The sequence below is a fragment of the Medicago sativa genome, chromosome 2 (genome assembly GCF_051527215.1).
Source record: "Medicago sativa cultivar Bolivia chromosome 2, Bolivia_mono, whole genome shotgun sequence".
In the NCBI taxonomy this organism is placed as follows: domain Eukaryota; kingdom Viridiplantae; phylum Streptophyta; class Magnoliopsida; order Fabales; family Fabaceae; genus Medicago; species Medicago sativa.
This window is the reverse complement of record NC_140750.1, coordinates 45973612-46045700: the sequence shown is the minus strand read 5'-3', so window position 1 is coordinate 46045700 and position 72089 is coordinate 45973612. Positions and strand designations below refer to the sequence as shown.

The following is a 72089-nucleotide window of genomic DNA, read 5'->3' as shown; positions in this document are numbered from 1 at the left end:
CGCTCCAGGTTCGCTATTAGCGAAATCCTCTTGAGTAATTTCGCTATTAGCGAAATTTTCGCTATTGGCGTGTTTTCTTCAACTCAGTTTTCCAAAAATCATATTTTACATAAAATCTTATTTCCTCAAGTAATCTAATGCATATCATTCATTCTGGTCATCATAAAAAAAATTCATAACTGTTGCATGGCAAGCATTAACACTAATCAATTCAATTCATGGCACATTAGAAACTAATGTCTTGTTCATCATATCACTTAACATAAAATTTCCACATAAACCTTAACTTCATCCGCTAAGAACGGCTTAATTCATTACGTTGCTACTTATGCAACTTCCAAACATACATATACTTAACTTCATTCATATAATGCTATTCCTGAGAGCCTGTTAACTCCGTCAACAATTGTCGACTTCTCCTTAACTTTTAGCCTTATACTTACGTTCCAGAATACCATTCCATTCTAGCAACGACTCTTACTGAAGCTTCATATCATACTTAGATATTTCCAAATTCTTCACTTACGGGTATACAAAATATCATTAACATCATACCCGAAATTGTCGGAACGTTCCTTCTTAACATGCCTTACATTCCCGGAGGATTCACTCTTGTGCTTGATTAGTTGACCGGCCACCTTTTGGCACGATCAAACTCTTACTAATACTTATCTGAGTTCTTACTTCTGAGTTCACACTTTCTAGTGCATCTTCATCACATACTTCATTCCTCCATGGTCCTATTCAGCTCTCAGGCATCCGTTCTAATCGTCGAATGTTAAATTGAGTTGATTAGGCTCAACTAACAACAACAACTAGAGCATCCACCCGGAACCCACTGGTCCCACTACCTTAGTTGTAATTTAATGACCCAAGGCACGGTCTGAATCGACCTGCTCTGATAGCAATTGTAACACCCACACTAAACGTATTTAGAAAGTTTAGCATGAACGTTATTATTAGTATTGGATACATTAAAAATTTACAACATAAAAATTTCGAATGAATAATATTTACATCAAGTCACGTTCGTATACATAATAATACTATACATCTCGTCCATACGTAAAATTACATCCTTGATGTCCATAATGTCCTGCAGCGGTACGAACGAACCCTTGAAGTAATATCCATCCGGCTACGAACTTGCATAAACATCCTGCTTATCTGAAACAAATAAGGATTGGGATGAGACATAATGTCTCAGTGAGTTCCCCTAAATCCTAGGCTATAGGCAACCTCAAGGGGAAACTCACGGTCACCACGTGTCTACATTACAACCTGACGGTTGATTATACTTGTGTGGGGACTTGCATACTTAGACGGTCGTGCATACTAGAGCCGTCAAAATCATATCTTACTTGTTATAGGCTTCTCATCTATACATGTCATGGCGGTTGAGGGAACCTAAGCCACATTGCCAAGTGTACACTTTACGTAACAAGGCCTAAAGATAAAATAACATAGCATATTCATGACATGATTCTAAACCGGACGATTAGGGAAACCTAAGGTCGTCACGGGCATAGCTTTCTTTACTTGTTCTATACATATCTTGCTCTCGTCTAATAGCATTTCATGCTCTTGTTCTTGTTCTTAAACATAATCATACATGGGCTCGATCATGAGCATAAATATAACATAATCATAATCAACAGAAACATAATCGTGTCTAAGTTCATTCATTATGTTAGCGTTGAACATACAAACATTATCTTGATTCATTTTACGGATAGTCCCGGGTGGAGTAACCCCAAGAACAATCCAATACATGACCGATGTACGTACATCGAACTCCCTCGGTGTCGTGCGGGTCCCTTGCGGCTTGAACTGTTCCCCTTAGGTCGAGAACCTCCCGTATCCCCCTGGCGTGGATAACAAGAGACACGAGCACCTACGTCTTGTTTACTCAATGACATGCGGGTCCCTTACGGCTTGAATAGTTCTCATTACGAGAACCCCTTGTATCCCCCTGATGTGGATATCAAGAGACATGTCACCTACACATATTAAGTCATGGTCTTGTCGTGCATATAAGTTAAACATATACATACTTGCTTATTTACCTCGGAACCTTGATTGATCCGATTAGCGGTAACTTATACTTGTTCATACTTAACATGGTGGAGAGAATAGCTTATCAATCCACAACTTACCTACTTGCTAAGTCATTCTAGCTCATATGCGAATAGATTATCATTCGCGTCTTACTTACATATGTATTCATATTTCCTATACTTGACATACTTAAGGATTCATGCTATCCTGCTAGTTCTCAACAACTATGTCGAGGCTCTACATTCATGCCCTTTCTTAATTCATAGCTACCCGAGTAATATCGGCTTAAACTCTCTTGATTCACTCTTGTCATTCATGTTAAGATTGCCATGATTTTCATTTCATGAATCGTTTGATGTTATGTGCATTGCCTAGATGTTGTTTTAGGGTTATAAAGTTATAAAACGTTGAAAGAAAGGCTTCGGAATGCACCACCGACCCTAGGATGGACAACAAGCCAAAGCATGTTGGCCAAAACCAGAGGGCTGCGCTAATAGCTCAGCTGGGGCATGGCTCATCCTGAAGAATTTCGCTATTAGCGTAGATTTCGCTAATAGCGTAGTTCTTCGGGTCTGTGGTACAAAATTTTCAGTTTTAACCCAAAACTTGTTCAGTTTGATCCTGCAATGCACCAAAATCATCCAGCAACATATATATACATTTATAAACATATTTCATGGCAATTTAACATCAAATCAACAAGAATTTATCAAAAGTCCATTAGGGTCCTAAACCTCTCATAAACATAAATCAATCCTTTAAACATGAAATTACACAACCCAAAGGGTGGTAAACTATCTATGGAACTCACCTAATCATGTTTGCTTGATTTCCTTCAAGTTCCAAGCTCAAACCCTAGATTCCTCTTCATTCTTGATCCACAATTTCTAACCAAACCATGCTTAAATCCATGCTTCCTCTTGTTTCTTGCTTGCTAAGCCACCAAATTACATGTCTTGTGAAGCTTTGATGCCTTAGGGAAGGAAGGATGGGGGCGGTTCATAGAGAGAAGGAGGAGAGAATTATCTTTCCAAAACCTAGAGAGAGAAGTGAAATGGGAAATGAGAGATTTTGGTGCCAAAATCACTTATATACTCCCTTGCGCGCAAATACTTAAATGTCATTCGTCTTAACACGTGTTTGCCTGACACTGATACATAAGTCCGTGCTTGACTGATATTACATAATAATATCATCCGTCGTACTTAACATTTTTTGTCATACTCGCTTTCCATGAATCTTAGTCCTCTGATACATTTAACAGATAACATTTCCATTAGCTGACGAGCGGGATATTACACATTTAGACTCCTTCATATCTTGAGTCAAACTTAGTTGACTGCATTTATTGTAACCTGTCGAAATTACAGGCTAATAGTAACACCCTAAACCCTTAAAGAGATAAATCACGCAAATAATACAAATCATACAAAGTATTTAGATGTTACTTCTTCTATAAGTTCAAAACAAGCATAAATATTTTTTTTTCAAAACATCGCAGCGGAATATCATGACACCTCATCGACAGCTAAAACAAAACATCTCCAAAGTAGCAATGTCATATAAATCTCAATACAACACCAAATATAAAATCTAAACTCAACATACTAAGTGAATAAAATCTCAACAAGTCATGAATGTAAAGTCATGAATGTAAATAAAATAACAGACACCCCTAAATTAGAGCCTGACTCTAAGACTCCAAAAGCAAAACGAGGTAGCTCCAAAGCTAACCTCCAGCAATTCACCAAGCTAAAGCAAACTACTCTTGCACGTCGTCTACCCATTCATAAGAATAAGGTAGGCGGTCAACCAAACGACCACTGGGGGTTAGTTCACAACTCACAATTAAACATAATCAAACATAAGCATTCAAGGATTTCATGCATAACACATACACCTACTCATCCCTCCTATAATACTAACATCACATGAATATTATCCCCCATTTTATACACATCATGTTATCACACTTTTATCAAAGCATAACAAAAATATTCAATCTCTAATCAAATCATCAACATGAGCTCATCACTTAACAACATCAATCAATACAATAATGTCTCACCCCATTACTTGTTTAGCTTAATCAACAAATTACACCTACTTCATTATTTAGAAAGTATAATCATACATGCAACTTCACTCATCTTACCATAAGCACATAATTCACCTAATGCATACAATTCATCTTATTCATATTAATCATATAAATCATATAAACGCTGGCCTAATCAACTCAACAAATATGATTCATCATGTCAAAAGTATAGGAAAGATAATCATCATCAAATAAATTTACCGAGTGTACAAGCATCACAAAGAATAGCAAACACCTTCATGTACATGTTTTCCTGTGATTTTGGCAAACGGGGGTTAGTTATGATTATTACAAGCGAGATTGAACTAGAAATCTCAAGACCGTTGTGCAAAGGTTTTTTTATAGGAAAAGGTTTGAAAAAAGGCCACGAAATGCACTCAGGTTGCTTAGAGAGCAGGACGGGTTTGAATGAAAATGCACTGTCTCTCGACAGGTTTGAGTTTGCAGGTAAAAGCTTAAAATAAATCAAGATAATTGTAAGTTTACGCACGTAAACTCGAGGAAAAGGTAAAATGCATTGCATTAAAATAAAACGGGTGGTCTACAAATCAGTTTACATACATTCTGTATAACTCGTTTCCCTAGACGCCGGTAGTTTAAGTGTTGTAGAATTCTGTATATGATTTGCGACCCACTTTCCGGCTTGGAAAATACTATTTATACTAAAAAACTAGATGACGAACCACTAATCCCATGATCAGCACTTCCTCCATCTTGGACAACAACTAGTCCCACGTTTTCCACTAAAAGGAAACCGTCTCAATAAACCGTTTCTTGGGGTCGTGTGTTAATGTCTTCACAAACCGCTACCTGGAATCTTCTTAGTGGTAGTAGTGGGATACCTTTTTTCCAGGAAACAAAAGTTTTAATGCCTCTTTAAAAGGAAAAAATGTCCCTTCGCCTGGGAAAACTGCTCCACAGTCAACCTTCCGTTATAAAACTATAAGATCTAGCATCCCAAGAATATCCTTCCTTAGCGTTTCATAAGAACGCGAAGCAGGGTATGTTGTCATTGTGCAACTCACCCCGGCGACTAAATCACTCGCCATGGCGAGCTAGACATTTGCTGTACTCGCCATGGCCACCAAATTACTCGCCATGGCGAGCTATGACAGGTAGCTTTCGGGAAAAATTCCATTTTCACCCCAAAATCCCAATTTTGAATCCCCTAAGCCCAAATTTGTTCCCAAAGTTTGTCCAAACGTTTCTAAACATAAAAAGACACTAAAATCCATATAAAACTTGAACCAAAATATCCTTTCAACAAAAATCACCATTTGACCCATTTTTCATGAAAATCCTCAAGAACAACTCACTTTCACACCAAGATCTATGATTATGATTACACATGGCATCAATCATCAACAACAACATCTCATAACAACAACAACAACAACAGTTAATCATGAATTCATCAACAATTCATCAACAACAACATCACATTTCATCAATTTTTTAGTAAAATACAAAGTATATATATATATATATATATATATATATATATATATATATATATATATATATATCTTTAGCATGTAGTTTCATCATCAACAACTTAATTATCAATAAATTCACATACCCAAACATTACATCAAAACCTAAGCACGAATTTCAGCAATTAAATTCACAATAATCACTTTTTACAAATAAGCATTTTTGAATTTGAGAAGAAAAAGAGATTATACAAAGGATTATGAATGAAAACTAGCCCCCTTACCTCAATTGACAATAACCCTAGCAAAAGCTTCAATTTAGTTCCTAGAATCTCTATCACCTATTGATTCATCAAGCTTTTCTCTTCTAACCCTTTTCCTCTTCCTCTTTCTCTTTCTCTCTCTACCTCTCTCAAATTCTTATGAAATGAATGTGAACCCTATTTTTCTACAAAGACTAGACCTTAAATAGTGTCCAATCTATTGAGCTTAACCCTTAAAAAAAGTCTTCATGGGCCTAAGACCCTCGATAACTAATCCACAAAGTATTTACTCGCTTACGGCTAAAAGTTATTGAATGGTTACTGCTCATAGCTAATTACCACAACTACACTAGTAACTTAGTAAAATAATGGTTTTCACTTGAAACACTAAAAATAATCCTCACAGAGAAATTGCTAATTTACCCTTGCTCACACAATGACCAAAATACCCCTAAGTCCAAAATGACTAAAATACCCTTCTAACACCGAATTCTAATAATTCCAACCAAAATACACACAGAGGCAATTAATCACGCATAAGCACGTATAAACACATATAAAAACAATTAAAATAAATCTAACGAAAATCGGGCCTATTACAAAAGCTCTCTGATTCCTGCAAAGTTAAAGGTCAAACAAATGTTGACCATATTAAATGAGCCTGTTAAATTTACAGGCTAACAATACACATATCCACACAATTCACATAATCACAACATTCACCAAATTTCATCAGTGCACAAATTCACCAAGTCACATATTCAATAATGACACGACCCACCAAATATTCAAATGCATGCAATGTTCTAGACTCTTATCTAGATCCATGTGGTACCAATTGGATTCCGGAGATAATCTTACCGTATTGAATCCACACCCACGGAAGAGTACACCTCCTCTTACGTATTTCACATATGTAAAAGTACACCTCTTTTTACATTTCTCATATGACTCAATATGACTATGATGCATGGGCTTCAAGTAAGACTCAACAATGCACCTAACACCAACTATATAATCGCCAAAGCAATTTAAAAGTACACCTCTAATTACATTCTTCGTAAATCAACACCATATGCATTATCAAGTTTTACAATCCACACAATCGACAAGTCATAATTCAACAAGAGTCATCATCAAAGTTATCAAATTAAATTCACCCAAACAATTGTTAGCATAATCGTCATCAACATCTATCACCTCAAAGAAACATTATCGTTTCAAATTCACATTTCACAACAAAGACGAACAACTATGCACACCATGAATTCATCATCTTAAACACCCAACCCACATTGATTCGTTCTTATTCTACTTTACAAGTATGAATTCAAAGTCTCCCACAAGTTATTCGACCATAAAGTATTAATTCGACAAAGTTCATCTATGTTTATAAAACTAGCATTTTCCGATTATTCCACCAAAATCAAAGTATCCAAGTTCAAATGCCTCAACCAAGTACATACACAATTCACATATGAGTACAGTAGTATATACATATACGTATCATAGGCCAATTCTGATTAATTTCGAAATTTCACAAAGTTCGCCTCATTTTATCATTTTTCAAAAGAATTCCAATTTTCAAAACAAAGCTATGTTAAGGCTCATGAATACTATCCAAAACATTTTTATGAATCAAGGTTATAGTAAACCATCCTAACCCTACCATTTTACTTTGAGAAAAACGAGTTTCGGAGAATTTATGCATTCTTGAGCATTCTAAAAAAGTATGATTCAATTTCACAAAATCAAGTTAAATCTAATTCATTTGATGTTTACAAAGGTTTAGAAAGCTTAAATACATTTAAGTACATCAAAAGAATCAGTTTGGAACCACCCGAATCGACCCCAAGTGCCCGGAACGACTCGGAACATGGGTGCCTGTCCTGTGAAACTCGCTACAGCAAGCTCCAACTCGCCTAGCGAGCTACACCAGAACAGGTCACCCTGTTCTTGGTTGTTCCTTTTCGGGAACTCCCCAATTTTCACCCCAAAATCCCATTTTTATTCCCCCTTTACTCCAAATTCGACCCCAAGACTTGTACATTAGTTTATAAACATCAAAGGACATTCAAAACAACAACATACATCGAATCATAACATCAATTTTCACCAAAATCATCATTATATTCATTTTTCACCAACACCCACAATTTTCTCATTTTTCATTCAAACTCCATAAACAACCACACAAATTCAAACCCCAACAACATACAAACATAAACAAACATTCATGAAAGTGAATTTAAGCATGTTTCAACAACAACCACACACAAATTCCTGATTTACACCCAAATAATCAAAAATCATCAAAACAACTTAACAACAACAACAACTATGAAGTTTAAGCTCTTAACACAACAATTTCATGAAGTTTGTCATACCTACAAATTCACTTGAATTAGGAGCACGAATTTCATCATTCAAAAATCACAAGTCACAATTAACACAAAAACACTTAAAACTCATAATTGAAAATAAGATATTATAGCTTAACTATGAAAAGGAAACCATCCCCCTTACCTCTAGCTTCACAAATCCTAGCTTAGGCTTCACTTAAGTTCATAGTTCTTCAAACCCCAAGCTCTCTCTCTAGTCTCTTCTTCTTTCCTCTTGATCCACTTTCTCTCTCCACCTCTTATGTTTTTGTGAAATGAGATAATGAAAGCTTAACCTAATTTTCAAAAGAGTTATGTTTATATACCACCTCCTAATTGGGCTTGGTTTCTAATTGTCTTAATGGGCTCAATATTCTTGCAAACTAAGTCACCAAAGTTACTACTCACTTAAACCGTCAAATAACGAATAATTACTGTATCTAAATAATTACCCCAACTATATAGTAATTTAGTAAAAATAACTATTCCCACTTAAAACACAAAAAAAAAAAAAAAAACTTCTTAATAAAATGACTAATTTACCCTTGCTCACCAAATGATCAAAATATCCATGAGTCTAAAAATGACCAAAATCTACTACTCCCGAATAAAATACACACAAAGACAAATAATTACACACAAGCGCATATAAACACACATAAACAATAATTAAAATAATTCTAGCGAAAATCAGGCAGTTACACGTGGCGTTTCTTCGACGAATTCCGGCCATTACTTTGAAGAAGGAGCAGTAACTGTTAACCGTTATGGTGGAGGAACGTGTAACAGAAAACTATTACGGCGGTGGAACGCGTAACTTAAAAAGGTTACAATGGAGGATTGTTAGACCGTGGCGGTTAGAGAACGATCCCATCCTTCTAGCGCCAAATGATCTGTCCGGTGAGAACGGATGAGAGGCGACGATGGTGGAAATTGCTCCGACGAGGTAATGGCGGTTTCCGGCACGGTGGTGACGAATCTACACGGTGGAAAGAAAGGTGACTACAGGCATGTTAGCACTCCCACGCTTAAGCCAGTAATGGATTTGAGAAAGAGTGTGTAAGAAGTGTGGTGAAAAGTGAGAGATACCTTGAGGGTGAAACAAGTTCACCCTTATATAGGTGTGCCTCAAGCGTAACCGTCTCCGTGAGATTCGGCGTGTGATTAGGGAAGCTATAGGACACGTGTAGCGTGATCCTCGCATGGGGGTGCGCTTCTTTGTGGTGCGGTGCACTTGAGTTGGTGTGTCCCCTTGAGTGCAGAACCTTTAAGGCGGCGTAAGTAATGCCACATGCCAACATGTGATTGGTCTTCTGACCGGTCTAGAACACCTCATATTGATTACTTTGCACCTCTTTTGCTTCAACTCCTTATTTTATTCACGTTTCCATTCAAGCCAATTTTACGTCATTAAACAGGCAGAATATGCTCTTGTGTTAAACATACGAAATGTAGGCAATTTTCTAAGCTTTCTAAGGACTCAAAGATCATCTCAATCGAATATTCAGAGCTTCAAATATAGCCAAAACAAGACAGATATATCATGACCTATGTAAATAAAACTTTGAACCAAAATTAAATTTGTTCCTTTATTCCACATTGACTTTATTATTCTTGTAAAGGTAGAGAATTTTAGGATCACATTATTTGATAACTACAATATTGTTTGTTTTGTCCGGATTGGAGTTACAAGAATACTTGTACGCTGTAGCTAAAGAAACAAAACTGCAGAGTCAGCATTTCCTCGGTTGGTCTTTTGCATTTCAGTTTGCATTTATTGTTTTTCCATGGTTTAATGTATTCCTGTGGATTGTATTTTGACCGAATTAAGCAATGATGTGAGAAATATTGTTATTAAATTATCACTACTAATCAGACTGCGTCATGGGACAAAAAACAGATTATAATTTCACCATCAAATTTTGCAATTTACATATCAGAAGATTGCTCTTCCCCGTATATGCTTAAATTTGTCAAAATAGACCTTCAATACGCATAAAGCCTATGTAATAAAGACTAACGGGTGCATTTAGTTTGGACCAGTTGAAGTATTGGTCCAACTTGTACCACTTTTTTTCGCCATTAGATTAAAGCAGTACACCAAGCTTATCATGTTTTGTCAACACCAAATCACTCTCAATTTCTTCTCTCTCTCAAAGAATCACATGCCAATGTTCACTTTTGTTGTTGTTCCATTTTCATGTTGTGTGTTTCTTCTTCCCTTTCATTCTTTTTTTTATTGCAACCACACAAACAACATAAATAAGAACAAAAATTAAGAACACCCAATATGTAAATTTGTTTATCTAACATTACCTTTGTGTTTCGTAAATGAAAATAAAAGAAAAATCGAATAGAGAAATTCTGGATATTCTTGAGAGATTTAAAGGATAGAGAAACTCATACAAACTGGAAAACCACAAAATAGTAAAAATGAAATAAATTAGTTTTTCTTAATTAATTTAACTGTTTAAACAAAATATTAAAATAAAATAAATCAGTTTTTCTTAATTAATTGAACTGTTTGAAATGAGAAGTGGATATTCAATCTTATTGCAAATCTACTACTTGGGCATCCAATTTCCAAATAAAACACCATTTTGAGAAATTAAAAAAAAATTGTTCCTTTATAATATTATATACAATACGTGACCAATAGGGAGAGAGAAAGAGCAATGTGAGAATTAGGGAGAGAGAAATATGGAGGGAGATTTGGTGTAGATAAACCATGATAAAACTTGATGGGATGATTTAATCTAATGGTATATAAAAGTGGTCTAAGTTGGACCAATACTTCAAGTGGTCCAAATTAAAATTACCCAAGACTAATATGACATTTGTGATTCCTTATCCTTAAGAACCGAAGCGGGGTTTTCAAATTACCGTCGAAAAATTAATACTCCCTCCGTTTCAAAATACATGTCCAAGTCAACCACTTCACATATGCCAATGCACAATTTTGACTGTTAATATCTTTAATTATCTAAAGTAAAAAATTATAAAAATTTAATATTTTGAAAATATTTGTCGAGACAAATCAAACAACATCTTACATGCTAATATATGTATCTATACATTAGTTAAAAAGTATGGTCAAAGTAAGTCAAGTGAATAGTGCATATTGCAAAAATTGGACATGTATTTTGAAACGGAGGGAGTAATATTTTGAAATTTGTTTATTTAATCCAAATTAGTAATTAGAGAAAGTTGTGACAATTAATTAAACCCGATCGGGGAGAAATTTTCCTTCGAGTTAGAAAGAATTCCAATTTGTTATGAGAAGGTGGAGAAATCGAACTGAATTTTATTTTTTATTTTTTATTTTTTCCCCCTTAAAAAGAAGTTTCATAACCTATTATCTATAGAAATATATTTTAGAGGGTACAGCTTCTAAGCAGAGTAAAAGATGCCAAAGTATTGGCTTTTTTCTTCATATTCGACTTTACATCTTGCCAATAAAGTTGATGGAATAAGTGAATTGGACCAGGAAAGTCAAATTTTGATCATATTGGGTACCACCACTTATATATCTACATCCCATTTTAAGAATTTTTTGGTTAACACATTTAATCATAATACTATTTGGATGAGTTAAACTAGAAGTTCATATTAAAATCATGTTGATATTATAGTAGCACATTTTGGCTCAATGCAGCCATCCATAAAATGTTCTCTCAGCAATCAGTATCTAAAATAAAAAAGCACCACTTCAGAAAAATGTCAGCAAGTAATCAACAAAATGCTATTATTCCATCGCAAATTGAAATTGAACAGTACATATAAGATCAACATTTTTTTTATATATATACATATAATGAAACAATGTTATTGGCATTGGCTTATGCCATGTACTTCAACACACTAATTACACATGATAGCTGGTCCCTTATCATGATAGAATTAGACGCAGAATCTCTCCTGAGAACTTGAATGACTTTTCTGTTTCTTCCAGACAATGATCTTTCTCTTCTCGAGTCCATTCCTAAAGAAACAACAAAGGATTACCATCACTAAAAAACTTCAAGGAAAAAAAAATATCACTTTAGCCTTTGCAGCCTAGGCATGAAGAAAAAGTTGAAATCAACTTATTGGTTATATGCCACAAGATTGTGAGGAAAATATATGCAAATAATTAAGAGTTTTCATGAAACATACTTCAGCAACTTTATTCAGTTTGTCCCTCACATTCTGCAACAACTGCTTAAGGTCGCCATCCCATTTATAGAACTCCAAAGCTTGGTCGTTAAGTAACTGACCAGCAATCTGTAAGAGTAAAAGTAAGAATGAAGGGAAATCTATTCTTGTGTAAAAAAGGAATAGTCAACAATCATTATTAGTTTTTTGCCAACATCAGATGAAAAATGACTGAAACATATCAAATGCTTGCTGTGTATTACTTCATATACTAGTATTATGAAAAGAATGTACAGTGCTGTAAACGTGATTTACTCCGGAAACTTTACATATCCAACTACCCAAGAAGTAGTAGGCAACCATACTTATGCATAGAGTTAAGGAGTCAGTTGTTTGTATTGTTGAAATTTTTAAACAGCTTATAATCAAAATGCTTCAGAAAGGCGCAGAATATACTAATCTAAATCATGTACACATTAATTCAGAATATTGTGTAATTACAATCAGAATGCCCATAATACCACCAAACAAAGTATTTCATGCTGAGCGATGTGAAACATATGAGTAAACATGTGACACAACTACCATGTAAAAGAATGTCAAAACATCACCATTTCATCAAAAAATCAAGTATGATTTGACATCTCTAAGGAGATATCTATCAAGATTAAAATGAAAATATCCTCGCATAAAAAGTGTTATATTGTTAATCGTGAAAGATACTCGACCAAATATGTGCTACATATAATCAATGTGTTGCTCAGCGTGATTTAAGCTCTTTTAGCCTAGATGCAAATGGTTACCTTCTTCCCAATCATTCGACCGCCAGCTGAATGAGCAAAGTAGATGTTGTAAAAGTGGCAAATGAAGGCTTGAGGGTCGTTCTGAGATAAATCTGTAAGATATTGAGCATAAGTAAGACCAGGAGATGAAGGTTCGGGAATGGTATAACCTTGCTCCTTGAACCACTCCAAATCTTTGTCCAAACTTGCAGACCTTTCCAATCCAGTATTTTTGAATTCAGCATCTACACAACAAACACCAGCCAATTGGATAATTAAATTAACAGAGAACCTTAGTACACCCGAGAACACAAACTCAACAGTTCTCTCTGGATATGAAAAGAAGTATCTATACCCGTAACAGCATGAAACACTTAGAAAATAAAATCTATCTGAACTAACAACAAGCCCTAGATATCAAGAAGCTTAAAGATACAGTTAAGAAAGAACAATCATATTGTTTTGCAGTTAATTACTATAATTCAATCCCAAACAAAACCGTAAGATAATCAAAATGCACAATCGATCAATCTGAACAGTATCTAGATAAAGACAAGACAACTATGAAAAACTTCAATGGTCTGCCCAGTTATTTCAAAAGTACAGATATGACTCCAGGAAAAATTTCAATGGTGGAAGCAGCTGCAGATGTAAATTAAATTCAAATTTTATCTTCCAGTGATAAAAGGAGAATTCGACTGGGAAAAATATCACACTACATATTAAAATTGCAAAAAGACAAAAAAAAAAAAAAACATAGAGAAGCACAATAGTTTTTTCAATCTTAAGGAGCTATTATTATAGGTTTGAGTTTGAGATGGTAGTACTAGGGAACTGATCCTGTTCAGTGAGAATACTTTCTGCAGTGAAATATCAACCATTTTGCCAAACAAGATTGTGGGGCTTTCCACTTCCCTCCATGTAAATCTCACAAAAAAAAATTCCATCCCGTAGTATTGAGTGTAGGGACAAATAAGAAACATTCTCAAAGATCAAATGCCAAACAAGATTTAAGAATTCTTCTCAAATTTTAAACAAGTACAGGTTATACGATCATATACTTTCACGACTACATCATAATCTGGTTAGCAATCAGGGTTTTAAAAAGCTTCTGTAATATTAGTTGGAGTCAAGTCACATGCAATCTTTGATGCTCCCTCCGTCCCAAATAAACTGACAAGTTTAACTGTTACACACATGACAATGCACAATTTTAACCTTTAATAATTTTCTTAATCATCTATTAGCAAAAATTAATAATTTAAAATTTGAAAACATTCATCGAGACAAATCCAACAATATCTTATATATGACCGATTTGTTTTTATATCTTGGTAGAAACTATAGTCAAAGTATATTATATGAATAGTGCAAATAATCAAACTAAGTCAGTTAATTTGGGACGGATGGAGTATTGGAGAGAATTGTGGTCAAATGCGAAGTCAATCGCAGTCCAGCTCGCAGTCGTGGACCTTTATTTACAACCCTGTAAACTACATCATGTTTTTTTATGTCTTTAAGATATCACCAAGAACTAATTTCAATCCTAATTCTCAACAATATCAATCATAAAAACACATAACATTCAAAATTACTCTATAATAATAAACAATAGAATTAGAGTTGAAGAATATGATATAAAGAAAACTTACAATAAGGATAAGCAGCATCTTGAACAATCTTTTCAAGAGTATCATAAACAACTTTGCTATCAACAAGAAACCTCAAATACCCATCAACACTAGGTTCCCACTTTGTGACAGCTCTCTCTTCAGGCTCTGTAACTTCTTTCTCGCCTTCTTTCGCCTGGTCCTTTGTATGTAACCTCATAGCCACAAACCTCATTTCCTCCACAAACCCCTTTGACTCACCTGGATGACGCTTCTTCTCCGCCGCTGCTGACGTCGCCGAGATAATAACCGTCGATTGTTTCATAGGAGGCATCCTGCTAAACGAGGAGAATGAGAGTTTCTTTTGGAAGAAGAAATTGGAACGGAATTGATGAGTTGAGAATTGGGGGTAATTGGTTTTATAATGAAAAATGGATTGGATTTGGTAGAGAGGTGTTAGTGACGCCATGGATTGGTTTGGAAGAATTGTTGAGTGCACGGCGTATTATATGTTTGATGTGCAATTGATAGAATAAATTAATATTGGTGTTGCATTGTGAGATTGAAAATGAAGGTTGGAGTAACCTAGAAGTAGGGTTGAAGAAAAAGGAGAATAAAATAATATTAATAATTAAAATGGATTAATAAATAAATTAAGGGGGTGTGTGTAAAAATGTTAAATTATAAGGATGGTGGATTGAAATAGGAAGCAAGAGAGTATGGAGAGATAGTGATGAGGATAAGCATTGGAAATTGGTTTTTAATCAATGAGCAGCTGTGTTTGTGCCTGGCATGGAGGATTCGTAGTGTATAACTAGGACCAGAATTAAATTAAATTAATCTAAACAATTACAACCATAGATTTAATATTCAGAATTTGAACCGTTCTATTTTTAATATTTTACTGGAAGAAATTTTTGTAAATTGTAGATTTGTTTTTGTTTGATAAAAAAACAAATTTATCTAACTAAGAACCAAATTCAAAACTGCCTAAAAAGAAAAAAATCAAAATGGATTGGCCCACAGATGCAATAGGTGGACATCTATTCATATTCTTTGTAGAGATTCAAAACTGCTTTCTCTCGGTGAAGGTCAACATGCAAAAGGCATTCATTTTGTGTATTGTTCTGGATCCTATAATAGAAAGCCAATTCGATGTTGACACGTGGACAATAAGCCTATCGGGTCCTATTGTTCACAGAGACGATTATTCTTACACATGTCTATATAACGGTGACTTAGCTTCACCCCCAAAGTATGATTCACTTTTCCCACACTTTTCACACATTCCATCTCATTTCTCACACTGACTGGAGTGTTGGAGTGCTAACGTGTTTGCATGCACCTTTCGTCCCACCGTGAAGATTAATCACTGGAGTTATGTGTAGTTATAGGTTTGTGTTTTGATGATGTTCATTAGATAATTTTATTTAATGATGTCTAAATATTGGTTGTTATAGCCTAGTATCATGTTAAAGTACACCTAACAATATTTGCCTCATTGTATTCTATGATCCTTTGTTGTCAAGGGTATTGTTTATTCGTAGAAAACTTCATTTTGCTTGGTCAAACTAATTTTCTAGTTGATTGATTTGATTCAAAAGGTTTTGAATCATATTATAAAATGTTTATGTCATTTCTCCATGTGTCTATTGCATTTTGAGTCGATTCAAATTAGTTTAATTTATATCACTGGTTTCTTCTAGTCTTGCTTTTTGCCTTGTTGAATCAATTCATAAGTCTTTTGAATCGTATCAACCTTCATCTGGGGCAATATGATTTGAGTCCAATATAGTCTGAATCGTATCTATCTTCTTGGCTTAGCTTACTTGTTTTTTGTTGTATGGATTAATTCACACATTTAGTGATTCGATTCATTATGTTGTTTTTGGCCAAATTTTGGCAATTGCCATTATTTTCTATATATACTCATATCCTCATAACACCTAGACTGCAGAATCATTTGCATCTATTCTTTAGAGTCTTCAAACCTCATTTTTCATTTGTTCTTCAGATTTACACTTTTTCTAAGAATCAATACGGTCTTTGAGTCATAGATTGCTAAAGTGGTGGAAGAGGCCAGTCTCAACTGTTTATTATTCAATTAATTTTGCCTGACTTAATTTGTTTCTAGCTAACACCTCTTATTTTGTTATGTATTTTCAGATAAGAGCTAAATTGAAGGAGCATTTTGGAACTTGTGGGGAAGTTACAAGGGTGTCAATCCCAAAAGATTTTGAATCTGGTTATTCCAAAGGGTATGTTTCTTTGCAAAATTCCATTGGCATTCCACCGTTTCTCCTAATGCTGCATTAAAAACATACTTCACGGGCAGTTCACAGTTGAACTTTACTTACTTCATGGATTGTTCACAGGTTTGCATTCATGGATATCACAGATTCTGAGAGCTTAAGCAAAGCTCTTAAACTTCATGACAGTGAACTTGATGGTTATCAGTTGTCAGTGGATGAAGCCAAACCTAGAGATAGTCAAGGTTCTGGTGGTAGAGGTGGAGGTGGAAGGAGTGGTAGTGGTGTTTAACCTAGATTTTGGTAAACTACTGAACTGATTTAAAACAAAGGCGAGCGAGATCAACCAGCAAATCTCAAGACCTTTTATGCTTGATTGTTTTCTAGAAAATTGTGATTGTTCTTGTTACTAAGTAGCGAACTATGAATATAATCGTCGAAATCCAGACACAGGGTAAGACCTGTCGAGATTATCTTCAAGGTATCGATGCGAAAGCTTAAAAGCAAAGATTAAAACGAAAAAAGAGTCTAAAAGGTAAACTAGAATTGCATTAAAATGAAAGTAAAGTGGTGCACAGATTCATACATTAAGACTTGTTGCTCGTTTCTCCTTATGCTAACGGATTGTTTGAGCGTAAGTTTTCAGTATGATTGAATTGTGACCCGTTTTCCATAGAGGAAAATGCTACTTATACTAAGTAATTGCCTACATACACGTTCGAGACGTAACTGCCAATAACTACTACAAACATATTTGAATTTCAAATAATGTCTCTTCGACGAGAAACCGCTACTCAGCTCCTCTTTTCGATGCCAATCTTCCTTCGACATCTTCTTCACTCTGTCGAACCATTCTTTCGATCAGCAGATCTTCTGGACTTCACTTCGACAGTCAAACTTGAGAATCAAACTCATTTCATTCTCTTTAAAATCTAGGTCAAACTTCATTGACCTCATTTATTATAGTCTGTCGAAAAATACAGGCTAACAAATTGCCCCCCAAAAATGTCTATTTCGTTGGTATCTTCAGATAGAAGAAGAAAGAGGTGTTTTTGAATCTTGTCAAACGTATCTTTTCATCGAGATGGATACACAAGCATTGTTACAAAAAACATTACATGATAAGTCTTTTATGGGTTTCTATATGGAAATTAGGCTAGTGGACAATTTGGGAATATGAAGGACATTTTGTAGGATTGTAGTTGGGCTTATGTGGACATTTTCTTGACCCGCTATAGTTATAAGGGAACCATCTGATGTGGATATATATTTTCTTGTTGCTAGGACAAGGTGAATAAGTGGAAAAGTGTGTGGGTAAGGGTGCTATGTGGTCAGTGGCTCCATAATCTAGTATCTAATACTTGTTAGATGGTTTATCCGAAGCATTAAATTTAATAGAAAATTGAGACTTACCAAGTGAAAGTGGAGAAAGAGATGTAATTAAGTATGTCAAAGACGTGCATGCGGTTAAATCCTTAAGAAAAGATCTCACCTTGTTTTTTTCATCTTAACTGAAGGGTTAAATCAATCCTTCTTTTGACATATTGATTGACGTAATGCGGTTATTAATAGACAAAAAAAATTGCAAAACAACAATTTTCAATCCGGAGAAAATAATCTTCTTTTTTCTTTGAAAATAATATTTTTATGAACAAAGTCACAAAGGTAAACAATACCATGATGAACAACAATGTCAGTGAACAGATGCGGATAAACAATGTTTTCAGGATCTTAAAGAAGCCGCAATGAAGGCGGAAACTCATAATAAATCGCAATTAAGGCAAAAAAAAAGTTACCGCAAAGACGACGATTATGGTTTATAAGGAAGTAAGGCCCCCTATGATCGGGAGTTCTTATGCCATGTGAAAACTGAATATTATATTTCAGAGATAAATAATGTACAAACACTTAGGGGTTTTAAAAACCAAACCAATCCAATAGAAAAACCGCAAACTGAACCAACCCAAACAGAAACTGCAAAAAACCGCATTTTGTTTAGATGTATTTGGATCAATTTTTTACTAAACCGTATGGTTTGGTTTGATTTGCGGTTTTTTATTTTACCAACCAAACCAAACCAAACAGCGACATAAGAAAAATGTTAATTGAACATATGTCACATAAACATACTCATAGAAACTTTTAAAAATTGATATATTTTTTCCTTTGTTAAGTTTGTTCTTTGTTTTTTATTTCAATTTTTTTTTAGTACTTGACATTTTATAGAATGATAAAAATCTTACTGTTTAACATTTCTTACATAATAGGATTACTTCTTGTTCACGTTTCTAATTTCGTTTATATTTTTTATAAAATTGTAATGTTGGAAACAAAAAATTGTATTGTCTTTAGTAAAAAAATGTATTGTCTCGAAAAAAACCGATCCAATCCAAATCGCATTGGTTTGTTTGGTTCGAATTTTATTTTAAAATTCGACCGAACCAAACCGCACCGCGAACACCCCTACAACCACTAATGTGTTTACCTAGTGGGTCTGACTAATGACTAATGAGCCAATTACAAATCACTAATAATAGTAGTACTAAAAACTTCACTATTTACAACAATATGTTCTCGATCCGACCTCCTTTTTCTATGTGCATTTTGCCGATGGAACTTTTGGTGGTCAATCATCCCAACAGCTTTCTGGCCCTCGGTCCATGTGGTCGCGGGTTGAACTTGTTGGGGAGATTCCTGTGGACACGGATTCCTGAGGCAAAGGGCCCTTCTTCGCTAAACCTCTTCCCAACACTACAGTTTTCCTCTGTCAAATGGTGAACGAGGCCGACATGGGGGAAATTTCAAGCATTGGTACCATCAAGCGACATTAGGAGATTTGTTCTTGCATTCATTTTGTTCTGAAGCGACATCAGTGAAGATAAAAGTTTGATCGATGGTGATTTGGGTAAGGTGATACGGAGCAAATGGGGGAGAATGCGTCGATGAAGGGAGGGAGGGAGGGAGGGAGGGAGAGGGAAATGCAACAATGATAATGAGAGAAGGAAGGAATGTGTGTTGTATCAAAGAGAATAGAAGAGGAGACACACATAAATTTCTTTTTTTATTAAACAATTGCATTTTTCAAACTTTTTAATCTCGGCCATTGGTTTTATTTTTACCACATGTCACACATCTAGAAAGTGGATGAGTTTCTCAAAACACAATCTCTATTCCTTGGTTCCACCCATCCATCTCTTAGCTCATTTTGATCGATCATAATGATGTCAATTGTATTCTCCACCTCCGCAGCAGCTACAAAACTATTTCCTCCTACTACTTACCGCCTTCAAAGTCAAACCTCTCGAAGCTGGAGGCTGAAATCATCAACATCATGTAAGAACTCTTTGAAATCTGAAGAACAACTCTATTCAAGGGTTGGTGCACTCTCCACTGGACCCGTTCAACCTGCGATCCTCCTTCAAGTTGCCACAACTGCTGCTCAAACTGGTGCCAAGGTTCGTTTCATTTTTTTTTATTTTTTTAACTACGCTATTTAAGAGCAGTTGCATTAATGGGGGAAATTTGTGATGTCCAGTATCATAGTCTAATATCGCAGTTTTACAGATTTGTACTGTTTCAGTTTAACGTCCACTGTATTTTTTCCTATTTAAGTTATGCTTTGACATCCAATTACCTTGGTTGGTTATATACAGGTTGTGATGGATGCTGTTAATAAGCCAAGGAATATTACGTATAAAGGATTAACTGACTTGGTGACTGAGTAAGGTCTCGTTGAATCTTTGTTTAATGCTTATCTTTTTTAATCTTCGTATTCGTATAAAGGATTCACATGTTTTGTTTGCCTGTTTAATCAAATAAGAGTCATTTGTAAATTAACAGGACCAATAAAATGAGTGAAGCTGCCATATTAGAAGTGGTGAAGAAGAATTTTAAAGATCATCTTATTCTTGGGGAAGAAGGAGGCATCATAGGAGATGTAGCTTCCGATTATCTCTGGTGCATTGATCCCTTAGGTTTGTTATTTCATTCAATGCTTCCTTTTGCCCCAACATTTTAAGAAATAATTCTAGTTTTAAGCATACAACTAGATGCTGGCGTTCAAATGTATTTCTTCACACCTTTTACCCTGTTTGAATTTGGAGTTTCTTTGAAAGAGAGACATCAATTTGAATTCCTTCATTATGTTCTTCCTTTCATTCGTAGTATGTGTCCTATTCTATGAACTAACACAAGCATGGACACGACACTTACACGTCGACACTGGTAATAATTTGAGAAAATTGAATGTAACCACATGTGTTGGTTATATGTATTTTCCCAGTTCCTTTACTCTATTCTCCAAATGAAATTCCTTTTTGCTTGTGTTCTTTGTATGTGAGGCTATATATATTTTATATTCGACAAAGTATTTGTCGTTATTAAAATATATCATATTATTCCGTCTGTATTGAAATAATTTATTTCTGACTGCATCTTCCTCGTGCATTTGTTGTTTCATGGATCACTTGGATAGTTTGATTACAAGTCTTGTATAATTTTGTAGATGGGACAACAAACTTTGCACATGGCTATCCCAGCTTTGCTGTTTCTGTTGGAGTTCTATATCGAGGAAATCCTACTGCTGCTACAGTGGTGATTTTTTTTCCTTATCTTTTACTTATATTTCACGTTGTTTAATGCAACCTTTCATTGATAATAACTCATTCCTATGCCTTAACTTGAAATTTAACATCAGTGCTTGATCAAACAACTTCCATTTGTTTTTTGCTTCTCGATGAGATATCCTCTAAAAAGGGTACCATAAACCAACCTTATATCAGTCATTAATTTTTCATCCTTATACGATTCTATAGTCTGCATGCCTCATCTCTTCCATTTAGGGGCATATCCCAGTAGAATCTCCATAAACACCACTAAATTCCATCTAGAAAAGCAGCTATTTTCTATTGGAGTTGTATGAGGAAGGATATTACAATTCTATAGCAGAATATTACATTTTGCTGAAGAACAAATACCTTAATCTTTATCCTGTAGGGCTCTGATAGCCACTATCCATCTTGACTCAGTTGTGAAGTGACGTCTCGGTGGACTTGATTTCTGGCCTACCAACGGAAAACGGAGAAGGAATTTTCTGATGTTTGTGGATAGGGTATTAACTCATAGTAGTCTATCCCAGATAGCATAGCAGTGCTGAGTAGCCGAACCTGAAACAAGGATAAAGGTACAGCGTGTGGCGGGATTGCCACTATTTGAAAAAAAAATTCATCCAAAATTCATCTAAATCAATCCTAACAGATTCTAGACAGATTATGTATCAACACATGTATGACACACTTCATTCATCAATTACATAATCAAAACTTGGAATTATTGCAGAATACTTAAACACACATTCATTCAAAATTACAAACATTTTTATTTTTTTTATAAACGATGAATGAGACATGCATTAGTTTTGGCGTTTGACATCCCAACTATGCTGATCCACACATTCATTTCCTTCTCTATAAATATGAGAACAATGAAAATGAATAGTTTTGGGGTATAGCAAGCAGTTGTGCCACATAATCATAAGATTCCATGGAACCCCTAAAGTGTTTTGAAAAACTATTACAGCCATATGTCACAGCACTGCAGTCATACCCCTTGTTCATACCAGGGCTATCAAATAGAATTAAAAGCATATTTACACAATTTGGAGTCATGAGACCTCGAGCACTGCAGTCATACCCCTTGTTCATACGAACCTATTTATACTAAAAAGAATATTTCTAAATGTCATACTACCTCAAGTGCATTCTTAACAACAATATAACACACAAACGTACAATGAAACGTAAAGTCTAGGGTGTTTCAGAAATCATGTTATATTTGAAAAATTTGGATTTTGAATTTTCAAAATGATCGAAGGCCAAATTTTCTTTTAAACTGTGTTGTCTTTACTACCCTCATTTTTTATTGTCAAGAAATTCTCATCTGCTCTTTCCTTTTCATTGTATATAATGGTAAGTAATGATAGTTGGGGCAAAACAGGATATGCTAATAGGATTTGTATTAATTTCAGGTTGAGTTTGTTGGTGGTCCTATGTGTTGGAATACTCGCATTTTCACTGCAACTGCTGGTGAAAGAAATTTCTTTTCCAACTTCTATCAACCCCTTAGAGAAACTAAAAATTATTTAGTAATCTTGTTTTTTCTTTCTAGTTATTAGTTTTATCAATAACTGTATAGTTTCTGCCCTGATATAATTCTCATACCTTGTAGGTGGTGGAGCATTCTGCAACGGCCAAAGGATCGAAGTGAGTGCAACTAATCAGGTGATTATGGCTAAGTAGTGCCTTAGAATACAAAAGTGAATTGCACAATCCTTGATTATATCATCATTTCAGTGTTTTTTATATTTTTTTTTTGGGAAAATCGGAGTAACCTTCATTTCTTTCAGGTGGAACGATCTCTTCTAGTGACAGGTTTTGGGTATGAACACGATGAAGCCTGGGCTACTAACGTAGAATTATTCAAAGAATTTACGGATGTCAGCAGGGTATTCATCTAATACATACAACATATGTTCCTCATTTCTCTGCCTTTCACCAATCATTTTCTTGACTTTGATGCTTAGGGTGTAAGACGGCTTGGTGCAGCTGCTGTGGACATGTGTCATGTGGCTTTGGGAATTGTAGAAGCTTATTGGGAATATCGTCTAAAGCCATGGGATATGGCTGCTGGTGTTTTGGTGAGTTCTACATATCAACAATTACTCTTGAGGCCTAATTTTGAGATTCAAGCAAGTGTTTGGGTTTTGTGTGGAAAAGTAAATTTTTCTAGTGGAGAAACAAGCAAGAACTTATTTTTGTATAATGGTTATAGAAAGAACTCTTCTAGAAGACTTGCAAATTCAAAGGCTTTAGGTTAACAACAAGAGGTTTATTAGGAGATTAGGACCCAATTCTATTTATAATAGAACAACTACTGGTAACTAAGAATGCCTAACTAGAAGAAATAAAAATAATGGAAAGAAGAAATAAAAACTAATTTTGATTACAAGCAATACTCTCCTTTAAGGAGCATATATGTGAGATGCATCGAGCTTGTCAAATATGTAAGCTATCCTAGGAACCCCTAAGAACATAGTAAACTTGTATGCTAGCTGATTTAAGAATTCACACATGTTTTGAATAGCTTTCAATGTTTATTGAATTATATACTTATGTGATAATTTTGTTTACATTTTGTTTTCCATTAATTTATAGATGGTAGAGGAAGCTGGTGGCACAGTCTCTCGGATGGATGGCGGAAAATTTTGTGTTTTTGATAGATCTGTTTTGGTATCAAACGGCGTGGTCCATGCTAAGGTTAGTCTCTGATTTTGCTGTTGGGAGATGTTTAAATTGCACCTTTTCTTTAATGATCAATTTGTGGTCCACTTCAACTGCTCTAACAAGTTTTATTAACATTTTGAAATATTTGCTACCGACTACTTTATCCATTCCTTAATTCATTTTAGTCAACAACCTTGCAAGTTGCAAATTGATACCTAAACAAGCTTCTTTATAGAAATTGGTATTCTGTAAAAAAAATAAGTTACAAATCGGCTAAGCGGTACAATGCCTCATGCGGATAAAGCTTCCTCATAAGTCATTTCAGCCCAACCTACAATATGTCAATTACAAATTGGTATTCTGTAAAAAAAATAAGTTACAAATCGGTTCTATTTCTAAATTAACAAAATGCTTGTCAGAAAAAGAATAACATATTAGTGTTATTCACCCTGCTTATATACACAGCCTTTTGGGGGGTGCAAATTAATTTTTATTTTTTCTTTATAAGGAAAGTCATGGTTAAATAAATATCATATATATTTGAATATCTGAATATCATGTATATTTGAACACAATTTGGATAAGTAATGCACGGATAGGTGTATCTGAACACTTGAAAATTGTGACTAACGACATTCAAAATCGTAGTTAATTGTGTTATGTGGAACGTGGATAGTAATGAATAAATTGCGACATATTATATTCCTTCATCATCCACATATTTTGAGCTATGTTAACCCTCAAAACTATTGTCGTCAAATGTGTGTAAACATATGCTTTCTAAAAAATAATTGCCTAGTACTCGGTAATTTTCCATTTGGGGTGAACCAAAATATGATCAAATAGATCATAGCTGACTTGGGATCTATCGAAACACTTTCACATAAACTCTTTGACATTGAGACTCTATTCACAACACTTTCACATTCTTATGTTGCCTCTAAGATCTATCGATATCATATGCTAATATTACATTATTGAATTTTATATTGTTTGTTGATAGTTTTCTGTTAGTCTTCAGTTATAATTTCTACCAAGTAAAGTAAGTCACTTAATTGGCTAGGAGTGGTTTGCACTTTGCAGTCTACTGAAAATGCATTTAGTTTTTTGTGATTGAGGGGTTTTATGTGTATTTCACAGCTTCTGGAGAGAATTGGACCTGCAACAGAGGGCTTAAAAAGTAAGGGAATTGATTTTTCATTATGGTACAAACCTGAGGACTACAGAGCTGACGTTTAAACTAGAGACAGTAAAGACACCAACAAATGTTTTTCTTGTTTCTCGTCGACTATGTCTCTAACAGCAATAGGGTGACATTATTGCTCTTTACATTTTTGTATTACTTACTAGTTCAAATCTCACGATAATTGTTATAAACTGCATTTGGATAAATTATTTCTGATTATATATATGTGTATACTCTTTGTTCAAAATTTCAGTAATATTCTCATTGTTGTTCATACAACATCGCATATATGAAAGGATGGTCCAAATCCCACCATGGCACAATAGTTTCGACTGTTTAATGGACAGTATCCATATCTGAATCATCTCTCGAGTTTATCTTTGTTCTTCTAAGCTTTCATAAGCAAGAATCCTAATCCCTTTCTGATTTTCATTTTCAAATTCAAGTAGATGAAAGGAAGATCCAAAATCTTCTAGTTTTGATTTTGACTTTGATTCTAAGTTACAATTCACAACTTTTTATAAGATCCAGATTCTTTCACCATTCAGTTTGAAAGGGTGCTTAAAACTTTGAACATATCAGAACGGTGAAATGCTGTTCTATTGCGACTTTTACATATATTTTTGTACTTAATATACAAATTAAATCCACTAGATGATTGCGCAAATTTGGTTTGCTGCTTTCCTTTACATATAGTTTTGTACTCAATATAAACAAGAAAAAAAAACCACTAAATCATACCAGTTAAGAATATACTAGTCAATTTGTACAAAAAAATAAAAAATAGAGTAGTAGTCAATTCATTATACTTTTGTACGTAGTAGAATTTAAAGTTTAATCTAAGAAACTAGCTAAAACTTTCACCAATGGTCATTTTTCTTCTAACGATTACATTAAGGAATAAGCTATGTTCCGTTATGATTTCTTAACTACTCCAATGAGTGTTTTTTTGTTTTTTTTTTTTTAACTTTCACACCGGTTTTCGATCCACCAAAGGTGGACGACTAATCCAGCTCATGCGTAGAGGCATGCGCACTGGCCAAGCGTTGTTTCCCCTGGGAATCGAACCCGGTATTCCCCAAGTACGTCCTTGGAAGGAGCTCGTTGCCACTAGACTAGGCGATTGATGGAAAAGAGCTACTAACCAAGCAAATAAACCTAACTAAATTAGAATAATTGTGTCGATTGAGTGTGTATTTTGTAATTTCATATTTATTAAAACCAGCCCTATTAGCCTCACTTTGATATAAATTTTCACATTTTAGCCAAAACACGTTGCATCTAGGCAGGGTTTTGTATTTTCTTGCCGTGTAAGATGTCAACAAAATGGGTTTGAGATAGTGTTTACTAGCATTGTGTGTGTGCGCGCGTGCTCGGGGTTGGGGTAGAGAGAGAGTAACGATGATTACAAATGGGAGAGTTAAGAGGGGAGAGGGTTTATAGAAACCTAATTATGAGATGCTAGAATTGTATTTCAATATAATTCTCATCCAAATATAAGGGGAGAGCAATTCGTTCAGATATATACTTTTGAACAAGATTAAATTACGTTGATGTATTGTCCTGTCTTCCAAATTTCTCAAAACACTTGATTTGTTAGAGTCACACAATCCAGACAAACATTGCACATGTCCATATTGTGTAAGCCGGACAAATCAAGTATTTTGAAAAATATAGGGGATAAAAGAAGATATCACAAATTATAAAGGAAAGAAACCGTGGAGGAATTTTTAAGAAATGTAATACATTTTACACCACTGAGTACCATTTTTTAAAAAAAGGGTTTTGCCAACGAATCTCATAAAGGGCCATTGTTAACAAAAAATAGAAATAATTGACAAGTTTTATGTTAAAAAAGATACTTTTCAAAGTTTCAATGTGTTAAATATATTATTCCTAAAACAAAATCTCATCTTTAGCCTTCTTAAATAAGTGTCCTTAACATTTCCCTTTTTAAAAATCCTTTCTCACAGAACCAAATGTAAATTACAGTGGCAATCATCGACTGTACAAAAGTGTTGGAGTATAAGTCATAATCTCATTCGAAGTATCAATGATAAAAAGGTTACTGATCAGACTCTACCACTATAAAAAAATATATAAATACAAACATTTATTTATCTTTAAAACACCAAACATCTAATATTTGTTTGATTTTCTTTCGCTATACAATTACAAAATAAATAGACTTGTTTACCTTTACTAAAAGATCTATGCATAAGTCTTCTTTTATTGATCAAAGTATAATATTACAAATGATGTGGTTACATCTATATACAGCCAAATATCTATTACTATTTTGCTAATACTAACTAAGTACCTAATCTAATAAGCTATGTAGACATTTGATATGATGGAGTATTAAGTTAGATGACCCAAAAAAAAAAAAAACATTGCTGAAATAAATGAGTAATTATTAGGAATCAGATATACGTGTTGTTTGAAATGAATCACAATAATTTACAGCATACAAACATATACACAAAATGTATGAAGAAATCACTAAATAGTAAGTAGGTCTCATATACATAAAGGTGCATTCAAATAGATAAATGAACCGTTCATGCCACAATAAAATGTACAACGCTTCATCAACGATGCAAAACAATGGACCAACATTGATTGATATGTTGACATATCAAACTTTACAAAAAGGCTAAAGATGGAAGTTGTCTATCATATGGTAAACCACATCAGCACCATCTGAATTTAACCAGTAGCTTTTCACCTGATAGCAACCACATAAAATAAAGAAAAAAACAACAAGGAATATCAATCTTTAAAGAATTTTGGCACAAATGTTTCACAAAAACAGCCTATACATAATATTTCAAAGCTTGCAAGTTTAACTGATCCTCTCCAAACGAAAATGTGAGAGAAGATTCAAAGCAAGTTAAAAACAAAATCTAATATACAAAGCCAAAAACTGGTTTAACTTATATCAAGAAAAAATATCCAAATCTAGTTACATATGAAGCACGGACACTCCTCGGATTAGGTGTGTCCTGGTGTCGGACATGTGTGGTGTCCGACACCGACACTTGTAATTACATTGGATTATGTGATTTTTTCAAATTATTAGTTGTGTCGGCGTGTCAATGTCCGTGTCGTGTCCGGTGTCCGTATCTGTGCTTTATATCAAAGCCCAGAAAGTGCCAAATGCTACTCTTGGCAAGGTAACAGGAGGCAGAAGCAACAGACAATAGAGTGCACAATCCCCTCACACACACAGCAATGATATTATTTAAGCATTGTTTTTTATTTGGGATTGGAGTAGATTGCAATACTTCATCGGCATTACCAAGCCAAAATTGTTTAAGATAATTGGGTTTAGTCTTGAGACCAGGTTATCTGAGGTTCCTGTTTTATGGTAGTGAGCTGTATTTGGGGTTTGTTAAAGCTTTCATATCTTGTTGTATGTTTTCCTAAGTGTTCCTAATTGATCAAGCTAGAAAAATAAAATTAAATCATAGTAAGACGTCAAAATTTCAACTAGTTATTTATCATTATGCTCTTCTTTCAAGAATATAATAATCATCGTCATCACTGTAACAAGTTTATTTTATGAGATCGCTATCTTCGAGGAAGTGTAGGAACAAACTCGCAAGCAAAGCTAGAATTTTAAATTTCACTAGGGCAGAAGTTAGGCAATGAAGAGGAACCCAAAAGAGGGAAGAAGTTTATCAATGAGCTTAGGTAACCAATCATGACTGTGGGCAGGCATTGTGAGGCAATAAACCGTATCCTGAAATACACCAAGTCCAGGAAAAAAGTTTTTTTAAGAAGATAAGGCTTGTGTTGTTGCATTTTTATATGCTAACTAGGCTAGTTCACCTACTAATAGAAACCAACTTTTGGATATTGTGTAATCATTGGACATAACTCGTTCTCCTATAAAAGCAGAAGGAGGAATAGAATCTTGCCACAGACAAAATCGAGAGCTAAAGCAGAAATATCAAGTAGATTTCGACATTGTGATGTACATTATACCTAGTATCATCCATTTTCATAAGTTTAGTACAAAAATGAAGAAAGCATTTGAAAAGACTGCAATCAAAGGAAATCACACAAATTTTGTAATAAAGATTTAAGATATAAGCATACCTGAATTGTAGTGTGAGCAATGTAGCGCTGTTTACTTGTCTGGAAGCTAACATCCACACGTTCCCAAGACACCTGAGTGAGACCCCTTATCATCTTCTCTATATTAAGGAAGAATAAAAATGTCATAAAAATAGGAACTTGATTGCAATCAAAGAATAGAATCAGCTACTAGATAGTTCATTCACGACAATTCATTACATATTAGTGAGACATTTATTTTTGTTAACTGATCCTAATCCCCTACTCTTAACATTATTACCAAAAATTAGAACTTTTTAATTGGGAGCCAGCTAACTTATCTGAACGAATTTAATTACAGAACTGTTAAATGCTTTTTAATATTTTTTGAAACTTACAATATAACTAGCAAAACCAAGGATAGAAGAATGCTCTTTTATTTTATTTTTCTTAATTCTTGAAGAACTAGAAATCTGCACTAACTATCAATAAGAATAAAACATATTAACCTCACGGCATGGATCCAAATAAAGTACTTATGCTTCTAGGTATTCAGTACAGACACATTTGTGCAGGAGCAATATAGAAAAACAGCACAAATCATCATTATATTACGACGAAACTAATTTTCCTTTTAAAATAAGGAAAGAACCTTCTAAGTCAACTGATTGGCCTCCAACATTTGAAGACGCTTTATTGTAAATGCCTCTGGTGTTCTCTCCTTCAACATAAACAATGTGTGGATATTTGTCATCATTTACAATAAGATTGGACTAGCACAAAAGAAAACAAAATTTAGTCTTTGAAAGCAAAGTGGAGCGTTAAGGTAGAATATTATTAGAAAGTCAATACCTTCGGAAGTTCATTTTGACGGCGAATCGATGAGGTACGCCATCCAACAATCTCTTCAAGCTAAGTCAAGAATCATCAGAGCGTAAAAAGTATTTCCTTATTTGAAAGCTTCATCAGCTTTACTCGGAAAATTACCAATTTATTATTAGCCAAGGTGACATGGTTTCTAGCTGTCTATAAACTCTTTACATTGCACCTAAAACTGCTGCTTCTCATTTTAACGAATGTGGTTGACTCTAGATTCATAAGTCTTAATCTTTTGTAAGATTGGAAATTTAATAATATCAAATATGAATTATTTTCAAAATCAAGATTAAAAAGAGGATACGATCAAAATTCGCATTTGCGTATGCCACCCGCCGCTTGAATGCATGTAAAGCTGAACTACACCATAACAAACAAATAGATTGGCAATAATACAGAAATGGATATAATGATCTGTCGACATTAACTGATACATTAGTACTAACATAAATTTTAAATCGTCGGAGTCATCAACCATCCGCAGGAGAAGAGGAGGTTTTCCACCATCACTGTCCATGAGGAAGAGATGCTTCCCAGATCTCCCGGCAACTAAGTGTGCAGTTTGAGATGCTCTTCTCTCAAGGAAAGGAAGACCGCAAAGTAAAGGAAGCTATAACAAACAACCAATGGAAAAAGCAATGAGAGATTTTACTGCAATTCCAATATATGTACTAGTATATCAGTGTTATAATATAAATAGGTTAGTTATAAGTTTTATAGTATTATTATGTAATTAACAGCGATTAAGATAACTGCAAATCTTTGTATTTCTCGTTTTAAGTTAACATAAGATCCTACCAGGTAGTTGAGACACATTGGTCCACTCATATACCTCGTTTTCTCTATTTATTTTCTCTTAACACGGCATCTAATGTATTTTGCTGAAAACTGTGTTTTACCGCTGGTTTCCAGTCTGCCTACTGTGTATACCTTTCTCAGAACGTAAGCCTCATTTTCGGTTCACTATTCACTGCTATAATCAGCTTCCTTCCCAACCAGCAACCACTGGATTTTAAGCACTGTGTCAAGCTTAACCCATGTATCTTAAAGATAAAGCTTGACTAGAGCATAGTCACATAATACGCATTCGCGTTGGTACGCGGTACGGGTTCGGGTTCGTGGTACGCGACATGAGAAGAATTCGGTACGCATAGGGGTATAGAGCTTCGGTACGTTTCGGTTCGTCACACTAGTGAAAATGTAATGTATCTGTCATTCTGTCAAGATAGAAATACAAAGCTTATTATGTCCCACATCGGTTATTTAGTAAAACTTTAAGAGGAAAAGAAGTTATAAATAGAAGGAGCATACACCTCTTACTTCATAGTACTGGAAGCATCGCATGGGTGTTGTACGGTACAATTGGGAGCGTGACTTTCACTTCCCATAATAGTTCAAAATTTATTATTATTGTTTATATGTCGTTTTATTTATTTATTTATTATATTCTTTGGTTTCTGTGTTTCGGTAATGGTGATGGTGACTTTTCACCTGCCATTTCAATTAGTTTAATTCTTTCTGGCATGTAAATTGCTGGTTCGCTGGGTTCCCGGTTTAGTGCGAATTCTTTACGAATTTTCTGCGAACCGGTTCGAGAAAGAACCGCGAACCGGTTCGTGCGAACCAATTCGTGGTTCCCTTCAAGTTCCACGAATTCTGTGACTATGGACTAGAGTTTATAAAGAGTAGCACCCCTCACCTTACAAGCCGGTTTTGTAAGGAAGAGTTATCCCAATATAAAAACTTGATATGGTATCATAGCCTATTGATAGGACCACCCACCATTTATATCCTCACACCAAGCCCAGTAGTGTTGAGCGTGAAGGGGTGTATTGGAAAAATCAAGTCCCACATGTCTTAAAGATAAGGCTTGACTAGAGTTTATAAAGAGTGACACCGTTCACCTTACAAGTTGGTTTTGTAAAGATAAGTTAGGCCCAATATAAAAACCTGGTGGATATAAACTAAGATACTCTAATATAATATAAACATATTATAAGAAATTTTCTAATATTTCAATATCCCCTCTCAAGCTAATGCTTGCTAAGCTTCAAGTTTGTTACAAATATTCCCTTTTAAACATAATTAACATTCACAAACTGCAGGAAAATTAAACTACGGTCAAATTGGGCTAGGTAATCCTAAAACAATCAACTTGAGTTTGGAACATGTCACGAACAGTTCTGTGACTGCTGCCAGCAGCACAACCATAGTATTTCAATATCCCCTCTCAAGCTAATGCTTGCTAAGCTTCAAGTTTGTTACAAATATTCCCTTTTAAACATAATTAACATTCACAAACTGCAGGAAAATTAAACTACGGTCAAATTGGGCTAGGTAATCCTAAAACAATCAACTTGAGTTTGGAACATGTCACGAACAGTTCTGTGACTGCTGCCAGCAGCACAACCATAGTGATGGTCAGACAACGAGACTACCAAAACAAAGTGGGACAAGTCACCACTGCCGACAACTCAACCTTGACGTTTTTTGCGTGAAGGGACTAAAAGAGACTATTGAATGTTTGCTAAGACAAATAACTAGATAGTATGCCATAAGAGACCAAATTAAGACACTGAAGAAAGCACACTGAAACAAGAGTGACTTGGACATACGACATAATGACCAACGAACAACTTGGATCTGGTAGCGGGACAAACATACAGTCATTTGGCTTGAGAGAAGAAACAGACCACAAAGATGCAAAGAATACAGACAAACATACAAAAGATCAACCGCTAATCCATAGTTATAGATGTAGAAGACCTCAAATCATAAATGAAAAAATTGGGTATAACTCATCAATATAAAAGCGGCTTGTAAGGTGAGGAGTGTCTCCTCTTTATAAACTCTTAACAAGTGTCCTATCAATCTAACGTGGACTTGGGATTTTCCCAATACACCCCCTCACGCCCAACACTAGTGGGCTTGGTCAGTGCATATAAATGGTGGGTGGCCCGATCGATAGACTCTAATACCATGTTGAAATCGGTGCCTAACTCATCCTTACAAAACCGGCTTGTAAGGTGAGGAGTGTCTCCTCTTTATACACTCTTAACAAGAGTCTTATCTATCCAATGTGGGATTTAGGTTTTTCTCAATGGTAAATATATAAGGAAATAAGGAAACAAATCACAACAATAACTAAAATATATAGAAACTATTCCTAGGAGATAATCTAAAAGATACTCTACAATTACAAACTGATCCTACAAGATAAACTAGATCCCCTAACATGATATAAATATTGTATAAAATATTTTCTAATATTCCAACAATATCTAATGGAAAAGGGATACAAGTGCAACCAAAACAAATTCAAAATAAAAATATCATTCTGAAGTTGTACCTATCAGGTATAAACTGATTGTCATAAATTAAACGCAGATAGCCATAACCATTGTAATACTTGTCTCCAATTTAAGGGGCTGAATTATATCAAACCACTTTTAGAGTTTATGTGGCTTACGAAACACAAAATGGAAATAAACTAACAATTTCACAAATTGCAGCAAGTTTTGACTTAAATGCAATCTGTGTGCCCGTTTCTTCAAAAAATTGAAATGAGTGTGTGTCATTATCTTGTCCAACAACTTTAAGTAATTAATCGACAGCCTCAACCAAAATTGAGACACAGCTCATAGAAAAGTACCTGTTTATTTCCTCTTGAACCGAGATGAGGTGTTGCAAATGTTATAAAGTTCATTGGCTCTAAACCAGCAATTTTGGCTTCATAACTTTGTGTAAGGCATTGCTTTGAATATTCTGTCTTCTCTTCATTGAAATGGTTCCTGCTGTTACCAACATGTTCCAATTTTGAAGAATTATCATAAAGTCTCCCAATTGCATATCTTGCCACCAAGCCTCCTAAAGAATGTGCGACAAAGGATATCTTATGCACCTCTGGCCATCTTCTAGCAACTGATAGTACCTGGTCAAATACAAAGTAAAACTGAAGGTTTAGACACAAATGAGTAACAGCAAAACGCCAAAACCAACATTATAAATGAAATTTTAGGGAAGTATGAAAATTTAAGATGAGCAAAGAGAACAAAAGGTCATATTATTATTATTACCAAAGTACCTCTTCAGCTAGCCTCTCACCCATCGTGTCAACACCATCAAACGTCAATCTTGAAGAATTGCATTCACTGCCTGTCCATAAATTATCAAGTAAAATGCAACTGATGGTTTTCTTAATAAACAATGCAAAAGATAATACAAGTTAAAGATTGGCGGACTTGGAAATGTCAGGACAAGAATCAGGTGAATATCAGAGCAGGATATTTTAATATTGTGAGAAATAAAAAAAAAATAGTGAAAAAAACTTGTGTGATCAGTCACATTTCTATTCGTGAAAGATGTTATATATCACCTACATGACACAAACAGATGGAGATAGTTCAGACAAACAACAAACCAAATCAGAACATTGAAACTATTAATTTGTTATCTGACTACTCACACATAGATCACAAATCCAACTAAAAAACTTAACATTCCAGTGATATGGTGAATTTCAAATTCCACTATGTTATGAACAATGCTCTGATGAACAGAAAAATGTAGCATCTCATCTATATTTATAAAGGAAGTGGGAATGCTTACGGTGCACAATAACTTTATCCGGAAGCCTCTTTACAAACTGTTCTGCAGCATATCTCCAATCAGAAGCACTGAAAAACCAAGCACATTTCACTGTAACCAGAGTCCCCCACAAACATAATCTATTTTGAAATATTTTATGAACTTGATCACACAAAAGATAAAATAGATAATTTTGGATAACTAATTATAACTAAACTATCCAGCTAACATAATCATAGAATAAGGGAATTCTGGTACAAAAACTCAGACTACCCTAGAATCATAATTGAACCCACAATCCCTTACCTCTCCAACTATCAAGGTATGTTTGGATGGAGGGTTTAGGGAGGGAAGACTTACGTTCCTTTTTTAAATTACAGACATTATTAATCTTATTTTTTTTAAATCAATTAAGTGTGATTGAACTATTATATAATTATTAAATGATGATGTTGTTTAACTTTTTTTAAAATATCAAAATATAAGACTTATTCCTCCAAAAACCTCCTACCAAACAGACCCTTATGTTCCTCCCCACAAATCATATATCAAAGATATCATTGTCTACCAACTGAGTTATGCTCACGTCACGTAATTGCTAACCACCCAATTAACAAACTCCAACTAACTAACTATTATATTTGTAAAGCCACTGAAATTGACACTATCGAAAACCTCGTTCCGGTCCCAAGCCAACATTACTAGACAATGGGTGTAATAGTAATAAAAGCTACTACTGTAGTTACCAAAGCAAGTTAAAACATTATTACCTCCCAGTAATACCATTAACCATAATTACAAGGTGACGAGGAATCCGCTTAGAGGTGGAGGCGTTGAAAAAGTCTTCCCCGCTGATTTCGGCCTCAACCTTGAGACGGGGCAGTTGCATTTTGATAGAATTGAGGGAAAGAGTGGGACCCACAAAGAAGCTGGGCCCCGATCGACCTAAATGATAGCAGCAAGTGTTGATGGCGGTGAAGAGTGAACGGGTCGGGTTGCGAACGGGTATTCGAAGCACGACGGTGGAGGAGTCCGAGGCAAGCATGAAGCAGTGATGTGGTGGTGGTGGCTCGATCGAGGAGGATGTCAAATTTGCAATCACAACTTAATTTAACTTGAATAGGCAAACTAATTTTTGTTTTTTTTTTTAGGAAAACTAAATTTATTTAAGAGGTAGAGTCATTTCGGTCGGATACTAATGATAATCTTTAATCTATCGAAATTTTAAAATAATTTTTTATTGTTCACTTCATTAATCAAATTAATTTTTGATATAAAATATTTTGTTAATATCGTTATATTAATCTTTTAATATATTTATTTATTGTCATTAATCCTTGCAAGTACTTACTTGAAATTCAATCCAGAGGCGGATCACTCAACTTTTCATAAAATATACCCAGCATCCTATTTAACTCATGTTTTGCATACCCTGGAAAATTGTTTTTGCACCGCTCTCTTGATGCAAGACACAATGGGCAATTGAATTTTTGTGCTTTCTGTTTTTTATGTAATAGCAAGATTGATCAATGTCAAATGCAAGACACAACGCTGGTTTCTACCTCTCTGGTTTCTCTGGCTTCATTCCGGATTCGAAAGACATCCTGTTAGCTGAACTCACTGCTCTTCACCGTGGCTTTCTCTTGGCTGCAGCTATGGGAATAGAGGATTTAGCTTGCTACTCGGACTCCCTTCTCTCCATTAATCTCATTACAGGCCGAGCATCAAATTTCCATGCCTATGCTGTCCTAATTCAGGAGATAAAGGACCTCTTATCTGCTCACAATTTCTCCGTTCATCATTGTCTCCGTGAAGGAAACCAATGTGCGGACTTCATGGCCAAATTGGGAGCCTCATCGAATGAAGAATGCTTAGTCCATGCTTCTCCTCCTCATGAGCTTCTTGTTTTAATTAGAAATGATGCCATAGGAACCTCTTTTCCTAGAGCTTAGGCTTCTGACTTTGTTTTTCCTCTCTCTGTTTTTGTTTTTGTTTGATTTTAGCCTTGTAACCAAAAAAAATCAATATACTTTTTTACAGTGTACTACATGCTTTGACCAACAATTTTGCACCACACACTCATGGTTTTCCCTTGTTAGTTTTTATTTTGGCTAAATTAAACTAGATGTCCATTAAGTTCTATAATTATAATATACTGATCTTTAAGTTTTTTTCCGTATCACTTACGTCCTTTAAATTGTTTAATTGTAACAAGTTAATCCTTTAAGTATTTTTCGTAACAATTAGGTTCTTTAAGTTATTTAATTGTAACTTTTAGACCATGACTAATTTACATTTTTAATATCTGAAATCCCCAAATTATTACGGTTAAATAATTTAAAGTACCTAATTGATACGAAAAAATTTAAAGGACCAATTTATTACAATTAATTAACTTAAACGATTTAAGAGGAACCAAAAAAACTTAAAAACCAATTTATACAATTAAATAACTTAAAGCAACTCCAACATAATATAACCTTTTATTTTTCTTTCCAACTTTCTTACTTTTTTTAGGCACTTATTATACTACATGAATTTCCCATATACAAAAATAGGACGAAACGGAATGAATCTATATTTTGAGTTTAATCTTTGAAGGATTTGCCAATAGGTTAGTTTTTTTTCTTTTGACAAAAGGTTAGTGGTTATATACCATAACTAACAAATATATACTATATATTTTACAAAATAATCGCAATTTTTTTACTTAATTGACTTCTTTGTTAAAAAAAAAATCACAAAATAAATGACACTTTCAATTTTCAAGGTCACATGAACTATATTTTGTGAGATGTTTATCTATATTTTTTTACAATTTTTTTTTTGGTTACAAATATAATTGAAGTAAAATATTTGCACCCCTTAACCCAGGGTCCTGGATCCGCCACTGATTCAATCCTTATATCAAAAGAATTATTGTGAGTATTGAAAGATTATTTTCGCATCAGAGACTATTTTGATTAACAAAGTACATAATCAAAACTATTTTTAAAATTTTGATACATAATCGAAGAACTACTGTTACTATTGAATACACATTCAAAGATTAAAAGGATTATTAGTTGCTACCTCTTAAATCACAAAAGTAGGAAGGTGTTAGCCTATGTTTTTTAAGACTACCATTAAATGCAGTCAAAGAAGGTTGACCTTATCATCGAAGAAATAAAGGTTGCTCTTAGGTCTTTCTCGAAGTTGGACTTGCTGGGGACACGTGTTTCAGTTCGACGGACAAAACCTATCGAGGAACGGTCTTCACTTCGGATAAGGGCAAGCAATAGACATTTCTAAAGGCACGTTCGAAATTCAAATTGAATGGATAAGACTTGTTAGTTTTCTATGTGAAATTCTGGCACGTTAGGCTTAAGATGTTCTAAACGATGTTCCAACACAAAACACAGTAAACGGATGTTGTATAAGATGTTTAGAACATTAAGCTAACAAACATAAACATAATAAAACAAAGTAATAGACAGGAAAGAAAAGAGGCACAGAGAAATTGTTAACCCAGTTCGGTCCAACATCACCTACATCTGGGGGCTACCAAGCCAAGAAGGAAATCCACTAGTGCAGTCCGTATTCAAAAGCTCTCAGCAAACCACGTTTGCACTTATGACCTAGGACCTACCCCAACTAGACTTCAACCTAGGAACTCCTAGATCTGAGATCCCATCTCACTCCCTTACAACTGATCACAAACCCCTATGATTCCCAATTACAGACTCAAATCAAATGAGGTTACCCTCAAAAATAACAACATGCAACCTTGCTTAAAAGCTTAGATGCAGTTCACAATCTACCTAACTCCTTGCTTAAAAGCTTCGGAGTAGTGCACAGTATTACAACTCAAAGTACAGTCCTAAACATGCATCAAGATGATACACGAAAGGCTCACAAGATATAAGACTCAAAACCTAAACAAAACTCTATTTTGTAAAACAATGTCTTGAATAATTCTTCAGGTCTTGCAGCCTCCTTTATATACTGAAGCAAGGCGTGTCATCCCTTCAATCATGCTTCAGATCGGATCAGTGACTTAATGCTCAATCAACATGGCCGGATAAGGAAACTCCTAGAAAGTAGGATCATTAAAAGTCACATTATCATCTCCTTAAAAACTTTCCTAAGTCATTTTAACATTTCCTTAAGAAATCACATATGTTCCGATCTCCTCATAATTGCACACGGTTCAGACCAACTCAAGCTGGTGTGGATTCCTTCAATCAAGCAAGTGCGTGCGTAAACATAGGCAAAGCACAGAACGTACAGACCAGGTCTGGATGTTGAAACATTGTGTTCCACATCTGAAGTGAATATTTGTTTTAGGCAAAAGTGAAACCAACATACAAATATCTAACAATCTCCCCCTTTGGCAAATTTTTGGCTAAAACAAATTAAGCCCACACCTGTTAAAACAGAGAGATAGCACACGCAACCTTTCCTTCAATCTTCACAATAAAAATCTACCTTGAAGAAAGGTTCACATTCTCAGATTTCTAAAAGATACCAAAATATAGTTCTTCAGTCATCACACATAATCTTCAGGACATGGAAGAAATATATTACAGGTCTCAGATTCTGCTTCCAATATTTTTACACAACAATTAACACATGGAAAAACAGATAAGAAAAACTAGAAGGTATCAGAGCGGAAATCAGAGTCTTGCAGCAGAGGACGTATAAGGAAAAATAAATTCTTGTACATCCTTAATAGACAATCAACTGTCACAACACGCTACTTAGAGAAATATAGGAAAACAATATTCAGTAGCTTAAACCAGCAGGATGTTTCAACATCCATAGGAACATTCAGGGACACAGAAGTTTACTCCCCCTCAAGGAGCACAACCATCATATCTATTACTCCCCCTGAATTCATGAATACTAATATATATATATATATATATATATATATATATATATATATTTGTTTTGTTTTTACAAACAGACAAGAATGCCAGAAAAACAAAATCACCAGAAAGCCAGAATCAGATGTCTCAACATCCGTAGGCACATAGTCAGGAAATATACAGCATGGATATATTTACTCCCCCTTTTTAGCCATAAAATATGCTAAATTAAGAATTGATAAAAGCATAAATTACAACTAAAGATAACTGACACTCTGAACAGTGGTTGCTATTCCTCATGAATGCAAACACCCAGCTTGATCCTTAGTTTCTCAAATTGCTTGACATCTAAGGCTTTTGTGAAGATGTCAGCCAGTTGTTCTTCAGTTGTCACATGCTCCAGAGTTACTACCTTGTCTTCAACAAGATCTCTAATGAAGTGATGTCGGATGTCAATGTGCTTTGTTCTGCTATGTTGTATAGGATTCTTGGTGATGTTGGTAACACTTTAATTATCACAGTACAATGTTAGAACATTTTGTTGAACATCATACTTTTCCAGCATTTCTTTCATCCAAACTAACTGAGAGTAGCTACTTCCTGCAGCAATATATTCTGCTTCTGCTGTTGATAGAGACACAAAATTTTGTTTCTTGCTGAACCAAGACACTAGATTGTTCCCAAGGAAGAAACAACCTCCTGAAGTACTCTTTCTGTCATCTGCACTACCTGCCCAATCTGCATCACAATAGCCAATCAACCTGCAATTTCCACTGTGAGAATAGAGAATTCCATAGTCTGTGGTGCCATTTATGTACTTCAGAATCCTCTTGACTTGAACAAGATGACTCATTTTGGGCTTTGCTTGATATCTAGCACAAACTCCTACAACAAAAGTTATGTCAAGTCTGCTTGCTGTAAGATACAGGAGACGTCTAATCATGCTTCTGTACAGACTTTGATCAACAGCTACACCATTTTCATCTTTGGATAACTTTAAGTGAGTGGCTGCTAGTGTTCTTTTATAACTGGCATTGTCTAGCCCAAACTTCTTCACAATATTCTTGGCATACTTGCTCTAGGAAATGAATATTGTGTCTTCCATCTGCCTGACTTGCAGACCAAGAAAGTAAGTCAGTTCTCCCACAAGACTCATCTCAAATTCAGATTGCATCTGATGAACAAAATGTTGAACCATCTGATTCGACATTCCTCCAAACACAATGTCATCAACATAGATCTGTGCTATCATGAGTCTTCCTTTGTCCTTCTTAACAAACAAGGTCTTGTTTGTTCCTCCCTTCTTGTATCCTTGATGGGTCAGAAATTCTGTGAGTCTTTCATACCAAGCCCTAGGTGCTTGCTTCAACCCATACAGTGCCTTCTTCAGCTTGTACACATGATCAGGAAAATTTGGATCAACAAATCCCTTTGGTTGCTCAACATAGACTTCTTCATGGAGATACCCATTTAAAAAGGCACTCTTCACATCCATCTGAAACAATTTGAACTTCAGGATACAAGCCACTCCCAATAGTAATCTAATAGATTTCAATCTGGCTACAGGTGCAAATGTTTCATCAAAGTCTAATCTCTCTACTTGTGTATAACCTTGTGCTACTAGTCTTGCCTTATTTCTGGTAACTGTGCCATTTTCATCTGACTTGTTTTTGTAGATCCATTTAGTACCAATGACATTTATGTCATTTGGTCTTGGCACCAGATCCCATACTTCACTTCTTTTGAACTGGTTGAGTTCTTCTTGCATGGCTTCAATCCAGAAATCATCAGTGAGAGCTTCCTTCACGTTCTTGGGTTCAAATTTGGATACAAAACATAAGTTGGAGATAACATCATTAGCTCTTCTGGTTCTGATTCCTTGATCTGGATTTCCAATAATGAGTTCTTGAGGATGATTCTTCTGAATTCTAATTGAAGGTCCTTTGCTTGTTTCTCCATGTTCCAGCTCAGTATCCTCAGAGTTAGTTTCAGGTTCTTCAACAACTTCAGGAATTACATTTTCTTGAGCAGATGTTTCAAGATATGCTTCAACACCTGGTACAACTTCAAGCATTGGTTCTGTAACCATATCATCTACCACCACATTGATGGATTCCATAACAACTTGAGTTCTGTTGTTAAACACTCTATAGGCTCTGCTGTTAGTGGAGTATGTAACAGCCCGATTTTTCGCTAGATTTATTTTATTTATTTATTTATGTGTGTTATATGTGCTCTTATGTGATTATTGCCTCTGTGTGTATTTTTGGTTGGGAATTTTTAAATTCGGTGTTAGAGGGGTATTTTAGTCATTTTGGACTTAGGGGCATTTTGGTCATTTTGAGGGCAGGGGTAATTTTGTTAATTTTCTGAAGGTTATTTTTAGTGCTTAGTGAGAGTATTATTTTACCAAGTTACTAGAGGGTGTAGTAATTATTTTATTTACCGGTAAGTGACCGTTAGTGTTATATTTTACCGTTAAGTGAGTAGTAACATTTTTGAGGTTGAAATAGAAATGGGTTAGGCCCATTAAGGTTTATGAGATAAGCCCAATTAAGTGAGCCTATATATAAACTAATGTTAGTAGAGGAATAGGGTTCTTTCACAAACATTTTTCATTTGAGAAGAGAAGAGTTAGAGGCTAGTGGGAAGAACAAGAACAAGGGTTAGAGGCAAGAGGGGATTCATCATCTAGGAGCTAAATTGAAGCTTGGGTTAGAGATTCTTGGTGCTAGAGGTAAGAGGGTTAGGTTTCAACCATAATTCCTAACTTTTCATTTCTACCCATTTTGTGAAATTGATGAATTGAACCTAATTTATTGTAAATTCGTGTCCATGTTTTGATGCAATGTTTGGGTATGTAAATTGAATGTTAATTGAGTTGTTGATGATGAAATTACATGCTTAAATTGTGGTTATATGTATGCTTTGCATTTTTGTCCAAAAATGATGATATGAGATGTTGTGATGAATTATTGATGAATTCATGATGGTTAGTTGTTGTTGTTGAGAGATGTTGTTGTTGATGATTAAAACCTTGGGTAATCATAATTGTGGAGTCTGCTATGACTTTCTGTGGTTTTTGAAGTTTTGATGAAAAATGGGTCAAATGATGATTTTTATTAAGAGAATGTTTTGGGGCAAATTTTATATGATTTTGAGTGTCTTTTCATGTTTAGAAATGTTTAGACAAACCTTGGGATCAAATTTGGGCATTGGGAAGTCAAAATTGGGGTTATGGGGTGAAAATGAGGTTTTTCCCGAGAGCTAACTGTCACAACTCGCAATGGCAAGTGATTTACTCGCAGTTGCGAGCTGCACAGTGGTAGCATCCCCTGTTTCGCGTTCTCGCATCTTTTTCGCACGTTTCTGTTTTGAATTGGTTTTCGGTGTAAACATGAAAGTTGTATATAATTTTGTTAGCTTTCCAATGGCTTTGGTTTGACTTGAAAATGATTTTTGGTTTTTAAGTTATGATGAAAATACTCCAAGGTGGTCTTGCTGAAATTTTACAAAAATTCCGCATAACTACTCTTAAGTCGACCCAAACCTTATGGATTGGTTCCAAACTTCAAACTTATGTTTTATGAGTTCAATTAAGGTGTTTAGTAGTATTTAACCTATGATGTGAGGGATTTAACTTGTTTTGCTTAGAAAATGGAAAATTTCTTGAAAAGTGTTTCGGTGAGACGAACTTTGTGATTTTTATGAATTCATCGTATTTGGCTGATGAAATGCTTATGTAACCTCTACTGCACTTGTATGTGACTTGTGAGAATACATGGCATAGGCAATTGAGCTCGTTTACTTGGTTTTGGCTTAAATGCCCAATTATTTTCAATGTTGTGATTTTTGGAGACGAACTTGGTAGAAAATGAGTTTTGAGAGCCAATTGCTTATGAACACTTTATGAATAGATTAATATGATTATGAGATGAGGTATGAATGGTTGTTGAGTGATGAATATGATGTTTGTGATCATATGTTATAATTGTTCCTTAATTTGGATTGTAAGGAATTATGTGGAAATGTGGCAACTATATATACTAATTGAATGGTGATGAACATGTTTATGTTATGTTGTTTGTTGAACATGTTAAATTTTGATTGTTGGTGGTGAATTCATACATGCTAATTTGATGTTGACATTGTTGGTGGATGCATGTATGCAAAATGATGGTGATGGTGAGGTGATTATTGTTTGTGTGAACATATGCATTGAGTTGAGTCATATGTTCATGCATTCATGACTGATGGTGGCGGATTTTATATCCAATTGAGGTGATTACGATGTTTTTGTTGCATCGAAGGTGACGACCTTGAGGTGATTTGGTACCACATGCATCTAGAAGAGTCTAGAGCATTATATGCATTTGATTAGTTGATGAGTCGTGTCATAATTGAATATATGACTTGGTGAATTTGTGGATTGGTGAAATTTGGTGAATGTTGTGATTGTGTGGATTGGTGTATATGTACATTTGTGGATTTTGTTGATGGTTTTGAATAATTGAATTATGCTCTAATTGCATGTCTTATTTGTTTGTGCTTATACACTTGGTGAATCTATTCGATGATAATTAATTTGATAATAATGATGAAGCGAGAGTTGTATATGTATATGCATATGATGTGGTGATTTCCTTAATGATGATGACTACTTGCTTATGACTTTGAAATGATGAATTGTACTTTTGAATTAAGTATGCTAAGTGAAGAATAAGGTGAGTAATCCTTCATTGAGTGATTATTGATGAACCTATGTTGATGATTTGTTTAGAGATTGGATATACTTGCTATGCCATGTTAATAATGTGATAGCTTGAAATGTAAGTGATGGGGGATAATAATCCTGTGATGCTAGTGTTCTAGGAGGGATGGTTATGTATATGTGATACGTGTATGATACACTTGTTGATACGAACTTGAAATGATGATATTGAATGATATAGGTGTTGTGAATAATTGTGAATACATGTATGATTTGTTGTCCTTCGTTCTTGAATATATCTTTCATTTCCAATGTTCTTGTTTAATCTTATATGGATTATGATGATGTAATGCTAACCCTCAGTGGTTTACCACCTACCTTTCCGTATGGACGGGTAGATGGAGTGCAGGATGCTTAGACTTGTGTTGATGTTGCCGAGGAGCGGAGTTCCTCTTTTTATATGCAAGTGTCTAGATTAGGGCTCTGATCTAGGATAATTCTTGCACGTTGGATTTCTATTTGATTATGTAGCTTTGGTGTTGAGACAGTATTATGTTGAGATTTGAGATCATGTATTTATCATGAGATTTGGAGATGTTATTCATTGGATTATGTATGTGTTCCGCTGCTATGTGATATAACATGATCTTTATGCATGTATGTATGTTTTAATATGGTGACGTAGCATCTATTTCTAGAATATGTTCGTATATCCGCGCGTTTTACCGCTTATTAGAAGTAGGGTGTTACAGACTAACCCAGAAAAACTCCTTCATCACTCTTTGGATCCATTTTTCTTCTGTAATCTCTATCTGCTAGAATGTAACACTTGCTACCAAATACATGGAAATATTTTACAGTCGGCTTTCTTTCCTTCCATAGCTCATATAAGGTAGTTGTAGTACCTGTTCTCAGAGTGACTCTGTTATGAACATGACAAGCTGTATTCATAGCTTCTGCCCAGAAATAAAGTGGTAGGTGTTTAGCATGTAACATGACTCTGGCTGATCCTTGTTGAGTCCTATTCTTCCTTTCCACCACTCTATTCTGTTGAGGTGTTATGGGAGATGAGAACTCATGCCTGATTCCTTCATCTGCACAAAATTCATGAAATCTGGAGTTTTCAAATTCTGTTCCATGATCACTTCTTATCCTGACAATATCTCTATTTTTCTCTCTTTGTAGTTGGATGCAAAGTTCCTTAAGTGATTCAAAGGTGTCAGATTTCTCTCTGATAAAGTTCACCCAAGTAAATCATGAAAAATCATCAACTACCACCAGAACATACTTCTTTCTACCAATGTTAGCTACTTGCATGGGTCCCATTAAATCAATATGAAGAAGTTCAAGTGTTTTTGTGGTTCCTTGATGTTCCAACCTAGGATGGGACATCCGAGTCTGTTTACCAACTTGACATTCACCACAAATACTTCTATCAGTGATTTCCAGTTTTGGTATACCTCTGATTGCTTCTAGGGAGATAGCTTTCTTTATTCCTTGCATATTCAAGTGGCCTAGTTTTTTATGCCACAGTTTTACCTCTTCAGCTTTGCTCAGCATGCATGAGGATATGAGAGCCTGTTCTTGAGAGATCCACAAGTAGTAGTTGTCCTTAGACCTAACACCCTTCATACTCACCTTACCCTTCTCATCTAGGATCTGGCACTCAGTTTTACTAAAATTTACACTTAGCCCCTTATCACATAGTTGACTAATACTTATCAGGTTGGCTGCCAGTCCTTTGACCAACAAAACTATGTTCAGTCTAGGTGATCCTTCACTAACTAAATCTCCAATCCCCACAATCTTACCTTTACCATCATCCCCAAATGTGACATAACTTTTGGCATACGGTCTGACATTTCCTAGAAAATTGTCCATCCCTGTCATGTGACGAGAACACCCACCATCAAAGTACCAGTCTTCACTGGAGGATGCTCTTAAGGAGGTATGGGCTATTAGACCTAAGCATTTAGGTTTCCACTCCTTCTTGACCCCTCTCAAGGTTGAACTGGGTTGATGTTGTCTAGGTACACCATACAGATCAAAACAAAAAGGTGTTTTATGACCCTGTTTGTGGCAAAAATGACACTTCCAAGAGGAATTCTCTTTCACTGAGTCAGTTTTAGGATGTTGTACAGAATGTTCCAACGTTGGACCTCTACCAGTGACATTATCTGTTCTAATTGAAGCTACAAACTTAATTTTCTTTACTGGTTTTCCTTTCTTGGCCTTATGATAATGTTCTAAAGCCTGAATATAGCTGCTGTTTTGTTGTTCCTGTTTCAGGTGTTCATGTGTAAAACTTATGCCATTTGGTTTACCTATCACTTGACCTTCTAACATCCTATCAAGAACATCAGTTCCAGTGGTCATCATTCTAACTTGTTTAAGGACATTATCAAGTTGATAATTAAGTAACATTACCTCTTTGTTTAGATCAGAGATTTTAGCCATATGACCAATCCTTTCTTCCTGAAGATGATCAATGATTTCTTCCTGCTCCATCACATGCCTAGAAGTGCTTTCATCATGAATGCCTTGATAACCATAAGACACAATTACCTTCTCATAGTCAAAATCCTCATTTTCAGACCCAGATTCCACTCTCCCAGTCATAGCACTGACACGTTTAGCAGCATCACTTTCAACATCTCCATTTGTTCCTTCATCATCAGACGTGTTTGCTGTAAAGGCAATGCCTTTTCCCTTCTTCTCAGATCTGTTATCCACAACAAGCTCAAAATTTTGAAGAGAACCTATGAGCTCTTGCACCTGCATGTTGGATATGTCTTGGGCTTCCTCAATGGCTGTGACCTTCATGTCAAATCTCTTTGGCAGAGATCTAAGAATTTTTCTTACCAATTTTTCATCTGACAGTTTTTCTCCAAGTGAATCAAATGAATTAGCAATGTCAAGGACATTCATGTAGTAATCCTGTATAGTTTCATCCTCCTGCATTCTCAGACTTTCAAACTTGGTCGTTAGGAGTTGAATCCTTGAGCTCTTCACCTTGGTGGTACCTTCATGAGCTGTCTTCAGGATGTCCCAAGCATCTTTGGCAACATCACACTTTTTGATGAGTCTGAACATATTTTTGTCCACTCCATTGAAAAGAGCATTTAGGGCCTTGGAGTTTGCAAGAGATAGTTCATCTTCTGGCAGTGTCCACTCATCTTCTGGCTTCAAAACCGCGGTTTTGTTGCTATCTTTGTCAAGAACAACTAGATGTTCCCAACCTTTCATCACAACCTTCCAAGTCTTGCTGTCAATAGACTTGAGATAGGCACTCATACGTGACTTCCAGTCGTCATAATTTGTTCCATCTAGTAACAGTGGTCTGTTAACTAAACCTCCTTCTTTCTCCATATTGCCAGAATAGATCTCCTCTGAATCTCACCCAATAACAGGCAGGGTTCCTGCTCTGATGCCAATTGAAATTCTGGCACGTTAGGCTTAAGATGTTCTAAATGATGTTCCAACACAAAACACAATAAACGGATGTTGTATAAGATGTTTAGAACATTAAGCTAACAAACATAAACATAATAAAACAAAGTAATAGACAGGAAAGAAAAGAGGCACAGAGAAATTGTTAACCCAGTTCGGTGCAACATCACCTACATCTGGGGGCTACCAAGCCAGGAAGGAAATCCACTAGTGCAGTCCATATTCAAAAGCTCTCAGCAAACCACGTTTGCACTTATGACCTAGGACCTACCCCAACTAGACTTCAACCTAGGAACTCCTAGATCTGAGATCTCATCTCACTCCCTTAAAACTGATCACAAACCCCTGTCATTCCCAATTACAGACTCAAATCAAATGAGGTTACCCTCAAAAATAACAACATGCAACCTTGCTTAAAAGCTTAGATGCAGTTCACAATCCACCTAACTCCTTGTTTAAAAGCTTCGGAGTAGTGCACAATATTACAACTCAAAGTACAGTCCTAAACATGCATCAAGATGATACACGAAAGGCTCACAAGATATAAGACTCAAAACCTAAACAAAACTCTATTTTGTAAAACATTGTCTTGAATAATTCTTCAGGTCTTGCAGCCTCCTTTATATACTGAAGCAAGGCGTGTCATCCCTTCAATCATGCTTCAGATCAGATCAGTGACTTAATGCTCAATCAACATGGCCGAATAAGGAAACTCCTAGAAAGTAGTCTCATTAAAAGTCACATTATCATCTCCTTAAAAACTTTCCTAAGTCGTTTTAACACTTCCTTAAGAAATCACATATGTTCTGATCTCCTCATAATTGCACACGGTTCAGACCAACTCAAGCTGGTGTGGATTCCTTCAATCAAGCAAGTGCGTGCGTAAACATAGGCAAAGCACAGAACGTACAGACCAGGTCTGGATGTTGGAACATTGTGTTCCACATCTGAAGTGAATATTTGTTTTAGGCAAAAGTGAAGTCAACATACAAATATCCAACACTATGGTTATAGGTTTGAATTCGAATTTAGGTAGTTATTTCTATTTGTATAAATAGTAGTTTTTCCCAAGGAAAAGTGGTCACAATTCAATCATACAAAACTTACACTCAAATTATCCGTATGGAAGCGAGAAACGAGTCACAAGTTGCAATGTATGAATTTGTGCACCAAGTTACATTCAATCAATGCAATTTAAATTCTTTTTCTTAAATGTCTTTACATTTCACTTGTTTTCTTTTAAGCAATTCATTTCGTTTTTATTTAACAAATCTCGATTGGATTCAACTGGGTTGAATTCGATTGTTTTCTTTTCTTCTGTTCATTCAATCCTTTAAGATCATTACATTTTCTTGGAAATAACAAAGCACAAATATGATCTTAAGATTTACTGATTGATCTTGCAAGTAACTATTTTTAAACCAGCGATTATTTACCAAAAATCGGTGTAAACAAATCGGCACGCCCAGTGGGACCTTTTTGTGCTTTTGTGTTAAATTTTTTCGTGAAATTTGTTCTATTAATATTGTTGGTTTGTGTTGTGCATGCTATTAAGGAATAAAAAACAACTTGCTGAAATGACGAGTCCTTCTTCCATTCTGAGCATAGCGGCATTGAACGCCGCTAGTTCGTCAGGAACATCAACCAACCCCCCGTATCATCAAGTGGTACGCAATCGATCCCAAGTAGTACCATGACTACCGTGATAGAACCGGTTGGATCGACGATGGCCACGCAAACAACTCAGGCCATTCCGGCGGTCACAGCGGCCGCACTAACGACTCAGACCGCTCCGATGGGATCAATTGTCTCTAGCCAGATTACGCAGGCCATTCCAGCATTTACGCAGGCCATTCCATCCCAAACACATCGAGTCAAGGGTTTTTTAATCTTGGCACAGGCCGTCGAAATATGCCATATGGCATGCCATCATCTTTGATGCAAGGCCTACATACGAATCCATCTGCGTTCTCAGAGAGTTTAAACGTGTCAATGCCCCCAAGTGTTTACTCCTGGGGTGAGCGTTCCGTTTGCAACGCCCCAACAATCTTTAACCGACGCGTCCATGATGGCCTTAAGGCAACAGATGGATGAGGCTAATCATGAAATGGCCAATCTGGTGACACAACAGATGGGTGCAGTAATTAATCCTTTAATTCGAGAAACTAACAACAGTTACCAAGCGTTGTCTGCCCAGATGGAGCGAATAGCCGATTTCTTTGGCGCTCCTGCCGCACGGGATAGGCCGGTGACTCGAAATCCAAATGTTGGGTCGGTAGAAAATCCTGCAGTCAGTCAGAATAACCAAGTGCCTGAAACTCAAACTCAACCACCTAGGGTACAACAACAGGCTCCAGAAGAGCCGGAAAGGATGCCAATAGTGGTAAATAGGCACCAAGATGCAGACCAAGTGGTCATGCAAGCCCGTCGAAATAATTACGAGGGCCACAACAACATAGCTAATGTTGTCGAGGCTTTGTTAGCCCAAAATGGTTTCAATACGGGTTTACATTGGCCAAATTTCATGTCAGCTTTGTCTAAATACGTTTTAGAAACCGAATTACCAAGGAATTGGAAAGTCCCCAAATTTACTAAATTCGCTGGGGAAACCAATGAATCGACAATCGAACACATTGCTCGATACCTTATGGAGGCCGGTGAAATGGCGAACAATGAGAATTTGAAATTAAAATATTTTCCAAGTTCTTTGACAAAAAATGCTTTCACTTGGTTTACGACATTGCCTCCACATTCCATTTTTAGTAGGAATCAATTAGAAAAAGCTTATCATGAGCAATTCTACATGGGCCAATCTAAAATTAGTTTGAAGGAACTGGCCAGCGTTCGACGAAAAATGCATGAGTCAATCGACGATTATCTAAACAGATTTCGTCTTCTTAAGGCTAGTGCTTCACTTCAGTGCCAGAACATGAATTGGTCGAAATGGCCGCTGGTGGCTTGACTATTCCGTTTGAAAGAAATTGGACACTCAATATCTTAGGGATATGGCACAATTAGCAGACAGAGTCCGACAAGTCGAAAGACTTAAGGCTGAGAAAGCCCGGACGAGCAAATTCCCTAAGAGGGAGAAAGTTGCCTATGTAGATACAGGAGACAGTGACCCTGAGTTCGATTGGGGGTCAGATACTGTTGAAGACAATGAAATTAATCTGGCAGAATTAAAAGATGGGCCGCCTTATACATGCAAATTGTTAAGGCCATCGAACGGGAAAAATACTTAAGAACCTAAAAATGACAAATACCATCCTAAAACATACACTTTTGATGTTTCTAAATGTGAGGAGATTTTTGATCTCTTAGTTGCTGATGGCATAATTTTAGTGCCAAAAAACATGAAACTGCCTCCTTTAGAACAAAGGAAGAAACGAGGATTTTGTAAATTCCATGGGTTCTTAGGCCATAACTTGTCTTGTTGTACTCGTTTTAGGGACTATGTGCAAAAAGCTCTCGATGAAGGAAGGCTAAAATTTGGAGACAAAACCAAACAGCCAGCACAAGTAGATGCAGATCCCTTGAAGAAAGTTGATTCAATGTACGCCGATGTAGTTGCCATAAACATGGTAGACATCTCATAGGAGTTCGACATTGAACCCCCTCCCTTGGCGCCTGCGTTGAAAGAAAATCTACATGCTGACGTATAGATGGTTGTTGAGGACCATCAATCTGATAACGCAATGGTTACTGAGGATCAATTTGCTGAAAAAATGAAGGTGGCATATCCTAAGGTTGAAGAAGATTTGATTGATTTTCTCAACAGATGCAAAATTTCCAACACACATGCCATGCGCTGTCCAAGGTGCAGCGCATTTTTCGATAAGGAAGCTGCAAAATCTGTCGAGGGATTTTGACCACAGGCCAAACGTAAAGGGCGATGGGTTGATAACCGGCCAAAATTCGGTTTCAACAAATGAGGTGTTCCTTATAAGGTGAAAACTGTAACAGCCCGATTTTCGTTAGTTTTATTTTATTATTTATTTATGTGTGTTATATGTGTTTATATGTGATTACTCGCTTTTGTGTGTATTTTGGTTGGGATTCGTAGGATTCGGTATTGGAGGGGTATTTTAGTCATTTTGGACTTAGGGGCATTTTGGTCATTTTGAGAGCAGTGGTAATTTTTGTAATTTTGTTGGAGGTTATTTTTAGTGCTTAGTAAGAATATTATTTTACCAAGTTACAAAAAGATGTAGTAATTATTTTAATTACCGTTAAGTGACCATTAGTGATATAATTTACCATTAAGTGAGTAGTGACATTTTGGGTGTTAGAATAGAAATGGGTTAGGCCCATTAAGGTTTGAGAGGTAAGCCCAATTGAGTAGAGCATATATATAAACTCTAGTTGTTGGTGAAATTAGGTTTTACAAACATTTCACATTTCATTTCATTTGAGAAGAGAAGAGATAGAGGCTAGAGAGAAGAACAACAACAAGGGTTAGAAGGCAAAGAGGGGATTCATCATCTAGGAGCTAAATTGAAGCTTGGGTTAGAGGATCTTGGTGTTAGAGGTAAGAGGGTTAGATTTCAACCATAATTCACATTTTTTTTATTTTACCCATTTTGTGAAATTGTTGAATTGAGCCTAATTGATTGTAAATTCGTGTACATGTTTTGATGCAATGTTTGGGCATGTAAATTAAATGTTAATTGAGTTGTTGATGATGAAATTACATGCTTAAGTTGTGGTTATATGTGAGCTTTGCATTTTTGTTCAAAAATGATGATATGATGTGTTGTTGTGACGAATTGTTGATAAGTTCATGATGATTAGTTGCTGTTGTGGTTGAGAGATGTTGTTGTTGATGATTAAAACATTGGGTAATCATAATTGTGGCGTTTGCTATGACTTTGTGTTGTTTTTGAATGTTTGATGGAAAATGGGTCAAATGATGAATTTTGTTTAGACAATGTTTTAGGATAAATTTTATATGGAATTGAATGTCTTTTCATGTTTAGAAATGTTTAGATGAACCTTGGGATCAAATTTGGGCATTGGGTAGTCAAAATTGGGGTTTTGGGGTGAAAATGGCTCTTTTTCCCGAGACTGAACTATCATAACTCGCAGATGCGAGCAAGCTTACTCGCAACAGCGAGTGACTGCTAACTCGCAGTGGCGAGTAGCTCTACTCGCAATGGCGAGTTGTAGCAGGACAGGGTTCCTGTTTTGCACTCTCGCATCTTTTTCACTCGTTTCAGCCGTGAACTGGTTTATGGTACAAACATGAAAATTGTAGATAATATTTTTATCTTTCTAAGGGCGTTGGTTTGACTTGAATACGATTTTTGGTTTGCAAGTTATGGGGAAAATACTCTTGAAACGTTTTGTCGAAAAATCCCGCATAACTAGTTCTAAGTCGACCCAATTCTTGTGGAATGTTTTTAATCTTTGAAAACTTGATTTTAAGAGTGCAACTAAGGTGGTTAAACTGTAATGTAGTGAACCTACTTGTTTTACTGAGAAATTGGGAAATTCTTTGAAAAATGATGATTGAGACAAACTTTGTGATTTTCATTAATTCGTCGCGTTTGGCCGATGAAATGCTTATGTAACCTCTACTGCACACACATTTGGGTTGTGAGAATACAAGGCATAGGCAATTGAGCTTGTTTACTTGGTTTTGACTTAAATGTTCAATTAATTTAATGTTGTGATTTTGAGAGACGAACTTGACTAAAGATGACTTTTGAGAACCAATTGATTGTGAATCCTTTACGGAGAATTGTTATATGTTATGTGAAGATGATTGGTGGTGTAATTATGTTACAACTTCATGTTGTGTGATTTTTGATGTTGTTGGTGATTGTATATATGTTAAATTGGTGGTGAATTGTTGATGATTGCATATATACAAGTATTGGTGATGGGGAGGTGATTATTGTTTGTGTGAACATATGCATTTGTAGTTGAGTCATATGTTCATGCATTCATGACTGATGGTGGTTGATTTTATATCCAAGACTGATGGCGGCGGATTTTATATCCAATTGAGGTGAGTACGATGTTTTTGTTGCATCGAAGGTGACGACCTGGAGGTGATTTGGTACCACATGCATCTAGATGAGTCTAGAATCATTGCATAAACTGTTGGTGGATTGAATTGCATTGCAATGTGTTTTATGATTGATTGCTAACTGTAATTTGTGGATTGAATTATTGAGGGTTAATTGTTGATTGACAAGGTGAATTTGAGATATGTGTATGATACACTTGTTGAGATGAACTTGGAATGATGGTAAAGAATAATATGCATGTGTTGTGGATACTTGTGAATATACGTATGGATTGTTATTCTTGAATATATTCTTTCATTTTCAATGTTCATGATAAATGTTTTTCGTGGATTATGATGATGTAATGCTAACCCTCAGTGGTTTACCACCTACCTTTCTGTATGGACGGGTAGATGGAGTGCAGGATGCGTAGTTGCTTGCTTGATGATGCCGAGGAGTGGAGTTCCTCTGTTTATGCAAGTGTCTAGATTAGGGCTCTGATCTAGGATAGTTCTTGCATGTTAGTTTTATTTTTGGACTATGTATTTGGAGTTGAGACGTTATTTGTTATTTGAGAATTGGAGAATACAATTATATTTTGTTGAGATCCAGAGATGTTTTATGAATTATATGTATGTTCCGCTGCTATGTTGTGTAACATGATCTTTATGCATGTATGTTTTGTGGTTTGATCCGAAGACGTATCATCTATTTCTAGAATATGTACATATAATCGCGCGTTTTACCGCTTATTAGAAATAGGGTGTTACAAGTTGGTATCAGAGCCGTGGTCAGTCTTGTCTGGACTAATAGACTAGTGTTTGTTGATTTACCCTGTTAGTATGTGATTGGTAATGAGTTACCTTCGGTACTTGTTCTTGTGTTATTGTGCTATTGTTCTTATCTGTTGGTTGGTTTTGTGTAGAAGTGAGATGGCCGGTGGTAGAGATGACGGAGCGATTGCTCAGGCTTTGACTTTGATGGCTCAGGTGTTGACTCAGGTTAATGGGCAGGAGGCAGTTGGTCATCGTGATCCTGGAGAGGCGGAGGAACGGAGGTTGGATCGTTTCTTGCGAAACAGTCCGCTGACGTTCAAGGGTAGGTATGACCCGGATGGAGCTCAGAAGTGGGTACAAGACATGGAGAGGATCTTTCGTGTTATGGTGACTAGTGAGGTCCAGAAGGTCAGGTTGGCTACTCACATGCTTGCTGAGGAAGCTGAGTATTGGTGGACCAATGCTAAAGGAAGGCTTGAGGTTGGTGGAGCTGTGACTTGGGCTAGGTTCAAGACTGAGTTTTTGAGGAAGTACTTTCCTGAGGATTTGAGGACTAAGAAGGAAGTGGAATTCATGAACTTGAAGCAAGAGAACCGTTCAGTGGCTGAGTATGCGGCGAAGTTTGAGGAGCTTTCGAGGTTTTGTCCGTACATCAATGCGAAGGATGCTATGGTTTCCAAGTGTGTGAAGTTCGAGAGCGGTTAGAGGCCCGACATCTATCAGTACATGTGTATTCAGGAGATCCGTGATTTTGATACTTTGGTGCATAAGTGTCGCATGTTTGATGATGCTGGAAGAGCTAAGGTTAATCACTACAAGACTCAGAATGAGAAGAAAGGAAAGAGTCATGGATTTGGGAAGCCGTACAACAAGGACAAAGGCAAGAAGAGAGAATCTGGTGGATGCTCTAAGGCGAATGTTGCTGAGGTGAGGTGCTACAAGTGTGGCACATTGGGCCATTTTGCTAATGATTGCAAGGGCAGTGAGAAGTGCTACAAGTGTAGAGAAGCAGGTCACAAGGCTGTTGAGTGCAAGAAGGAGATCACTTGCTACAATTGTGGTGAGAAGGGGCATATCAGTACTAGGTGTACCAAACCGAAGAAGGATGCGGGCAAGGTGTTTGCATTGAATGCGGAAGAGGTAGAGCATCCGGATAATCTCATCCGAGGTATGTGTTTTATCAATAGTACTCCTTTGATTGCAATTATTGATACTGGTGCTACTTATTCTTTTATTTTGGTTAGTTGTGTTGAGCGTTTGGGTTTGGTTGTGACTCCATTGTCTCGAGGGACGGTTATCGACACCCCGGCTAGTGGTTCAGTGACTACTTCTTTAGTGTGTGCTAAGTGCCCTGTTAGTTTAGGCAATGTTGATTTTGAGTTGGATCTTGTGTGTCTTCCGTTGAAGCATATGGACGTGATTTTCGGTATGGATTGGATGTTGGCTTTTGGTGTTAACATTAATTGTTTGACCAAGAGTGTAACGTTTTCTAAGCCGGTAGCTGAGGAAGGGGGGAAGTTCTTGACCGCGGAGCAAGTGAAGAAGTCCTTGGATGGAGAAGCTTGTGTGTTCATGATGTTTGCTTCCTTGAAGGAAAGTAGTGAGAAAGGTGTTGGTGATTTGCCGGTAGTGCAAGAGTTTCCAGAAGTTTTTCCGGACGACATTACCGAGTTACCGTCGGAGAGGGAAGTTGAGTTTGCAATTGATTTGGTACCTGGAACGAGTCCTATTTCGATTGCGCCGTATCGGATGTCTGCATTAGAGTTGGGTGAGTTGAAGAAGCAGTTGGAAGAGTTGCTAGAGAAACAGTTTATCAGGCCAAGTGTTTCGCCGTGGGGAGCTCCAGTGTTGTTGGTTAAGAAGAAAGATGGAAGCATGAGGTTATGTGTGGATTATCGGCAGTTGAACAAGGTGACAATTAAGAATCGGTATTCGCTTCCGAGGATTGATGATTTGATGGATCAGTTGGTTGGTGCAGAAGTGTTCAGTAAGATTGATTTAAGATCAGGATATCATCATATTCGAGTAAAGGCGGAAGATATATCCAAAACTGCGTTCAGAACGAGGTATGAACACTATGAGTATTCTGTGATGCCATTTGGAGTGTCTAATGCGCCAGGTGTTTTCATGGAATATATGTATAGAATATTTCATCCTTTTCTGGATCGTTTTGTGGTGGTGTTTATCGATGATATTTTGGTGTATTCGAAGTCTGAAGAAGAGCATGCAGAGCAATTGAGGATTGTGTTGGGAGTTTTGAAGGAGAAGAAGTTGTTTGCTAAGTTGTCCAAGTGTGAGTTTTGGTTGCGGGAAGTGAGTTTCCTTGGTCATGTGATTTCTAAAGGTGGTATTGCCGTGGATCCATCCAAGGTTGATGCAGTGTTGCAATGGGAATCACCTAAGTCTGTTTTGGAAGTGAGGAGCTTTCTTGGATTGGCAGGTTATTATCGGAGGTTCATTGAGGGATTCTCTAAGTTGGCGTTGCCATTGACGCAGTTGACTCGGAAAGGACAAGCTTATGTTTGGGATGCTAAGTGTGAGAAGAGTTTCCAAGAGTTGAAGAAAAGGTTGACTTCTGCTCCGGTGTTGATTTTGCTGAATCTGAAGGAATCGTTTGTTGTGTATTGTGATGCTTCTAAGATGGGTCTTAGTGGTGTGCTTATGCAGAATCGTCAGGTTGTGGCTTATACTTCGAGGCAATTGAAAGTGCATGAGAAGAATTATCCGACTCATGATTTGGAATTAGCGGCCGTTGTGTATGTGTTGAAGATTTGGAGGCATTATCTGTATGGTTCTAAGTTTGAAGTGTTCAGTGGTCATAAGAGTTTGAAGTATTTGTTTGACCAGAAGGAGTTGAATATGAGGCAGAGGAGATGGTTGGAGTATCTTAAGGATTTTGATTTCCAGTTGAGCTATCATCCTGGAAAGGCCAATGTTGTTGCTGATGCTTTGAGTAGGAAGTCGTTGCATATGTCTGTTTTGATGGTTAAAGAGTTGGAGTTGATTGAACAGTTTCGAGATTTGAGTTTGGTTAGTGAGTTGACACCGGATGGTGTGAGGTTGGGAATGTTGAAACTGACGAGTAATATTCTAGAGGAGATCAAGAATGGTCAGAAGGGAGATTGGGAACTTGTAGATCGAGTAGTGTTGGTTAACCAAGGTAAAGGTGGGGATTTCAGGTTGGATGAGAACAGTGTTTTGATGTTTTGTGATCGTGTTTGTGTACCAAGTGTTCTTGAGCTTAAGAGGCAGATTTTGGAAGAAGGTCACAGAAGTAGTTTGAGTATTCATCCAGGAGCGACTAAGATGTATCAGGATTTGAAGAAGTTGTTTTGGTGGCCTGAAATGGAGAAAGAGATCGCAGAGTTTGTGTATGCTTGTTTGGTGTGTCAGAAGTCTAAGATTGAACATCAGAAGCCGTCAGGTTTGATGCAGCCGTTGTTTGTGCCAGAATGGAAGTGGGATAGTATATCAATGGACTTTGTTGGAGCGTTGCCGAAGACTGCTAAGGGTTTTGATTCTATTTGGGTGATTGTTGATCGGTTGACGAAGTCGGCACATTTTGTTCCTATTAAGACCGGTATGTCTGTGGCGAAGTTGGCTGAAATCTACATTGAGCAGATTGTTAGATTGCATGGTGTTCCTTCTAGTATTGTGTCGGATCGGGATCCGAGGTTTACTTCTAAGTTTTGGGAGAGTTTGCAAGATGCTTTGGGAACTAAGTTGAGGTTGAGTTCTGCTTATCATCCCCAGACTGATGGTCAGATGGAGAGGACTATTCAGAGTTTGGAAGATTTGTTGAGAGCTTGTGTGTTGGAGCAAGGTGTCAGTTGGGTCGAATGTTTACCATTGATTGAGTTTACCTACAACAATAGTTTTCATTCTAGTATCGGAATGGCACCGTTTGAGGCTTTGTATGGTCGGAGGTGTAGAACTCCGTTGTGTTGGGATGAGTCAGGAGAAAGTGCTTTGTTAGGACCGGAAGTTGTGCAAGAAACTACGGAAAAGGTTAAGATGATTCAAGAGAAGATGAAAGCGTCTCAGAGTAGGCAGAAGAGTTATCACGATAAAAGGAGGAAAGACCTTGAGTTTCAGGTTGGTGATCATGTGTTTTTTAGAGTGAATCCTGTAACTGGTGTTGGTCGTGCTTTGAAGTGTCGGAAGTTGACTCCTCGTTTTGTTGGACCCTTTGAGATTGTTGAGAAGGTTGGGGTTGTAGCGTATCGAATTGCGTTACCGCCATCTTTGTCGAATCTTCATGATGTGTTTCATGTGTCTCAGTTGAGGAAGTATGTGTATGATGCGTCTCATGTGATTCAAGTGGACGATTTGGAAGTAAGAGATAATTTGACCGTTGAAACTTGGCCAGTTAGGACTGAGGATCGTGAAGTGAAGCATTTGCGTGGCAAGGAGGTCGTATTGGTTAAAGTGATTTGGGTTGGACCGACCGGTGAGAGTGCCACTTGGGAATCGGAGAGTAGGATGAGGGTTGCGTATCCAGAGTTGTTTCCTTTAGGTAATTTTCGAGGGCGAAAATTCTTTTTAGTGGGGGAGAGTTGTAACAGCCCGATTTTCGCTAGTTTTATTTTATTATTTATTTATGTGTGTTATATGTGTTTATATGTGATTACTCGCTTTTGTGTGTATTTTGGTTGGGATTCGTAGGATTCGGTATTGGAGGGGTATTTTAGTCATTTTGGACTTAGGGGCATTTTGGTCATTTTGAGAGCAGTGGTAATTTTTGTAATTTTGTTGGAGGTTATTTTTAGTGCTTAGTAAGAATATTATTTTACCAAGTTACAAAAAGGTGTAGTAATTATTTTAATTACCGTTAAGTGACCATTAGTGATATAATTTACCATTAAGTGAGTAGTGACATTTTGGGTGTTAGAATAGAAATGGGTTAGGCCCATTAAGGTTTGAGAGGTAAGCCCAATTGAGTAGAGCATATATATAAACTCTAGTTGTTGGTGAAATTAGGTTTTACAAACATTTCACATTTCATTTCATTTGAGAAGAGAAGAGATAGAGGCTAGAGAGAAGAACAACAACAAGGGTTAGAAGGCAAAGAGGGGATTCATCATCTAGGAGCTAAATTGAAGCTTGGGTTAGAGGATCTTGGTGTTAGAGGTAAGAGGGTTAGATTTCAACCATAATTCACATTTTTTTTTATTTTACCCATTTTGTGAAATTGTTGAATTGAGCCTAATTGATTGTAAATTCGTGTACATGTTTTGATGCAATGTTTGGGCATGTAAATTAAATGTTAATTGAGTTATTGATGATGAAATTACATGCTTAAGTTGTGGTTATATGTGAGCTTTGCATTTTTGTTCAAAAATGATGATATGATGTGTTGTTGTGACGAATTGTTGATAAGTTCATGATGATTAGTTGCTGTTGTGGTTGAGAGATGTTGTTGTTGATGATTAAAACATTGGGTAATCATAATTGTGGAGTTTGCTATGACTTTGTGTTGTTTTTGAATGTTTGATGAAAAATGGGTCAAATGATGAATTTTGTTTAGAGAATTTCTTAGGACAAATTTTATATGGAATTGAATGTCTTTTCATGTTTAGAAATGTTTGGATGAACCTTGGGATCAAATTTGGGCATTGGGGAGTCAAAATTGGGGTTTTGGGGTGAAAATGGCTCTTTTTCCCGAGACTGAACTGTCATAACTCGCAGCTGCGAGCAAGCTTACTCGCAACAGCGAGTGACTGCTAACTCGCAGTGGCGAGTAGCTCTACTCGCAGTGGCGAGTTGTAGCAGGACAGGGTTCCTGTTTTGCACTCTCGCATCTTTTTCACTCGTTTCATTCGTGAACTGGTTTATGGTACAAACATGAAAATTGTAGATAATATTTTTATCTTTCTAAGGGCGTTGGTTTGACTTGAATACGATTTTTGGTTTGCAAGTTATGGGGAAAATACTCTTAAAACGTTTTGTCGAAAAATCCCACATAACTAGTTCTAAGTCGACCCAATTCTTGTGGAATGTTTTTAATCTTTGAAAACTTGATTTTAAGAGTGCAACTAAGGTGGTTAAACTGTAATGTAGTGAACCTACTTGTTTTACTTAGAAATTGGGAGATTCTTTGAAAAATGATGATTGAGACGAAGTTTGTGATTTTCATTAATTTGTCGCGTTTGGCCGATGAAATGCTTACGTAACCTCTACTGCACACACATGTGGGTTGTGAGAATACAAGGCATAGGCAATTGAGCTTGTTTACTTGGTTTTGACTTAAATGTTCAATTAATTTAATGTTGTGATTTTGAGAGACAAACTTGACTAAAGATGACTTTTGAGAACCAATTGATTGTGAATCCTTTACGGAGAATTGTTATATGTTATGTGAAGATAATTGGTGGTGTAATTATGTGACAACTTCATGTTGTGTGATTTTTGATGTTGTTGGTGATTGTATATATGTTAAATTGGTGGTGAATTGTTGATGATTGCATATATACAAGTATTGGTGATGGTGAGGTGATTATTGTTTGTGTGAACATATGCATTTGTAGTTGAGTCATATGTTCATGCATTCATGACTGATGGTGGTGGATTTTATATCCAAGACTAATGGTGGCGGATTTTATATCCAATTGAGGTGAGTACGATGTTTTTGTTGCATCGAAGGTGACGACCTGGAGGTGATTTGGTACCACATGCATCTATATGAGTCTAGAATCATTGCATAAACTGTTGGTGGATTGAATTGCATTGCAATGTGTTTTATGATTGATTGCTAACTGTAATTTGTGGATTGAATTATTAAGGGTTAATTGTTGATTGACAAGGTGAATTTGAGATATGTGTATGATACACTTGTTGAGATGAACTTGGAATGATGGTAAAGAATAATATGCATGTGTTGTGGATACTTGTGAATATACGTATGGATTGTTATTCTTGAATATATTCTTTCATTTCCAATGTTCATGAGAAATGTTTTTCGTGGATTATGATGATGTAATGCTAACCCTCAGTGGTTTACCACCTACCTTTCCGTATGGACGGGTAGATGGAGTGCAGGATGCTTAGTTTTTTGCTTGATGATGCCGAGGAGTGGAGTTCCTCTGTTTATGCAAGTGTCTAGATTAGGGCTCTGATCTAGGATAGTTCTTGCATGTTAGTTTTATTTTTGGACTATGTATTTGGAGTTGAGACGTTATTTGTTATTTGAGAATTGGAGAATACAATTGTATTTTGTTGAGATCCAGAGATGTTTTATGAATTATATGTATGTTCCGCTGCTATGTTGTGTAACATGATCTTTATGCATGTATGTTTTGTGGTTTGATCCGAAGACGTAGTGTAACACCCTATTTCTAATAAGCGGTAAAACGCGCGAATACATCAGACATATTCTAGAAATAGATGCTACGTCTTCGAATCAAACCACAAACATACATGCATAAAGATCATGTTACACAACATAGCAGCGGAACAGACATATAATTCATAAACCATCTCCAAATATCAACATGATACAATTGTATCCTCCAAATCTCGAATAACAAAATATCTCAACAACTCCGAAATACATAGTCAAAATAAAACAACATGCAAAAACTATCCTAGATCAGAGCCCTAATCTAGACACTTGCATGAAAAAGAGGAACTCCACTCCTCGGCATCATCAAGCAAACAACTAAGTATCCTGCACTCCATCTACCCGTCCATACAGAAAGGTAGGTGGTAAACCACTGAGGGTTAGCATTACATCATCATAATCCAATAAGATTAAACAAGAACATTGGAAATGAAAGATATATTCAAGAACGAAGGACAACAAATCATACATGTATTCACAACACTTATATCATTCAATATCATCATTCCAAGTTCGTATCAACAAGTGTATCATACACGTATCACATATACATAACCATCCTTCCTAGAACACTAGCATCACATGATTATTATCCCTCATCACTTACATTTCAAGCTATCACATTATTAACATGGCATAGCAAGTATATCCAATTTTTAAACAAATCATCAACATAAGTTCATCAATTATCGATCAATGGAAGGATTACTCACCTTATTCTCCACTTAGCATACTTAATTTAAAAGTACAATTCATCATTTCAAAGTCATAAGCAAATAATCATCATCATCAAAGAAATCACCACATCATATGCGTATATACATATACAAATCTCACATCATCATTATTATCAAAATAATTATCTTCAATTGATTCACCAAGTTTATAAGCACAAACAAGTAATACATGCAGTTAGAGCATAATTCAATTATTCACAACCGTCAACAAATCCACCAATGTACATATACACCAATCCACATAATCACAACATTCAACAGTTTCACCAATGCACAAATTCACCAAGTCACATATTCAAATATGACACGACTCATCAACTAATCAAATGCATGCAATGTTCTAGACTCTTCTAGATGCATGTGGTACCAAACTCCTTCAAGGTCGTCACCTTAACTAGACCACCAAAGGGTCTCTGCAAGGCCGAAGCCCAAAAACTAGATCACAAATGATCACTGCAAGGCCGAAGCCCAAAGACTAGACCACTAAATGATCTCTGCAGGACCGCAGCGCAATGATGCCAACTGAACATCATAATCACCTCAATTGGATATAAAATCCGCCACCATCAGTCATGAATGCATGAACATATGACTCGACTCAATGCATATGTTCACACAAACAAAAATCACCTCACCATAATTTTGCATACATGCATTCACCAACAATATCAACATCAAATTAGCATGTATGAATTCACCACCAACAATCAACATTTAACATGTTCAACAAACAACATAACATAAACATGTTCATCACCATTCAATTAGTATATATGCATCGACAACAATTCACCACCACTTGACATATATACAATCACCAACAACATCCACAATTCAATCAACATATAGTTGTCACATATATATCATCAATCATCTCCACATAAATCAACATATAGTTGCCACATTTCCACATAATTCCTTACAATCCAAATAAAGGAACAAATACAACATATGATCACAAACATCATATTCATCACTCAACAACCATTCATACATCATTTCATAATCATATTAATTTATTCATAAAGGGTTCATAAGCAATTGACTCTCAAAAATCATTTTCAACCAAGTTCGTCTCCAAAAATCACAACATTGAAAATAGTTGAGTCATCTAACCAAAACCAAGTAAAAAAGTTCCAATGCCTCAACTAAGCATACCCCTAGGCCACATATGAATGCACTAGAGGATACCTTGGCGTTTCACCGGCCAAATACGACGAATTCATAAAAATCACAAAGTTCGTCTCTCTTTATCACTTTTCACAAAAATTTCCATTTTCAAATCAAAACAAGTTAGATTCACCACATCATAGTTTAAATACCAGTACACACCTTAATTGAACTCATAAAACTCAAGTTTCAAAGATTAAAAACATTCCACAAGGTTTGGGTCGACTTAGAAATAGTTATGCAGAATTTCCGTAAAATTTCACTAATACCTCCTTGGAGTATTTTCATCATAACTCACAAACCAAAATTCATTTTCAAGTCAAACCAAAGCCTCTGGAAAGTTAACAAAATTGTCTACAACTTTCATGTTTACACCGAAAACCAATTCAAAACAGAAACATGCGAAAAAGACATAAGAACGCGAAACAGGGAGTTCTGTTCTGTGCAACTCACAACTGCGAGTGATTTACTTGCAACTGCGAGTTATGACAGTCCAGTCTCGGGAAAAACCTCATTTTAACCCCAAAACTCCAATTTTGACTTCCTAAAGCTCAAATTTGATCCCAAAGTTTGTTTAAACATTTCCAAACATGAAAAGACACACAAATCCATATAAAATTTGTCCCAAAACATTCTCTTAACAAAAATCATCATTTGACCCATTTTTCATCAAAACTTCAAAAACAACACAAAGTCATAGCAAAATCCACAATTATGATTACCCAAGGTTTTAATCATCAACAACAACATCTCTCAACAACATCAGCAACTAACTATCATGAATTCATCAACAATTCATCACAACAACATCTCATATCACCATTTTTGGACAAAAATGCAAAGCATACATATAACCACAATTTAAACATGTAATTTCATCATCAAAAACTCAATTAACATTTAATTTACATACCCAAACATTGCATCAAAACATGTACACGAATTTACAATCAATTAGGCTCAATTCAACAATTTCACAAAATGGGTAAAATAAAAAAAATGTGAATTATGGTTGAAATCTAACCCTCTTACCTCTAACACCAAGATCCTCTAACCCAAGCCTCAATTTAGCTCCTAGATGATGAATCCCCTCTTTGCCTTCTAACCCTTGTTGTTGTTCTTCTCTCTATTCTCTATCTATTCTCTTCTCAAATGAAATGAAATGAATAATGTTGTAAAACCTAATTTCACCAACAACTAGAGTTTATATATATGCTCTACTCAATTGGGCTTATCTCTCAAACCTTAATGGGCCTAGCCCATTTTTATCCTAACACCCAAAATGTCACTACTCACTTAATGGTAAATTATAACACTAACATTCACTTAATGGTAATTAAAATAATTACTACACCCTCTCTAGTAACTTGGTAAAATAATACTCTTACTAAGCACTAAAAATAACCTCCAACAAAATTACAAAATTACCACTGCTCTTGAAATGACCAAAATGCCCCTAAGTCCAGAATGACTAAAATACCCTTCTACACCGAATTCTACAATTCCCAACCAAAAATACACGCAAAGGCAATTAATCCCATATAAACACAAATAACACACATAAATAAATAATAAAATAAAACTAGCGAAAATCGGGCTGTTACAACTCTCCCCCACTAAAAAGAATTTTCGCCCTCGAAAATTACCTGAAGGAAGCAACTCTGGATACGCAACCCTCATCCTACTCTTCGATTCCCAAGTGGCACTCTCACCGGTCGGTCCAACCCAAATCACTTTAACCAAAACGACCTCCTTGCCACGCAAACGCTTCATTTCACGATCCTCAATCCTAACTGGCCAAGTCTCAACGGTCAAATTATCTTACTTCCAAATCATCCACTTGAATCACATGAGACGCATCATACACATACTTCCTCAACTGAGACACATGAAACACATCATGAAGATTCGACAAAGATGGCGGTAACGCAATCCGATACGCTACAACCCCAACCTTTTCAACAATCTCAAAGGGTCCAACAAAACGAGGAGTTAACTTCCGACACTTCAAAGCATGACCAACACCAGTTACAGGATTCACTCTCAAAAACACATGATCACCAACCTGAAACTCAAGATCTTTTCTCCTTTTATCATGATAACTCTTCTGCCTACTCTGAGACGCTTTCATCTTCTCTTGAATCATCTTAACCTTCTCGGTCGTCTCTTGCACAACTTTCGGTCCTAACAAAGCACTTTCTACTGACTCATACCAACACAACGGAGTTCTACACCTCCGACCATACAAAGCCTCAAACGGTGCCATTCCGATACTAGAATGAAAACTGTTGTTGTAGGTAAACTCAATCAACGGTAAACATTCAACCCAACTGACACCTTGCTCCAACACACAAGCTATCAACAAATCTTCCAAACTCTGAATAGTCCTCTCCGTCTGACCATCAGTCTGAGGATGATAAGCAGAACTCAACCTCAACTTAGTTCCCAAAGCATCTTGCAAACTCTCCCAAAACTTAGAAGTAAACCTCGGATCCCGATCCGACACAATACTAGAAGGAACACCATGCAATCTAACAATCTGCTCAATGTAGATTTCAGCCAACTTCGCCACAGACATACCAGTCTTAATAAGAACAAAATGTGCCGACTTCGTCAACCGATCAACAATCACCCAAATAGAATCAAAACCCTTAGCAGTCTTCGGCAACGCTCCAACAAAGTCCATTGATATACTATCCCACTTCCACTCTGGCACAAACAACGGCTGCATCAAACCTGACGGCTTCTGATGTTCAATCTTAGACTTCTGACAAACCAAACAAGCATACACAAACTCTGCGATCTCTTTCTTCATTCCAGGCCACCAAAACAACTTCTTTAAATCATGATACATCTTAGTCGCTCCTGGATGAATACTCAAACTACTTCTGTGACCTTCTTCCAAAATCTGCCTCTTAAGCTCAAGAACACTTGGTACACAAACACGATCACGAAACATCAAAACACCGTTCACATCCAACCTGAAATCCCCACCTTTACCTTGGTTAACCAACACCACTCGATCTACAAGTTCCAAATCTTCCTTCTGACCATTCTTTATCTCTTCCAAAATATTACTCGTCAGCTTCAACATTCCAAGTCTCACACCCTCCGGTGTCAACTCACTAACCAAACTCAAATCTCGAAACTGCTCAATCAACTCCAACTCTTTAACCATCAAAGCAGACATATGCAACGACTTCCTAGTTAAAGCATCGGCAACAACATTCGCCTTCCCAGGATGATAACTCAACTGAAAGTCAAAATCCTTAAGATACTCTAACCATCTCCTCTGCCTCATATTCAACTCCTTCTGGTCGAACAAATACTTCAAACTTTTGTGATCACTGAACACCTCGAACTTAGAACCATATAGATAATGCCTCCAAATCTTCAATACATACACAACAGCTGCCAATTCCAAATTATGAGTCGGATAATTCTTCTCATGCACTTTCAACTGCCTTGAAGCATAAGCCACAACCTGACGATTCTGCATAAGCACACCACCATGACCCATCTTAGAAGCATCACAATACACAACAAACGATTCCTTCGGATTCAGCAAAATCAACACTGGAGCCGAAGTCAACCTCTTCTTCAACTCTTGGAAACTCTTCTCACACTTAGCTTCCCAAACATAAGCTTGTCCTTTCCGAGTCAACTGCGTCAATGGCAACGCCAACTTAGAGAATCCCTCGATGAACCTCCGATAATAACCTGCCAATCCAAGAAAGCTCCTCACTTCAAAAACAGACTTAGGTGATTCCCACTGCAACACTGCATCAACCTTCGACGGATCCACGACAATACCACCTTTAGAAATCACATGACCAAGGAAACTCACTTCCCGCAACCAAAACTCACACTTGGACAACTTAGCAAACAACTTCTTCTCCTTCAAAACTCCCAACACAATCCTCAAATGCTCGGCATGCTCTTCTTCAGACTTCAAATACACCAAAATATCATCTATAAACACCACCACAAAACGATCCAGAAAAGGATGAAATATTCTATTCATATACTCCATGAAAACACCTGGCGCATTAGATTCTCCAAATGGCATCACAGAATACTCAGTGTCCATACCTCGTTCTGAACGCAGTTTTGGATATATCTTCCGCCTTTACTCTAATCTGATGATATCCTGACCTCAAACCAATCTTGCTGAACACTTCCGCACCAACCAACTGATCCATCAAATCATCAATCCTCGGAAGCGGATACCGATTCTTAATTGTCACCTTGTTTAAATGCCGATAATCCACACACAACCTCATGCTTCCATCTTTCTTCTTAACTAGCAACACAGGAGCACCCCACAGAGAAACACTCGGCCTGATAAACTGCTTCTCGAGCAACTCTTCCAATTGCTTCTTCAACTCACCCAACTCTGACGCAGACATCCGATACAGCGCAATCGAAATAGGACTTGTTCCCGGTACCAAATCAATTGCAAACTCAACTTCTCTCTCCAGCGGTAACTCGGTAATGTCGTCCGGAAAAACTTCTGGAAACTCTTGCACTACCGGCAAATCACCAACTCCTTTCTCACCACTTTCCTTCAAGGAAGCAAACATCATGAACACACAAGCTTCACCATCCAATGACCTCTTCACTTGCTCCGCGGTTAAGAACCTTCCACCTTCCTCAGCTACCGGCTTAGAAAACGTTATACTCTTGGTCAAACAATTAATGTTAACACCAAAAGTCAACATCCAATCGATACCAAAAATCACGTCCATATGCTTCAACGGAAGACACACAAGATCCAACTCAAAATCAACAGGAACCTTAACACAAACCACAAACAACTGCGCCTTCGCAGCCAAAGATACCTTCCCTTGCCAGACCCAGCGAACCTGAAACAACCTGCTACTCCCCCACTAAGCTCAAACCCATCTAAAAGAACAGAACAACAAAACAAGTACCGATAGTACTCCCGTACATGTCACATACAACAGGGAATTCAACGGGTTTTGGTCTGGACAAGACCGAACCAGGCTCTGATACCAACTTGTAACACCCAATTTCTAATAAGCGGTAAAACGCGCGAATACATCAGACATATTCTAGAAATAGATGCTACGTCTTCGAATCAAACCACAAACATACATGCATAAATATCATGTTACACAACATAGCAGCGGAACAGACATATAATTCATAAACCATCTCCAAATATCAACATGATACAATTGTATCCTCCAAATCTCGAATAACAAAATATCTCAACAACTCCGAAATACATAGTCAAAATAAAACAACATGCAAAAACTATCCTAGATCAGAGCCCTAATCTAGACACTTGCATGAAAAAGAGGAACTCCACTCCTCGGCATCATCAAGCAAACAACTAAGCATCCTGCACTCCATCTACCCGTCCATACAGAAAGGTAGGTGGTAAACCACTGAGGGTTAGCATTACATCATCATAATCCAATAAGATTAAACAAGAACATTAGAAATGAAAGATATATTCAAGAACGAAGGACAACAAATCATACATGTATTCACAACACTTATATCATTCAATATCATCATTCCAAGTTCGTATCAACAAGTGTATCATACACGTATCACATATATATAACCATGTGTATTGTGTATCTAGGGAGAATTCAATTTGAAATGACTAATCCCTAGATACATCTATTTCATTTTAGACCTATTCTGAGTATATAGGTTTGTGCTAATTTTTAGAAAAATAAATGATGAAAAAAAAAATCCAATCCTTCCTAGAACACTAGCATCACATGATTATTATCCCTCATCACTTACATTTCAAGCTATCACATTATTAACATGACATAGCAAGTATATCCAATTTTTAAACAAATCATCAACATAAGTTCATCAATTATCGATCAATGGAAGGATTATTCACCTTATTCTCCACTTAGCATACTTAATTTAAAAGAACAATTCATCATTTCAAAGTCATAAGCAAATAATCTGTAAGTTCAGATTGTAACCTAAGAAAGGGGGGGGGGGGGGGGGTGAATTACGTTTCTAGGAATATTGGTTAATTTTTCAGAGATTAGCGTTGTTGATAATTTTTTCGATAAATAATGATGAAGGTATGAATGCAGAAAAATAAAAGAGTAAGGGAAGAAGAAATGACACAAGAGAATTATAGTGGTTCCCCTCTAAACCTTAGGGTCAGTCCACTCCCTTCACACCCCTCGAAGGAATTCACTATGTTAGAATCTTTGTTACAAGCAATCTCACCCCAAGACTCCTTAACAATCTTTCTAACATAAACACAAGAAAGAAACCCTCTCTCTTGATTACAACACAAACACCAAACACTTTTGGTGGACTTTGAATCTTTCCGAATCAAAGAACCTTTTACAACAATCACAAGATAGCACCCCACTATCTTAAACAATAATTCTCACCAACAATGGCAAGAAACTTTACAACAAAGTAATTGAAGAATAACAAATGTGTGGCTGTATATCTTTATCAATATCACTCTAACAAATGGACTTAGTGCTCAGAAAACTTTTTAATAAATGTTAAAGTGTAAGCAAAGTTTTCCAAACAACTTGAATGAAAGTTTGAAAGCAAGTGATATTGAAAATGTCAATTGAGATAATGAAAGTTGTTGTGTATCTATTGTTTTAATTCTCAATTGAATTTATAGAGGCTAAAAAGATGTTTATGAAGCAATGCTACTTTTTAAAATATAGTTGTTGCCAATTCTTTTACAAACAGGGCCGTTGTAAAATTCAAAAGGTGGCTGTTGGAAAAATGTTGGCCGTTGCACATAATAGCCGTTGCCACTTAAAAATATTTTTAGCAATTATGCATGCTAAAAATATGAATATAAAGGGCAATGGCTTTCAATGAAAAGATTCAGAATTTATTATGCAATAAGAAATACGATGGTGACTTCCAATTGATAAGAAAACCCATAATCAATTATGTCACATAAAATGCATGCTAAATTTTTAATTTTTAATTTTTAAATCAAATTCAAATAAAAAAATATTTTCATACAAAATCACATTTATATGAAAATCATTGCGAGTGTGTGATTTCTTTTCATGATAGTTTTAGCATTGCTTCATATGGAGACTTAGAAAAAATGTTTATAATTATTTTCTGAGCATTCTAAGTTGTTCCATAAGTTAAGAATGATAAATCAAAGATAAGGACCATACTTACAAAAATATAACTATGAAGCCTAAGTCCCATTGTCTTCATTCTTCAACTTGAGCCTCCATGGTTTTTCTTCTTTTGTGATGAGTGTTTGTTATCATCAAAACCCAACCAAGTCTAAGAAGGAAATCTTCTTCACAATCTCCCCCTTTTTGATGATGACAAACCATATCCTTTTGACAATGTTTGATCAACGAAAACTCCCCCTATCTTGTATATCTCCCCCTTTGTTTTGCAATTGGATAACCTGAAACAATTTAAACACAAAACACAAACATACACTTTCTCCCCCTTTCGACATCATCAAAAAGAAGAAAAAAGGTAAAATCCAAAGGGTCGTAATATAAGGGAAATAATAAATTTTGTGTAAAAATAATTGATCTTCTTCACAATGAATATTCAATGATTCACATAGATTTTTGAAATATCATAGCTATGTATATGAATCAACTTAAATATTCTTTTTGTTTACAATAATTTTCTAAAAAGATTTTAAACTGTAAAATAAAGTATTTTTCAATTTTTTATTTTTTATTTTTAAAAAAAACGAAGCATCAAACACATGCATCACTTGATATTATTAACATTGTTATAGCCCTGAACAAACACAGCATGTATTGATTATTACTTCCAATTAAAAATGAAAAAGTGCTACTACTCAGGCACACATAAAAATCAACCGATAATGAGAATCAACTATCAAATTTCATAAGCATATCATGTATTTATTTGAACAAAATGTGTACCTTTAACCATCATCATCAACATGTATGAATGTCCATCTTTCTATCAAAGTTGTAGCATTATTTAACCACAAATAACTCATAAATCGAACTGTATCGTATGATCTTGTATCTTATAGAACCCAACCAA

At 36.0% G+C, this 72089-nt stretch overlaps 5 protein-coding genes and 1 pseudogene across 8 annotated transcripts; 3 read left to right on the top strand and 3 right to left on the bottom strand.

Annotated features, from left to right (window-relative positions):
• Positions 1 to 11956: 11956 nt before the first annotated feature.
• Positions 11957 to 15314, bottom strand: LOC146946898 (heme oxygenase 1, chloroplastic-like). The gene is made up of 4 exons (XM_085744711.1): positions 14805 to 15314; positions 13174 to 13397; positions 12392 to 12499; positions 11957 to 12218 (listed from the first exon to the last, which is right to left on the bottom strand). Exons 1-4 carry the CDS (start codon positions 15229 to 15231, stop codon positions 12126 to 12128), a joined length of 852 nt encoding a protein of 283 aa, XP_085600837.1. The 5' UTR covers positions 15232 to 15314; the 3' UTR covers positions 11957 to 12125.
• A 4883-nt stretch (positions 15315 to 20197) lies between these two features.
• IMPL1 (myo-inositol monophosphatase like 1) lies at positions 20198 to 25724 on the top strand. Its single transcript, XM_085744710.1, has 10 exons — positions 20198 to 20466; positions 20665 to 20732; positions 20852 to 20985; positions 21516 to 21604; positions 23037 to 23094; positions 23237 to 23289; positions 23415 to 23513; positions 23592 to 23705; positions 24223 to 24324; positions 25432 to 25724. The coding sequence occupies exons 1-10, from the start codon at positions 20230 to 20232 to the stop codon at positions 25528 to 25530; spliced, it is 1053 nt and encodes a 350-aa protein (XP_085600836.1). The 5' UTR covers positions 20198 to 20229; the 3' UTR covers positions 25531 to 25724.
• Positions 25725 to 27870: 2146 nt separating this feature from the next.
• Positions 27871 to 36087, bottom strand: LOC146946896 (putative lipase ROG1). Of its 4 annotated transcripts, none has more exons than XR_015026858.1 (10): positions 35773 to 36087; positions 35024 to 35091; positions 34500 to 34570; positions 34068 to 34346; positions 30862 to 31025; positions 30720 to 30775; positions 30392 to 30444; positions 30192 to 30260; positions 29582 to 29679; positions 27871 to 28205 (listed from the first exon to the last, which is right to left on the bottom strand). XR_015026858.1 is itself a non-coding variant. In XM_085744708.1 (10 exons), the coding sequence occupies exons 1-10, from the start codon at positions 36045 to 36047 to the stop codon at positions 28134 to 28136; spliced, it is 1257 nt and encodes a 418-aa protein (XP_085600834.1). In that variant the 5' UTR covers positions 36048 to 36087; the 3' UTR covers positions 27871 to 28133. The 4 variants fall into 4 exon arrangements, 2 of the variants coding, with proteins under 2 accessions (XP_085600834.1, XP_085600835.1); XM_085744708.1 differs by having other exon boundaries at positions 30192 to 30312; XM_085744709.1 differs by having other exon boundaries at positions 29582 to 29674; positions 30192 to 30312.
• Positions 36088 to 36531: 444 nt separating this feature from the next.
• LOC146946895 (uncharacterized) lies at positions 36532 to 36954 on the top strand. Its single transcript, XM_085748329.1, has one exon. It carries the CDS (start codon positions 36532 to 36534, stop codon positions 36952 to 36954), a length of 423 nt encoding a protein of 140 aa, XP_085604455.1.
• A 3406-nt stretch (positions 36955 to 40360) lies between these two features.
• LOC146946894 (secreted RxLR effector protein 161 pseudogene) lies at positions 40361 to 40795 on the bottom strand (annotated as a pseudogene).
• Positions 40796 to 50081: 9286 nt separating this feature from the next.
• Positions 50082 to 50975, top strand: LOC146946893 (uncharacterized). The gene has a single exon (XM_085748328.1). The coding sequence runs from the start codon at positions 50082 to 50084 to the stop codon at positions 50973 to 50975; it is 894 nt and encodes a 297-aa protein (XP_085604454.1).
• The last annotated feature ends 21114 nt before the right edge of the window (positions 50976 to 72089 follow it).

What these genes read in the sequence shown, in the direction of transcription:
- LOC146946898 (XM_085744711.1), bottom strand. Translation starts at nt 15,231, where the DNA reads ATGGCGTCACTAACACCTCTCTACCAAATCCAATCCATTTTTCATTAT. An exon ending in AGATGCTGCTTATCCTTATT is followed by an intron (nt 13,398 to 14,804) that starts GTAAGTTTTCTT and finishes TTTGTTGTGTAG; the next exon opens with ATGCTGAATTCAAAAATACT. An exon ending in AACTGAATAAAGTTGCTGAA is followed by an intron (nt 12,219 to 12,391) that starts GTATGTTTCATG and finishes TTGTTTCTTTAG; the next exon opens with GAATGGACTCGAGAAGAGAA.
- IMPL1 (XM_085744710.1), top strand. Translation starts at nt 20,230, where the DNA reads ATGATGTCAATTGTATTCTCCACCTCCGCAGCAGCTACAAAACTATTT. An exon ending in TTAACTGACTTGGTGACTGA is followed by an intron (nt 20,733 to 20,851) that starts GTAAGGTCTCGT and finishes GTAAATTAACAG; the next exon opens with GACCAATAAAATGAGTGAAG. An exon ending in CTGGTGCATTGATCCCTTAG is followed by an intron (nt 20,986 to 21,515) that starts GTTTGTTATTTC and finishes ATAATTTTGTAG; the next exon opens with ATGGGACAACAAACTTTGCA.
- LOC146946896 (XM_085744708.1), bottom strand. Translation starts at nt 36,047, where the DNA reads ATGCTTGCCTCGGACTCCTCCACCGTCGTGCTTCGAATACCCGTTCGC. An exon ending in CCAATCAGTTGACTTAGAAG is followed by an intron (nt 29,680 to 30,191) that starts GTTCTTTCCTTA and finishes TCCTTAATATAG; the next exon opens with AGAAGATGATAAGGGGTCTC. An exon ending in TTGCTCACACTACAATTCAG is followed by an intron (nt 28,206 to 29,581) that starts GTATGCTTATAT and finishes GGTTGCTATCAG; the next exon opens with GTGAAAAGCTACTGGTTAAA.
- LOC146946895 (XM_085748329.1), top strand. Translation starts at nt 36,532, where the DNA reads ATGTCAAATGCAAGACACAACGCTGGTTTCTACCTCTCTGGTTTCTCT.
- LOC146946893 (XM_085748328.1), top strand. Translation starts at nt 50,082, where the DNA reads ATGGCCTTAAGGCAACAGATGGATGAGGCTAATCATGAAATGGCCAAT.